Consider the following 72,089-nt stretch of genomic DNA (forward strand, 5'->3'; position numbering starts at 1 on the left):
TGCTATACAGTGGAAAAATCGCTTTTCTTGTTGAATTGAAATTTTAAGCTATAGCTATCCTGGGTAAGGAAACGAAATTAAATAAAAGAACTTACATAAAGTTCAAAATATATACGTTAAAGTATATGTGTTTTAATTATAAGTGTTTAAAAATAAAGAGAACAAGGATCCTTTGAAAAGTGTTGTATGATTTTGACTTTAGTATCATATGATCAGAACTGTTGGGATAATTTAAGAATTATTTTTTTATTTTTCAATGCATTCTGATAAAACTTGCATATTAAAGATTTTATATATATATATATATACATATGCATGTATGTGTAAATTTCCACACAGAGCATGATTTCAAGTATTATATTTTTGAATTTTCAATATAGCAAATTAATAAGAAGAGAAGCATGCCAATATAATAGTTAAAATTTGTAAAAAAGTAAACTTTAAATTCGCGTAGATTTTTAAATAAACATTTATCAATTTCAAGAGCGAACTGGCATAAGTCCTTCTTCAGACGCGAAACAGATTTACTGCAATTTGCCTGCTCAAGATTGCTCTAGAAATCGATAGTGTATTATATCCTTACGTATTTTTCCCACTATCGTTTTAGCTGCAGGCTCCGTAAATTAAAAAATATTCCTGTAACTTTCCCCTTCCTCAATGCGTTCAGAGGACGCAGTCCTCTAAATTTTAAATTAGATTCGTCCACGTCGTGATTGTTTTCATCTTATTGACAAAAACAAATCCCTGCAAACTACCTGTGAAAGTAACGCCGAACCTTTCCCTTCTAACTCTTGAAATTTATGCCTAATACAAGAACCGACGAATAACAGCGAAGTAAACCCGAACTGACATTCACTCTATGATTTATCTAAGTCAGCTACACATTCCTCTTCTCTAATTATTTACGGATGTCTTGGAGCCTAGGAGTAGCAGCGACAACTTTAAAAACGGGAAAGCATCAGCTTTAACACTGTACAGAGAAAAAAACATTTCTTATTTAATGTCATATAATTTTATCTAACACGATTCAAGGCACACTTATTTCAAGGCATTTTAATTTAATTCTGAAACTATATTTCCGTTCAAGAATGTGTTTCTAGAATTTATAACAAAACAAAACAAAAAAAAAAAAAAAAAAAAAAAAAGACGCTTCTTTAGGGAAATGTTTAAAAACAGTTTTAACTTTGAAAATACAGCATCTTAAAACTGAATTTTAGATTTTTTTCAGTGCACTAAACTAGACAAAATTCTTCTCAGTTCTACGTTTATTCACACGATAGTTTTAGTCTTAATTTTCATTTTAAGTTAGAAATACTTAAGGCATTAATAAAAGAAAGTGAAAAAAATTATATTTTGGAAGATTTCTGTGCGTATGTACGAATTTAGAAAAATTTCAAGTAATTTATCGTTTTTCAGTACATGATTTAAAATCATCATTATAAACTTTTAATATGGAAAAGGAATTTTTAATAAATAAAATCATTCAAAAATCTAGATAGTAATGTAGTTTATCTGAAAGGAGTTCATTTATGTGCCGGCTTTTCACTTTAGACGATCTTTTATCATTGCACTCTACTTCATGACAGAGTTTTCTTTCCGCAAATATCTCCAGCGACGGGGGGAAGGCATTGAGGGTCTTAATGTAGCAAAGAATATTTTATTTTTAACTAAAAAAAGTATTTATAATAACGATGAATAGGAAGCTGAGAATTAAAGTTAAGATTTTGGTGGGAAAAAAAGAAAAATACAGAACTTGTAAAAACTGAATGGTATAGGAAAATTTTTAATTTAATATTCTATCATATAAATTCGTTGTGATCAACGTTCAAAGTTACCATGTAAAGAAACATTTTTGAAATTCAAATTCATCTCAAATAGATTTAGTAATAATTCAAGTCAATGTCTTTGGAAAATATTCATGTTAACGTATTTCAGAAAAGATTATTGATTAGAATATAAATTGAAGTAATTAAAAGATAAAATAAGTAAAATTAGTTGTTTATTAAACTATAGGCTAACGTAATGCATTTTATTTAGTACATAAATTGTGTACGTTTTTATTTGTATAATGCGATGAGTAGAAAATTTTGATGACCGTATCTTTTCTCTGGGCCTAATTATTAGTTCTATTCTTCTTCTTGCTACGTAATACAAATGAGTAATGGTACAAAGTTATGGTGGAATCAAAACGTAATTTTCTATAAATTTTTGCGTGAGGAATGACTACAATTTTTATGCAGATTTTGTGAAATATTTTAGTAAAACACGGAGAAATAAAAGTAAATAATTTTCCAAATAAAAAACTAAAAACGCAAAGCAATATCAATTTCAAACATATATTCATAAAGTACGTACGCTGTTTAAAATCTGCTTAGTTACGCAGCCAACACGGCGATAACCACTAAAATCTGGTATACAGTCAATTAAATCTTTCTTGCCATAACGGGAGCCTGCTGGACAAAAGGACATGGACACGTCAATACGCCCCGCTGAACGACGGTCATTTGAGTGCGGGGAAAGCAACTAAAGACAGCGAAACGTCTGCCGCTTTTAGCTTTAATCTGGATACAGAATGGGCAGAAGAAATAGTAGAATCTGGTTTCTTTTCAAGACTTGAGATGAAGAGATTTTAGTTGAGGGTCTCGGCCACTAGGAAGGTTAATACCTTTTAAAATTTTGTAAAAAGCCAATAAATAAACATAATAAATTTGTAAAAAGACATTAAGAATTGACTATATTTTCATGGTTCAACATCCTGATTCGCCGGTTCGTATCACTTGATCTCATCTCAAGTAAACTACGCTACAAAAATCGAATTCTCTCAGTAATTATCTACATTAATGACAAGTTAAATCTTAATTTGGAATACAAGTTTAAATGCAAGAATTATTTCAATTCGTACAAATAGCTTACTCAGAAATTATGTCAAACCGCAGTGCTTTACTTCGCTACTGCATTGTCATTAGAATTGATGAATTTAACCCTTGATTTTGCCTTTTCTATATTTTTGCCTTCGGGTAAGTGATGTGATTGCAGTCTAATTGACTTTAGTTAACGCGAATGGTCTTGGAGCATAAAATTTAATTATCTTGTAAAAATTCTATGTAGTTGTATGCCAGTATTGAAAGAAACAATCAATCTGATAAGAAATGGCTGCGACTTGTTTTGAAAATGAGGCTATGAAGGTTGGCAGAGAAGATATTCCGTTTGGCATCAGTTGTACCATTGTTGGCGACTTTATTGTTTGCGGCGGCAAAACGGGAAAAGTACCGTTTCTAAATGTGTTTTTAATTTCGCAGGTTCCATGCTTTCCATGTGCCAAGTTTTCACTGCATTTAACACACAATGGGTATTCATTTTCTATTGATAATGCCACATGTAAAACAGTATAAAATAAACTCTTCTTGATATTTACTCAATTTTTTTTTTTTTTTTTTTTAGAAGTAGAAAGAGAGCCAATGGTTTTATTTTTGTTTGCATTTTCATTAACAGTTTTTCTCTTAAGTTTATTAGATGTTGGACCATCCATCTCGTTTCTCTTGTGAAATACCCATTGTTCACAAGAGATTTTGGGCCATTTAACCATCATGAACAAAATTGCAACTAAAATAAAACTGTTTTTATTATTCTTCGAGACACTACTGAATTTTCCAATGCTTAGGAAATGTTATGTGTTTACTTGACAACAAATTTGATTAGAAATAAGAAACATAGTTTATAAATGATGCATATTACAATTACAAATTTGAAAAATTTACAAATTTACAAATTTATAATTACAAATTTGTTTGGAAATCATGAAACATAACACATAAATCAAGTGGAAAGCAATAAAATCAAAATTAAAATATGGAAATGTTTAATTTAAAATTCCTGGCAAATGTTAAAAACATCCAAAATTCTCTTCAAATTCTGTATATCTTTTATTGTCAAATAAATTTCTTTGAATTTGGTGACCCCCCCCCACAAATTTGTTCATGACTCCCAGGTTAAAATTTTGTAAAAAAAACAATACAAGTTATCAATTGCATTTTGAAGGGGGGAAAATAATTTCAGGCTTGTCTTCAACAGAACAGCATGCAATAGAGTATTTTCAAATTTACGGAAAAGTACGACTTATGTGAAAATTGATAAACATTGGTTGTCCAATGTGAAAAGTGAATTACGGTTTAATATGTTATGTTCATAGCTTGTGTACACTGGTGTGCAAAAATTAAGGACGAGACGGTTTTTTCAATATAACTTTGTACAAAAGCTTTCCAAATCAACACATTTAATACCGTAAGATCCCCAATACGTAAGGACATGAGTAATGTAAGCAACACTTACTAAAAGAGAAATCAGAGGGATAAAAAGAAGCTTTATTGAGAAAGTAGCATGAAGCGCAATGCGACTGAAGGCCGAAACATCCCTGTGATGGGTGTCCAGGAAAGAACATCCGGTCTTTAATAGGGAATATGATCTCCCCTGACTGCTAGGCAAGTTTCACAGCGTCTGCCCATGCTGAGAATGAGGGTGTCAATGAGTTGTTGAGGCACTGCTGCCCATTCGTCTTGCAGCGCCAATCGAAGCTCCGGAATCGTTATTGGTCGTAAGGTATGAGCTGCCAAGCGTCTGCCTAGAAAATCCCATACATGCTCGATGGGATTGAGATCCGGAGATCGTGCCGGCCAATCCATACGTTCAATATCCTCATTATCTAAGAGCTGTTCGGCAGCTACTGTGCGATGACATGGTGCATTGCCGTCCATGAAAAGGAACTGCGGATCCATAGCGCCTCTAAAAAGACGCACATATGGAAGAAGAATCTCGTTACAATAACGGGTCCCGTTGACTGGACCTGTGTCGAAGATGTGAAGGTCTGTACGACTACCAAGCATGATGCCTCCCCAAGCGAGAACACCGCCACCTCCATACCTGTCCCTTTCAATGATGTTCGAGGGATGAGTGCGGCTTCCCCGCTCTCTCTAGATGAATATGCGATGAGAATCGCTACTCAGAATGAATCTGCTCTCATCTGTAAAGAGTACTCGTTCCCATTCATTGTCTCCCCAATTCCGGTGTTTCCGGCACCACAGAGAACGCCTTCTCCGATGGGCAGGCGTTAGAGGTACACACCGTACAGGGCGTCGTGCAAACAGACCACCACCGTGCAGTCTTCTGGCCACGGTAAAACGCGATATCGGTCGTCCAGTCGCCTGTGTCGTGTGTCTAGCGATTTCTCCCGCTGTCTGCCGCCTGTTTCTTCTGGCCTGTAAGGCAATATACCGGTCATCTGCGGGTGTGGTTCCTCGTGGACGACCACTACTAAATCCCCGGATAGCTGTTCCTGTAGTTTGAAATTGTCTCCAAATTCGTGAAACGATGCTGTGAGCAATTCCGAAGTCTGCAGCAACACTTGTCACACTGCGGCCTTCCTCCAACTTCCCAATGATTCGACCTCGGGTAAAAGCATCCAGATGTCGTCTAACAGATTGATTATTCGCCATTTCTCGCTGAGGCAGCAACTCGGTGTGATTTTAACTGCTATACGGCGTGCAATCTCTTTGCCAGAAATACTGATCTCACACCGACAACATGCTTTGTACTACTCAGACACTCCCCCATTACGTCTGCCTGCATATCTGCGCATGTGCTACCGTACATCACCTTACTTAATCTCCTGATTGGTCTTTCTGTCCGCTATGCCTCTTCGTTCAGCTGATATGCTAATTTTTCGACTTCGTCCTTAATTTTTGCACACCAGTGTATTTTGATTATCTAACTAAATACAGAATGATCCGTTCCTTCAAACTTCTGCTGGAATAACTGCTAGAATATCTATCCCATTTCAGATGAACAGAAAGCAAGTGTTGTATTCTTATTCAACAATTACAATCATAATACTTACAAGGAATGAGTTAGGTTATTTAACTAAAGTGCAGTCAATTTTATTTATTATTTACATGAATGATGTATCACACAATGCTGTGTAGGCTGGTGACCTAGCGATGATGACCAAAATGCATCTCTGCATTCAGGCATACACTTCTTACGAAAATATAACCATGCACTGGAGTCCTAGCTTCAGCAGGTACATTTTGTTGAGCTATGCAATCTCTTTGGGTCCTAAATTCTAAAAACTTTTCCACTCCTAAATTCCAAAAATTTTGCTACTCGATATTTCTGTAAATTCCAAAATTTTGCCCACCTGCCATAACCGCATTGGCTGTGGCCTCAGTTATCTACAGTTCTAGCAAAATCAAATAATGTAACGTTATTTCAGACGACTTTCTTAGACTGTAGATCGCAACCCCCATCTACAGCAGGGAGTCACAAAAACCTTTATTAGTTTTGGTATTTCTTAAACTTAATATAATAATTTTACAATTACCCAATATTTTTACACAATGTATTTGAAAATAGATAAAGATAAGATAATACAGACAAAGAGGAAAAAAATGTTCATTTTACTTGCTTTACTCGTGACGCTGTCATTTTGTCTGTTACTGAATTAAAATTTTCACATTGTTCTATGTCTTAAAATGAGAAATTAAAGATAATGACTTAGAACTGCAATACTATCTTACAATACAAGTGAAAAAATTGACAGTTTCACTCACGCACATGTCGGATTTTCGAATATGGGGTTCCACAAAATTTTCGTAAATATTTTGGGGTCGTGAAAAAAATCTATGATAAAAAAGGGTCATGACTGAAAAAACGTTTAAGAAGCTCTGTTTTAGACCAATAAGTTTCCTGACGCCAACCCAATTTTTTGCCTCTTTTGTTTCTCAGCCGAATTATGTTTCTGTGGGAATTTTTCTATACTTTTACTGTTTCAGCTGAATGAAAAAACACGCTAAAATGTTTCAACTGATTATTAGGAGAAGAGAATCAAATACCCCACATTATTATTATCTCTATTTATCTCCTGTTTCGATTCTGAGTTATGTTTTTTGATAGAATTTTTCCATATTACATATTTCAGTTCAACAAAAAATCAACTTTTAAAATATTGAGGAAAAGCATGTACTAAAATGTTTCAAAAGGAAAATGTGGGATAAATAAATATATAAATTAGTTTTTTATAGGAGTGTAGGAGTTCTTATATATAGTAAAGAAATTTGGAACCAACTTTTCACAAAGACTTAAAAATTGAAGTTCAAATGATTTTCATAAAATCTTATAAATGTAGAACAAGAATATTTTAAAATGTAAAAATTAACACGTTGACTGCCGCGCGCATTTTACGTGATTTGCCTATGACGGCAACTTGAAATTTTTATTATGCGATATATATTATGTTGAAATATTATCTACAGAACATAATGTTATATAATTGTTTCTCATGCTGGGGGTGACCAGCAACTCCCAAACATCTGTAGACCATTTTTGTGATTTATAATTTAAATTTTTACGATTTATTATTCTTCAAACCATTATAGTAACAATGGTACTATTTAAAAATTTATCAGTATCGATATTTATTCTAATTATTTATTTTACTGTTTGTCGCGTTGCCGGTGGCACCAACGGCGCTGTAGTTTAGTCGAGTGCCGGTCACCGGTGACCCTCACGGCAGTCAACATGTTAAAATAAACCATCACAAGAAAAAACAAAAAAGTAGTAGAAAAGAACAAGAAAGGTGAGGAATCCAACCAACTTTAACATAATATCATCAAGAGGAGGTATGTTGAATTTAATTACATTTCCCCATCTAAAACAAAATCGTTACTTTTCTGTATCCAGAATCAGCTGATGAAATATTTCAATATATTTTTTATCTTAATAGTTCACCCAAAAATTCTAGTCATCTCAAAGCGAAGGAAAATCATTAAAAATATCTTCCAATTTAAAAATATTTTTCTTATTTAAAAAGAATCTTAAAAAAAAAAAATGAAAACATGCCCTTAAAAATGTAGAAAAAATTAAAATCCTGCAGTGGAAAATCTTTGAAAGTTCAAAATAACTTTAACACAAAACTTTACTAGAACCTCTTATCATACAGCAGTAGCAAAAGAAAATGAGGAGGGGGAAGTAAAATCATTAAAAATACCTTCCAATTTAAAAAGATTTTACTAGTCTAAACAGGATTTTATCAAGTTAATTTGAATTTCAATTTTTATTCTTTCTGAAAAATTGGTTCTAAATTTCTTTCTTTATATATTTACTGATCAATTGTTAGCAGCATAATGCACGAAAATTTTTGGAAGGATTATAAATTTTCGTTTTAAAAAATTATTTGTATATACATAATCCAAACACATCTGTATACAGTGGAATACGTTGAACGCGAAATACCGTTTAACACGAAATAATGCAACGGTCCCAACAAACTACTACGTATTTTCATGCATTTGGTTTCTCTTAACATGAAACAAAAATCGCTTAACACGAAAAGATATCCTTTCTGGAAATGAACAAAATACAGAAAACATTGGCATCGCAGGTGAGATTTAAGCGAGGTGTGAAAAGAAAGAGAGGGGGTTTCACATGTTTCGTAGAAAAGAGGCTAATTTGGCTTTGAAATACCCTCGGAATAGCCTGCGACACGAGCCAGTTTTGTTTATCTACGCTACTTTCGCCTTCCACGTCTACAAACGCCACACAAATATCTCATGAGTTAGCTTTGGAATTCAATGATGAGTACATGGCAGTGTGAGTAAAAATTAGTGAGTTTGGCTCATATGTTGCACTGCATAGAATTCAGCGACTCCAAGGATAAATGAAAATTATTTTCATTACACATGATTCTCAAAAGTATCAGATTTATTGGCACCGAAAGAAATGAATGAGTAGGATATTGAAACTGAGCTGACACTTAATGAAATGTTTGAGAAAGTTTCTGTATTAATGAACTGTCTTACTGTTCTATCGGAAGAATTCATTGCAGTAGTTTATGATAATGTGTGTACAGCCCCAATTATGGCAGACAAAGTTATTTTGGAGTTTGTTCAAAGCTAAAAAGATATCATTGATGCAGATTCTGATGACGAAAATAAAATGAATGCAGTTCCTGTTCCCACGTCATCCGAAATGAGGAATATCATAAAAAGTATGGACAGTTATTTACACGCACATTCCAATGGTGAAATGAATAACAAAATGTTCGACATTGAACAATTTGATGCTAAAAAAGACAGTGCAAAGAAAAATATCAGATTATTTTCCCAAAATTCAATAAATGTTTTGTTTTTAAAAAAACATGAATATTTTGTATTAAATTCCATGAAGTTCTTGTGGATGTTTTTGTTTCATTGATTTATTAAATACATGCATATATACATATATATATAAATAAAATGTACTCTAATAAGCTTAATTTTGTTGAATATATGTTTTTTTTTTTAATATTCTTTAACACGAAAAAATATTTCAGTCCCCTCAGTTTTCTGTTAAATGATTTTCATTGTATATCTATTGCACATAAATCCCTTTCTTATATAAAATATAAATGTATGTATAAAATAACTAAATAAATTGTAAAGGAAGTTTAATTAGCAACTATGAAATCTTAAAATAGTAGTATAAAATTTATAATGGCAAACATTAAAATAGATGAAAGTAAATAAAATTTAAATCATAGAACGTACTTTATAAAATTAATAACAAGTGACTAGAAGAGAAACACGCTAATGTGACAATCAAAATCGTAAAAAACAACCTTATATTTAGCGTAGGTATAATGAAACACTCAATCGATTTCGAGGGCACCTAAAGGTCCCTCCTCATCAGGAGAAAGAAATACATAGAAAGAAGAAAATAGGAGAAGGAGTCACAGAAACACATGGTCCTTATCAGCACTGCACGTGGTTATAACTAGATTTTTAATCAGATTTGCACTGGCCGCCTACTTTTACTGAGCCAGGCTATCTGATCAAGCATAAAGAAATATTAGCGAAGTTAAAATAGGGTAAATGGCTTCTTTTTACTATTATGTTTTCGCGCGCGCTTAAAGTTTGTTCCTCTGAATCTTTGCTTACCAATGAACTTAATTATTTGAGAGCAGTTGCGATTGACCGTGGATTTTCTCCCGTGATTATTGATAAAGCCGTTAAAAAATTGTCAGATTCCCATCAAAGAAGACATTCCACTGTTAGAAATAATATTAATGACCTTGTCGTGCTTCCATTTTATCCTTCTGTTAGCTATAAAATTGCACGGATTCTCCAGAAATTCAATTTTCAAGTCGGTTTCTCCCCTATTAATAAAATTCACCCTTCGATTCTAAAAGATTGCGTTTCTGTCTTGAATTCTTGGGAATTTATAGTATATCATGTCAGTGTGGTTTAAGATATATTGGCCAAACAAAAAGAGCGTTGAAGTTTCGTATCAAGGAACATGAATCTTATGTCAAAAAAGGCGAAATTAACAAATCTTCAATAGCGTATCATAGTTGGACTTTTAACCATAATTTTGATTTTGGGTCTGCAAAAATCATCCAAAAGGCTTCTTCCATAGGTGAATTGGATTTTCTTGACGTTTTTCACATTCACAAAGATTTAGCAAGTTTAGTTAATGATTTGAAGTCCAATCCAGTCCTTCCTAATGCCTTTAAAATTCTACTATCTTAATTCAGTTATTTTTGCCGATAGATGGCGTTACCTCCTCGCGCTTGGTACTATCAGAGGGTATAAAAATCCGTTCAGTGGTTGCTTTCCAAGGTTCTTTAATATACTAAGGTTAGGCCAGGAACGGAAAAAGCGTGCCATTGGTTGCTGATAGTGACGTCACCCGGGAGACAAGACGCATCGGCCGACGCATCTAAAAAATGTAAACTAAAGCAAAATGATCATTTTACATGTGGTAGATACACCGTAAATACCGGGTATATACTTTCCGATTAAGTATTTAGTTAAAGAAAATGTTTATTTTATGCACAGACTTCGTACGAATGCTGAAAATAATTGTAAACATTAAATTATTTTCGTAAAGGAAAGCATTAGAAAATGAAAAACGATATTTAAGTTAATTAAGGGAAATAAATATTGTAAAACAAGGTATTTTTCAATATTTTTTCGTAGTATTGTTTGCACTAAATAAATCTTGTTGAACAGAACACATGATGGCATAACTGCTAAGACCATGGTGAAAATATAATCAAAAAGTATTATTCTATTTATTTATTGCTCATGCACTTTTTTTAATACAAATGAACTTTCACATTCCATGAGAAATATATGATCGTGATTTTCAGTTTAAATTACATATCTGAAGCAAAAATATATATATAAAGATTTGACTTAACAAATTCATATTTAAATACCATAAAATTCTACAAATTTCTTAATATCCGCCATGATACTTTTAAATAGTATGCTTATCACATTCTTTTTAAAGTGAAAAGTCACTTCATACTGATTCACTTCAGATTTCAGCAGAAGTGCGTATATTTTCAGTATAATCTAAAAGTACTCTTATAATCCCTTACACACCCAAGATTTCTATATAACATTTATCCTGACGTGATTATTTGCTATAGTAAATAATCTTCGATATTAGCATCTTATTCTTCCTTCCATACATTAAAAATGGAACAATTAAAATACATTTTCTTACACATATACGCACAATAATAATAATAATAAACTTGCGTTACATCTTAGTTTCGGCCCACCAGCGGCCGAGCGGTAAAGTCGCTGAACTCTGGGTAGTTCGGTTCGAATCCCGCGAACGGGCTGGCTGCATGGGTGTTTTCGTGGTTTTCCTCATGCGTAACGTGTATACGAGCCAGTTTCCCTGAGAAAGTCCTCCACGAAGGCATCACACCTATTACGCAGATAGCCCTAGTGTGCTTTGCCATAATTAAATACACCACCACATCTTAATTTCAATTCAGTCTGTACACAAATTAAATATTTTTAATCACTAATGTATTTTTATTAGGTTGTTTCTTAAAATACTTTTGTTATACTCGAAATATGTGTTCAATATTGAATTATTTTTCTTTCTTTTATAATTAAAAACAAGTTATATGGAATCAAAATTAAAACATATGTAGCAGTTAAATAACACTGAACAGAATATCTTACTTTCTCTTTCGCTATTTGTATTCCAGCATTATACACAGATTTGTTTTCCTTCAGGTTCAAGCATGTGTAAGTTATATCAATTAAATTACATCACACATACCTGTATGCATCAGTTAAATAACACTGAAGGAAATATGTCACTCACTCATTCGATGTTTGCATCATAGTGTGGTCGAGAAATTGTTCTTTCCTCACGGTGAGACATGTATCAGTTTACTTAGTTCGCAAAGCTTAACCCAGACGCTGCTTCAATACATAGAGTTACGTTTGGGATGTAAAGAAAGTAACCAAAACATGTGAATGAAGTTGGATACGCGAATTTATTAACTAATCATTCAGGTACTCAGTATTGGTAAACATGACACTGAGTTTAGATATCTCACTACGATGTAAGTCTCATACACAAAATGAAGATTATGATAAAAAATGATTTAAAATGAGAAATTTTTCAATTTAAATGTAAAATAGCAGTAAAATGAAAAATAAATGTAAAATTACATCACAGTTATGTATGAAAACTACATAAATTCATTAAAAAAATAGTTATTTTATCAGGTTGTAAAGAGTGTTTTCCGCCAAAAAACGTATTAACGTGTATAATTCTGACACAACGCTATAGCACAATTTGCCACTTCCGCTTAGGTATAATAGCAAATTAACAACACAAATCAGATCAAACTGTTGATGCAACGAAAGTAAACAAACGCCAAGAACTAACGCTGTCACCCACATGACGTCATGCGTATGTGGCATAACTTTCTCCCTGCACTGCGCATCGCTCTTGGGCCCCCCCTGGTTGCTTTCCATTATTTGAAGTTCAGATTTCGAGCGTAAGGTGCATTTGCCCCTCGCTCCCTATTTTAACTTCGCTAATATGTCTTTATGCTTGATCAGATAGCTTGCTCAGTAAAAGTAGGCGGCCAGTGCAACTATGATTAAAAATCTAGTTATAACCACGTGCAGTGCTGATAAGGACCACGTGTTTCTGTGACTCCTTCTCCTATTTTCTTCTTTCTATGTATTTCTTTCTCCTGATGAGGAGGGACCTTTAGCTGCCCTCGAAATCGATTGTTTCATTATAGCTATGCTAAATATAAAGTTGTTTTTTACGATTTTGATTAATAACAAGTGGTTAAAAATATATATTTTAATTACTTAAAATATGGAAGTTATTTGGCAGAGATTGTTGGATATAAAATTACTACTTCAAATCTTCAGATTACTATTTTTCATATTTAAAGTCTCAACTTGCAGTCTTAATCCACATAACAACCATTGTAAAAATCACCCGTTATCATATTCCAAAGATCAGCAGCATACATTTTTTCAAAATCGTGCATAATATTAAATAAATATTGGCTTTTGATAGTCAAGTTGATACAAATAAGATGAACTGTTTTTATGATTTTAGACTAGTAGTTTATTCTTTCATTCATTTATTACTGTATTTCATTTTTTATATGCTTGACTACCCATAATTTCAAGAGCTTTCCGGATATTTTTTAGTTGACTTTTTACTGTATAATCATTTCAGTATTTACATCGTCAAAATTGCACAGACACATACTTGAAGTGAATTTACTTTTACAGCTAAACACAGGAACTGGAAAACAAAAAAAGTACTTAATTGGAGACTGTATTTCTTTTTCGTTCATGAAAATCAAAGTTCATTACACAAACATGCAATCACACTGCACAAGCATAACACATTTAGTAATCCTGATAATTGACTACACATTTAGTAAATAAATCAGAAAATATTTTAATGTATAACAAATGAATAAAGTAGTTAAGCTTTTATAAAAGTGCATAATACTACAGTTACGAAGATATTTAATGTTATAAAAGTTAGGTAATTTAGTAAATTTCAGTTTTTCACCAAAGCAATGAAATATTTTGATAATTATGAAGTTCCTTGTATATCTTTATAAATGAACTTTATTGCTGTTTTAAGCAATTAAACAACTGCCCAAGTTATTTTAATACTTTTGAAATATATACACTAAAAGAAACATTAAAATTTATTAATCTATTTGACAACCTTGATTTTGGTATAAAAGTCTGCAGAATACTTCCTAGTTTTTAAGCACACAGAGGCACTGCAATTTTTTCTTATTCCTTGATCTGAAGTTTTCTGCAAGTGTTCTTTTATTTTATTTTATTAAAATATCTGTGTTGGCACAGATACAATTTTTGTATAGTGACTTCAGATGTGGATAAGTTTTTCGAACACTCTCGTTTGTTTTACTGGCGTCGCTGAATTTTGCGATGAATGCATCACATTTATTGCCGAGTATCACCTTCCACATTTTTCATACTGTTAATGTATACATCAGCAGTGTCTAATTCTCCTCTTTCCTCAAATATACTACGGCGATAAACAATAACCATTCACTAAAAATTTTGCGTAAATTTACACTCATAATAATTTAAATTGCGAAAATGTCACAATTACCACCTAAATACACTATTCAGCACCACAATTCTTTCGAAAGCGCGCCGTAGTAGTCAAAAGTGAGGTACGCCGTCTTCCCAGGTGAAACTAGTCGATATTTTGGTGACGTCAAAAATTGGAAAAGTGGGGTAGGGTTTGGAAATACGCCGGCAGAACTTGTTACGACTGTGCACAAGACTTTTCGGTCAGTGCTAAATCCCCGAACGCGCAAAGAGGTCACTTGATCGTTGCTTCATGCGTAAGCCCACGTCACAACGAAGCTCCGTCCAGCATCAACAACTTCGTTCGATGTAAACATGGTTCACACCATGGACCTTATAAGAAATAGACTAACCCAAACGGGTTTTCTCCCTTGTCTGAGGCGTTGTCGGCTGTCACCTTGATCACATCCCGAGGAGTAGGGACGACTTGCAGAAATTTAACATTGGTTGCCTATTGCAGCGTGTATAATTATCAAGAAAAAGCTGTATGTAGCGCCTCATTTCACAAATTAGAATCTCTATATATTTTTATTTTTGAAATTGAGATTGATTTTTAAAACTTTAGCATATTTATCAAGCATAATTAACGTTTCAAATAATTATAAAGCTATTGCATGCTTTCAGGGCTGGATATTTTTTTAGCTTTTCCTATGCTGTAAGAAAATTTGTAACTACTTCTTTTAGAAAATAATATTTTAATTCTGAACTAATAGAAAATTTCAAACAAGCAATTTTCTCTTGCAATTTTTATGCTTTTTATTGGTGTAAATAAGAAGTAAAAAATACTAAAATATTTAAAAACGAATTTTTGAAAGTTTTGTTTAAAATTCTAAATTGTGCTGCTTTTTTAAAATTTTAGATGAGTATTATAGCACAATTTCTATAAAGGAACTTTATTTCAATTATCTTTCATAATACATCATAGTGATAAACACTTTTGATGCCTTAAAAATTTTATACATTTAATCCTAATATTAAAATTGTATTTAACCGTAATAATTAATTTTGCTTGTATTTTATAGTGACTATTTTTTTAAATTTATATTTAGTTCGGCAAAAGATTTTTTTTATTTACTGTTAATTTAATTTATTAACCCAAAGCGGCGGTCGCCTAGAAAGGCTGTTAGTTTCGAAGCTGCATTTTGCGCTGTTTTACTATAAGTGTCCGTGTCTCCTTGCAAATTGTTGTTACCAAATATTACCGCTCTGTATTATATGTTAAGAAATTAAATAATGAAGAAATCTGCATGAATACACGTATTTTGCTTGCACTGTGATAGAAACGACAGATGTAGAGCCATCAAATTTTGGATAATGTAATTCTCCAACAGAACATGGGCATCTGGACGGCCGAATTTCGAATTTATTTTAATCTATTTCATATTTTGTAAAATTTTAACGAATTTTTGATTAACAAACTCAACGAGTTCAGAGCGAGCACTGTACGGAAAATAACAGTTGTATCTCCAATGCGGAAATTCTAAAGATATGCTGTTTTCAAATGTATTTAGTTTACGGAAGAAGAACATGATATTCAATAAATATAGGTAGCACACAAAAGTTTTAAAAAAGGTTCCTTTTGGCGTAATATAAAATTTGAGTTCTTCCAGATTTTATTTTATCTTTTTTTTTCTCTTTACTACGCTTCGAAAACTTTATGCTCCGAATTTTATGAATTATTAAAATAACTAATCCACTTTAATGTTAATAATTTAATGATCCTAAAATCAAATAAATATGATCGTTTTGTAATGTTATTATTGTTTGGAAAATCACTGCCTGAAAATTTTCATTAATTTTTTTTTTTTTAAAATTATCAGATCTTGTTTAATTTTACTTATTTATTTCAAAGCATCACGTACTATAAATTTTATTTAATTTTACTTTATTTTTATGCAAAATTAAGTTCATAAATTTCGTGCTTAGGGTTTTTACTGTTTTACCAAAGTAAAGATGTTTGTACAAGAATTACGCGTGAAAAAAATGCGCGAAATGCAGTAAAAAGTGCTTTAATGAGATATATTAAATCCTATTTGGAAAAAACTGTGGCTTTCATAATCTCATCACTATACAACGTATCACATTTAATAATTAAAAAGAGTTATGTGATAAAAACGCAATAAGTTTCAATGTTAAAGTAAACCAGATCGTCCCTACTCTTTCTTGACGACATGTCGGTGACGCACGCCCCGCCCACTGGGTTAGTCTATTTCTTATAAGATCCATGGGTTCACATCATCAGTCGATGCTGTGTTTACTTCTCTTATGCTTGGACACGCTTTTTTATGACGTAATATTGGTTACGCCTCTCCTTAAAAACAAGTTATAAGTATGCTATAGCTTCGTATTTAAAGAAAACTTAAATGAAGTTTTAACTGAGTTGAAATGGTAGGTTTACAATTCTGCGCGAGATTTTTTTAATTATAAATCTATTTTTGTGTGGTGTGTGGTAGTGTTAGCATTTAACGCAACGAATTATCTCTGACAAATGTATTGTTAAGATACCAAACGATTGAAAACGATCATTACCAAACGATTGAAAAAATTAAACGCATGAGTTAAAATTATAACCGTAACTTCTGAAAATACAGAAAAGAATTCTTTTGCTTAAAGATTGGAGGGCGGTGTGATTATGTACGATGGAGGCAGAATCTTGGAAGAGCTCCTGAATTTTCAAAGGTGTTTTCCAGAAAATCTTCATTTATTTAAGAAAATTTTCGCGAATATCCTCTGCATTGTCTCGTTCTCAAGGCCGGGAGTTCTCCTGTACTTGGGGGGTCTTGTCTTCCTTGCAATCTTTTGCAGCACTAAGAAGGAGCGTTCAGATAAGTAGAACTTCTTTTCTCTAAGCTAAATCAAATATCTGTCACTAAAGTAGCTTTAAATTCTTTTATTTATTATGATCATTATTATTATTATGCTCATTTTATTATGTTCTAGCATTAAATACTTAGTAATTGCTTTAAATCATGTGGTTCTTTTTTGGTTACCATCTCGTAGGGACGCTATCCTTATCAGTAGTGTCACCACTACCCTTTGGGGCCCCTTTGAGGAATTTCTCGAGAGGGAAAAACACGATCTCGGGCCTCAATGAATGTATAGAGTTGTAGTTTTTGCTCCTTTAATCTATATTTCCTATCTATTTAAATTAAAAGCATATATTAATACAGTGTGCCTCAGATTAATAAAATAGTACACATATAATAAATTATGACCATTAACTTAATAAATAAATAAATGCTTATTTTAAAAAAAATAATTAGTATTAAAATAAAAACAAAATAAAAAAACTCCGTAATTTATTTACTTATTTATTTTTGCTGATATTTTCACGCCTTGTTTTGGATTTATGATTTTATCTGATGATGTTTTCTGAGTATATAAATATTTTGGAAACCGCAATAGATGATGTTACTTAGTTTTAATGTATAACTTTGCATGATATTATATGTATCTTGATCTTATGTGTCTTCTGTTACTATGTCTCAAGGTAGAGGCTAACATATTGTTTCCCATGTTAAAAAATAAAAGTTTAATTTAAAAAATTTTTATATTTTAGTTTCCCTGTTATAGCAAAAGTTAGCTTCTAAACTAGATTTATACTGTTAAGTGAATGGACCCACAATATTTATATTTTATTATTAAGTTTCCCCCATCTTTACATCTATTCAGCTTTACAAAACACACTCATTACACACACCTGGAAGACTCTATTTAATGTAAATGATAACAACTTTGACTACACTCATGAACACAATCGTGGGTTTTTTTTAAACAAAATTCTCTTACTTCCTATCCTTTTTCTTTCTATAGGCCCTTTTTTTTAATTATAAATAAAAATTTTTTTTCCTCTCCATTACTTTTGGGCCATTTATTTTTTACTTTATTTTGTCCCATCTTTTCTTCCTGGCCTTTCGAACTCGTATAAAATATACGAAGTTCCTTTTTACTCTCCTCTGAAATACGAAATTGCCCCCCTTTCTATATACCTTTCCTTCGCACCTACGCTTGATTTTTCGCCCATCAGTGCAGAAAGACTTAGCGGGTGCAACAAAAGACATCTGTCTACTTTGTCTGTCTGTCTTTTGCTTAAAGAATGTTTTGATTATTGACGAGTGTGTCAAAATCGGTGCTTACTGCAGAATGGGTGAGTATCTGAATTTGGATTTTTTTAATCAGTTGGAGCGAAGAGGCAAAAAGAGCGTTAATGAGTGGTGTATGGAGAAAAGTTTGATTGCAATATCGTATAAGTGCCCAATTTGTGGAACAAATATGAAACTAGTAGAGAGACGGTTTTGAGACGTATAGACGATTTTGAGTGGTGCGCAATGCCGAGTTTGTGCAACTGTGAGATGTTTTTTTAAGTGAAAATTGATCGATGTGCACATGGGCAAAGCCAATGCTGTGCGCGATGCCGAGTTTGTGCAATTCTGGGATTTTTTAAGTGAAAATAGATCGATGTGCACATGGGCAGAGCCAGTATGGTGCGCAATGCCGAGTTTGTGCAATTCTGGAATTTTGTAAGTAATAATAGATCGATGTGTACATGGGCAAAGCCAATGTGGTGCGCAATGCCGAGGTTGTGCGCGATGCCGAGTTTGTGCAATTCTGGGATTTTTTAAGTGAAAATATATCGATGTGTACATGGGCAAAGCCAATGTGGTGCGCAATGCCGAGGTTGTGCGCGATGCGGAGTTTGTGCAATTCTTGGATTTTTTAAGTGTAAATAGATCGATGTGCACATGGGCAAAGCCAATGTGGTGCGCAATGCCGAGGTTGTACTCGATGCCGGGTTTGTGCAATTCTGGGATGTTTTTTTAAGTGAAAATTGATCGATGTGCACATGGGCAAAGCCAGTGTGGTGCGCAATGCCGAGTTTGTACAATTCTGGGATTTTTTAAGTGAAAATATATCAATGTGTACATGGGCAAAGCCAATGTGGTGCGCAATGCCGAGGTTGTGCGCGATGCCGAGTTTGTGCAATTCTGGGATGTTTTTTGAAGTGAAAATAGATCGATGTGCACATGGGCAAAGCCAATGTGGTGCGCAATGCCGAGTTTGAGCAATACTCTGATTTTTCTTCAAGTGAAAACAGATGGATGAGCACATGGGCACCGAGTTTGTGGAATTTTTTGATGTTTTTCGAGCGAATACTGATCGTTGTGTAGAAGAGAAATCAAGGTTCTGTGTGATGCCGAGCAGTAATGTAACTTTATTTATGTGCAATGTTTAACATATCGTTAGTGTATTTTAAATTTGTATTGTTGTTTTAATTGTGAATTTTATTTATGACGTCATTTTTCATTTAAATTGTATTTTAATTTTTTGGCTTTGATATGTTTGTAACGCTTTCCGACTTACGACATATATCGATAGCCCGACAATCTACTCAACAGTAGCAAAATTGTTAACTTTAACTCTTGAAGTAGCCTTTACCTCATATTTTAATACGTAGTGTTTGGTATCGTAATTGCACTTGATATTATGAGTTCATTGATAATATGTGTGTGTGTGTGCGTATGTGAAGCATTGCTTAGTGTTCCAAGTTTATAGTATTTATTTTATTGTATTATTTTCTTTCATTCTGAGAAATTAGATTTTTTTATTTATTAATGCGTAGAATTCTAGCATGCCTACACAGAATATGGCGTGATTTAGGAATTTTAGAAACTCATATGAAAGCTGTGTAATGATGTTCATATGCAATAAAAAATATTCTTCTTTTTTTATTAATGTAAAGTTTAAAATTCTTAGAAATAATGAAAATTGTCTAATTATTGATATGTAAGGAATTATGTCGTTACGTAGCAAGAAGGTAATTTGTAAAAATGATAAAATTGAAATGTTCCACAATATGAATTTAAATTTAAAAAATTATTTGTATAAATAAAAAAATTAATAAAAATAATAATAATAATTTAATAAAAATCTTTGAAAATATTAAAGCTCTACAAGTATTAGAGACTGCGACGTTGTTTATCGTTTTAATAATTGGTAGAATTCGCTCACTGTATCATGGTAATTTTAAATATAAACAATTTATTATACTTATTATCAGTAACACCTAAGCTTAAATGTTATAAATGTAAATTAAAAGTAAAGAATTTGATATTAATTTACAATAATAAACAATTTATTATTGTTATTTTTAAGAAAAAATATAAAGTACACGTAGTGTAAATGCGAGACTACAGTGTGACGTCATAAGCTTAGTCCCACCCATTTATGGACGTCACACATCTCCTCCTACTGAACTTTGTTGATGCAGCCTATTCTGCGCTTTTACCACAGAATTTAAGTATGCGAAATAAGCTTGCATTTTATCACCTCTAAAATAAGATACACATTTAGAGGCAGATAGTAAATTTGTAAGATAAGGATTATAAGAAAGTATTTTAATCTTGATTTAAACCAACACCGCGAAAATACAGCAGAACAGCGTCGGCGGGAAGGAATTTGAGTCTACGAGTGACGTGTTAGTGACGTCATAGAGCATGCACACTAGCTATCGCTTTAAAAATGCGCCAACCTTATAAGAAAGTATTTTACTGATGTTGTATTGCACAAGCGTGTTTCAATTTATGCACAGAAATTTACTGAGCTTAAGGGGCGTATCTTTGATACTTACACGTAGTCGGAGATCGGCGATCATCATTCGTTAAGTGGTGTTTGACCCGAGGGCCTTTACCACTACATGTTTATCAATCCCCTAAGGCCTGTAAAAGTTCGTTATATTCCATAAACTGGAAAAGTCTTGTGCACTTGTAATAAAAGTGCAAAGTTTTCAGTAGTGAAGAAGTTGATCAGGGGTGGCGCCAAAAATCGGCCACAGATGAAGTCTTCGTTGGATAAGCTATAATAGCAACTAAATTTTGGTATATCTTTTACACATTATCATAGATTTGACACAGTATCGTACAATAGTAAGATGGAAAGGATGATCAAGATGAAACAAAATCTAGATTAAAAAGTTAAAAATAATAAAATATATACAAGAACTACCATCTAACATTATGCTGTATTAGTTATGCTATAGTTCTGGGCCTGTTCAATTAGATAGTCGTACTCCCCTATGTTTTCAATAACTTCGTGAGTGGAGGAATTTCATTTTTTGTAGAATTTGAATGTAATCTTTAGTAATTTGGCATCTAATGGTAAAATCTTTAAAGAATTATGGATGACAGTGTTCCTAACGAACCACGGAGAGTTCGAGAGGAATCTGAGAGTTTTACTCTGAAAACTTTGAAGCCTTGCTCTGTTTGAACGTGCAGTAGCTGCCCACGCCGGAGCGGCATATAGAATTATGGGTCGGATTGCCTGTAGATAGGGTGTTCTCTTGGCGTTGATATTTAACTTCGAATATTTGCACATCAGAGGGTATATGCTCATTAAGGCAAGTTGTGCTTTGTCTCAGATATAATGAACATGAAATTTGTAAGTTAACTTCTGGTCGAGATAAACACCTAGATATTTTACTTGGTGGTTACGTGACACGATTTGTCCGTCCATTCTAATTTCTTCTAAGTATTGAGGGATATTTCCTTTTTTAAAGTAAATCACTTTTGATTTTTCGGGGTTAATTTTAATTTTCCATCCTTTAAAACAGGGTGAAATGTAATTAATGGCATTCTGTAGTTTATTTCTTGCATGATATGGATTAAGTGAGTGACATAAAAGTGCCGTGTCATCGGCATAGCATGCAATGAGAATATTTTCAATATTAGGAAGATCATTAATATATAAATTATAGAGAAGCGGGGAAATTACCGATCCCTGTGGTAAACCCGCGTGAATTTTTCTTGTGGTAGAATAATTATCTTGAATCTTAACTTAAAAAGTTCTGCTCTTTAAAAAATCAGCGATTAGATGGATGATGGCAGGTGGGAAATTATAGTTCATCAGCTTGATGATAAGACCGTTATGCCAAACTTTATCGAAGACTTTCTCTACATCTATAAAAATAGCAGCAACTACTTCCTTTTTATTAAAATTTTCACCAATGAATTCTACGATTCGGGCGATCTGCTGAGCCGTTGAGAATCCCTGGCGAAATCCGAATTGATGGTCTTGTCACGTGACCTCCCTGCGCGTTTGGGGATTTAGCGCTGAACGACTTTTCCGCACCAGATCGACCATTCACCCTTATTTAGTGGCTAGTATCTTATTTGCATCCTTTATGCTAATTTTTTTTTCTGTCTTTCAGCTCCCAGATCCAAAATTTATGTAAGGCTTATTACATGTTTATTATGATTTTTGTTTTCTCTCCATTTTTGCTGTAGAGACTATCTGGTTACTTCTTATCACATCATTCCAAGCCACCAAATGTTCTACAAGGGGTAAGGCCTAGGCACCCTGGTGTCTCAAACACCGTTCCACTGGAGGCCGATATGATGACTTGCTTAACACGTAATTACGTAAATATTCTTCAGCAGAATTCGTATTTCTGTATAATGTGACAAATTGATTTTTACTGAAGTGTGTTCTTGGAAATCAAGCCAAGCTTATGCAATACAGGAGATAAGTATCATGAACAATATGTATTAATATTTTGATCAAGATAATTACATGCACGGAAGCCATTGAAAATAATTGTGCAATATCCAGAAGTAGTTTGGGGTGAAATTCAGTCAACTACCCTATTTTGTATCTATGCAGATCATAAATATCATCCCGATTTATGTAACAAGCGTATCGTTCCTAGTATTAAGAAGAAGCTTGCTGTCTAAATGTATGCATCCCAGCTTTTGAAAGAAGCAATATGTAATAATAGCTTATGGATAACCATGCAAAGGACAGATTTCATGTGTGTGAGGAATTTAATCCGTCATTCACATAAAAGTGTAGTTTAAACGAGTATATGCTTAATACAAGTGAGAAGCATCAAACAAAAAGTTCATTTAAACATGCGTAGGCATATTCACACGGAGAAACCTTACATGTGTAAAGTATGTTAGAAATAATTTAATCGAAAAACTGATTTAAATATGCACGTATATCTTCACACCTTATATGTGTGAAGTATGTAAGACGACGTTTAGTGTAATATATAATTTAAACAATCTATGCTTATTCACACAGGGCAGAAACCTTATATATGTTAAGTGTATATAGCAAAATGCTTAGTCTAAAGGGTAATTTAAACAAGCGTATTCACACAAGAGAGAAACCTTATATGTGTGAAGCATGTAACAAGTCATTTAATCAAAAAGGTCATTTTGACAATCATATGCGTATTCACACCAGAGAGAAACCATATATGTGTGAAGTATGTAAGAAATCATTTAGACGAAAAGGGAATTTAATACCGCATATGCGTATTCACACAGGAGAGAAACCTTATATGTGTGAAGTATGTAAGAAGTCCTTTAGTGAAAATGGTATTTTAAAAAAGCATATGCTTACTCACACAGGTGAGAAACCTTACATGTGTGAAATATGTAAGAAATCATTTAATCAAAAAACGCGTTTACGCAATCACATGCGTATTCACACAGGAGAGAAACCTTACATGTGTGAAGTATGTAAGAAATGCTTTAATCAAAAACATAGTTTAAACCTGCATATGCATACTTGTGCAGGAGAGAAACCTTATACGTGTGAAGTATGTAACAAGGTGTTTAGTATGAAGTGTAGTTTAAACAAGCATATGCATATTCACGCAGGTGAGAAGCCTTGTATGTGTGAAGTAAGTGAAAAATCATTTAATCAAAATGCGCATTTAAACATGCATATGCATATTCACACAAGAGAGAAACCTTATACGTGTGAAGTATGTAAGAAGACATTTAGAGAAAACTATGATTTAAAAAAGCATATGCGTATTCACACTGGTGAGAAACCTTATATGTGTGAAGTATGCAAGAAATCATTTAATCAAAAAAGTAATTTAAACACGCATATGCGTATTCACACTGGTGAGAAGCCTTATGTGTGTGAAGTATGTAAAAAATCATTTAGGGAAAAATATTATTTAATCAACCATATGCATATTCACACAGGAGAGAAACCTTATATATGTGAAGTATGTAAGAAATCATTTAGTCTAAAAAATTTTTTAAACAGCCATATGCATATTCACAGAAAGAAACCTTATATGTGTGAAGTATGTAAGAAGGTGTTTAGTGTAAAGGATATTTTAAATAAGCATATGCTTATTCACACAAAGAAACCTCATATGTGCGAAGTATGTAAGAAGTCATTTATTAGAAAGGGGAGTTTAAGCAAACATATATGTATTCACACATGAGAGAAACCTTATATGTTTGAAGATGTGCAGTGTAAAGCGTAATTTATACAATCATATGTGTATTCACACAGGAAAGCAACTTTACAACGTTTGAAGCATGTAAAAAGATGTTTAGTGAAAAATGTAGTTTAAACAAGAACATGCTTATTCACACTGGTGATAAACCTTATATGTGTGAAGTATGTAAGAAGATGTTTAGTGTTAAGGATAGTTTAAATAAGCATATGTCTATTCACACAGTAGAGAAACCTTATATGTGTGAAGTATGTAAGAAGTCATTTAATGAAAAAGCTTATTTAAGAGCCGTATGCACACTCACACATGAGAAACCGTGTATAAGTGGAATCCATTCAATCAAAAAAGTCATTAAAACATGTATACACATATGGACAGACGAGATAAACTTCATATGCTTATTCACACTGGAGAGAAAATCTCTGTGTATGTGATACATAAAATATTCATTCAGTTTCATAAAAAGGATTTAAATATGGATATGAACATAAGAGGCATATATTTTGAGTTACATATCTAACAAGCCATTTAGAGCGATAAAGAAAGTGTGTCTAATATCTACACAGAAGAGAAACCTCCGGTGTTTTGAATGTATGTTAGAAACAACTTTTACTTACATTTGCAGTAAGTGCTCATCTGTGCAGCTAGAAAGCCTCATTTGAGGTCAAGTATGGATTTTTCTCACTAGTTGACAGAATATAGAGAGGCAAATTTGTGTAGCATGAAGCCTGTTAGTGAACCTGTCGGAGAAACATTAATTCTCATTTGATGATAATAAATGATAAACCATGTGTTTGTTTCCACAAGATGAAATATTTTTCAAGGTACTTTGACGTAAATAAATGTTTAGTGTTTATATCTGTTGCATAATGAAATGTGGATAAGAACTTCAAAAACTAAAATTCTAAAAGGTGGCTAAATGTTTCGTCCAATATGTATGCTGCTGTAAATTATATGTGTTTTGTGTTAAACTTAACTGTTTTTGAATTTCATGCAGTTACAAATTACTGTGCCATTACAGACAGAAATGTTATTCTAGTTGCCTGTCATGAAAAATGTATTAGGTAATTCCACTCACCCTGAACAAATACTGAATACCATGCCTATCCCACTCCAGTTTGAAATGTGTCAGTATATAAAATTTGCAAAATCAGTGCAGTGTTCTATAGCAATGTCAAAAAGACAAAATGAAAACTATAACATTTTCATTCAAATCTTGGATGTATTAAATTGTGCAATCCCAGGTGTGTACTGGATATAAGAAGAAATTTTGGAAACATCATTTCTCTGCAAGTAAGAAATCTATGTGTAATAGATATTTATTTTGAAAATGTTTTCATGTACTAGTGAACGAAAGCTAAAATAATTCATTTTTATTTTCTTCTATCATATTAGAAGACAAAATTATTTTCCATTTTGGGATTGAAAGAATATTTTGGCTCTGAAAAATAAAACAATAAATACTATAAAGCACATAGTTTAGAAAAATAAATAAGTTAATAAATGCCATATTCAGTAGCTTTTTTGCTAGGTGATTCGGAAGGTATGAAAGTTTTGGAAACACTGAGCAAAAGCGAAAATGTTGTTGTAATTATTAGTCCAAATCAGCTTTGTCTCTCTGAAGGACTATTGTATTCATTTTGTGATTTTGCATTGGTTCACTATAAATATCTGTTTTACTTTTCACCCAAATGTTAAGAGTCCTGCATTATATTTTAGGAAATTAAATAATAGAAAATCTCCATAAATGTATGTATATTTCTCGCATTGTGATAAAACAATGGTACGTAGAGCCATCAAAGGTGAATCTTCGGATTATGGTAACGTGGCGATTTTTTCGCGACCAACCCTGCTACAGCAACCTGCTAGGTTTTTTTTTGGACGGCATTTTGTTTTCACAAAGTAAATGCTTTTTTTTTTTTTTTTTTTAAACTCAACATTTTTTCCAGCAATTGGCTAGTCGATTGCTGGAAACTTTACACTGGAAATTTTATGGAACAAAAGTGCTTAATCATGACGAAGATTAGGTGCGAAATTGGGAGAAAGAGCAAAATCGCTCACTGCTTCGCACGTTTTCAAGAATTGCACATACGTGGTATCCATGTACACGTCGACCTATTTTCATTTAAAAAAAATATCTCAGAATTGCACAAAAATGGCATTCCGCACACTCTTGATTTTATCCATGTACACATCGACCTATTTTCACTTAAAATGTCAAAGAAAACTGACAAAAATCCAGCTAATCTTTTGAATATTGTAACAGGTAGTTTGGCAGCATTTTGGAGGCAATAAAGGTTACTACCTAGGACTTTGGGAATAATGTGAGAAGTACTCAGTTCCGATTACGCATTATTTTGTGTGAGGGAAATGAGAGATCATGAGATATGTCATGTGACATTAATGGACGAATTATAGTTCTTTATTCCGATTATGCATAGTTCTTTAATCGAAAAGGTGGTAAAAAAAAAAAAAAAAAAATTTGGAAAAATATCTGTAGTAGTATATTATTTTGTATTAAGCTTCATTGTGTGTTGTGTGAAAGAGTGTTGATTAATTTTTGGATTGCATGGCACTATCTAAAGTGAATTCTAAATTTTTAATGCGTTTATCTGATAATTCAAAAGAATTGGTTAAATGTGAGTGTAGGATTAAGTGCGGATAAGTATGAATGTCCAACATGCGGGAATGAAATGAGATTGTGTTAAAGGAAGGATATTACAGATAAGTTTGAATGGCGGTGCAAGAAATCTGGTGAAAATGGACATTTTGTGAAATGGAGTGTAAGGAAGGGTACGTGGTTTGCTGAAAGTCGTTTGAGTATGGGTGAAATTTTATTAATTTCTTATTATTGGGTGAATAGACTGCCAGTTGACTACTGGATTTCGGATTTAGAAATTAGCAGTAGTACTGCAGCCAATTGGAATTCTTTCTGTAGGGAAGTGTGCGTTGAATTTTGCAAGAATGGGTATGCTTGGTGGTATGAATGTTATTGTTGAAATTGATGAAAGTAAGTTTGGGAAGCACAAGTATCAGAGAGGTAGGAGAGTGGAAGGAAAATGGGTGTTTGGTGGGATTGAAAGGAGTAGTAATGAGTGGTTTTTTTAAAGTTGTGCGAGATAGAAGTAAAGATTGCTTATTAAGTTTTATTAAACAGTATATTCTACCTGGTACAATAATCATATCTGATTGCTGGAAATCATATGCATGTTTGGAGGATGAAGGTTTTTAACATCTTGCTGTGAAACCATAAGTATCATTTTAAAGATCCTGAAACAGGCGCACATACGAATACAGTAGAGGGCACGTGGAGTGCTATAAAAAGCGCCATTCCGAAGCATTATGATAAAGAGAATTTTACTTTTTATTTAGTGGAGAAAGTATTGAGGAAAAATTTGTAGAAAAAATCTTTCAATAATTTTATTGAATCGATTAGAAAAGTGTATCCGCCACGTAATCAAGATTCTGAAGAAGATTAGGTAAGTTAGTATTTTTAATTATTTGAGGATATTATTTTTATGCATTGTTCTAAATGTAAGGAGTAAATAAAGTAATATGGTATTATAGGAAAATTGTTATTAGCAATGATTTAGTTTAAAGTAATTAGGATTGTAAGCTAATTTTTATTAATTTAATGTATGTGCTAATTTATATTTTAAGTAGTGTTTTTTAATTTAATTATATTTTAATTAAATGATAGTTATTTTGTGAATTATATGTTTGTAGGAATTTGGTATACGTTTCAGTGGAAGTAAACGTGCATGGAAATAATTTAAGTATTTGGAACCATTTTTAATGTTTGCGGTGTAAATTCGTTGGTGACGTTTATAATACAATGTACGTCCAGAAAGTAAGTTCCGTTTGATAATAAAAGTAAATTGTGTACAGCTACGGAAAAGCTATTTATTGCACAAAATTCAACAACTCTTAAACTACTTTTCCACATAACTACCGAAATATTGCAGGCATTTGTCATAGTGTGGCACAAGTTTTTGTATACCTTCTTCATAGAAATTTGCCGCCTGTGTCTTCAACCAGTTGGAAACAGTTTCTTTCAGCTCGTCGTCATTGTTCATGTGTTGACCGCCAAGGAAAGACTTAAGATGTAAGAACAGATGAAAGTCGCTAGGAGCGAGGTCAGGGCTGTACGAAGAATGGTCAAACACGTCCCAGCCAAATCCCTGTAGGAGGTTTTTCGTCATATTTGCAGTGTGTGGTCATGAAGAAAAACAACACCTTTTGACAGCAATCCTTGGCACTTATTCTGTATTGCGTGGCGTAATTTCTGAAGTGTCTCGCAATAAGCATCTGCTCTGATTGTTTGACCACGCGGTAAGAAATCAGTGAGTAAGATGCCTTTTCTGTCCGAGAACACTGTGCACATCATTTTTCGAGGTGTCAAGATTTGCTTCGGCTTAACCTTTGCTGGGGATGAAGTGTGCCTCCATTCCATTGATTGCCGCTTACTTTCAGGGGTGTCTTAAGAAACCCAAGTTTCATCTCCTGTGACTATCTGTGTCAGAAATTCTTCGCCGCTTTCAGCATAACGGGTCAAAAACTGAAGTGCACTACCCATGCGTTTTGTTTTGTGTTGCTCAGTAAGAATCTTTGGTACCCAACGTGAGCAAAGTTTACGAAATTTCAGTTTTTCGGTAACAATTTCATGCATTAGTGATCGTGAAATTTGGGGAAATTCCATGGCGAGAGCACTAATTGTAAACCTTCGGTTTTCATGGATCTTATCATCAATCGCGTGAACCAGTTCTTCTGTAACCAAAGATGGATGCCCACTTCGTTCTTCATCGTGCACATCACTACGTCCATCATTGAACTTTCAGACCCATCTTCTCACCATTGAATCACTCATTGCTTTTGGTCCATAAATATCGCAAATTGGCCGATAAATTGCACTAGGTTTCACTTTCCTCGCATTTAGAAAACGAATCACAGATCTGATTTCACAAGCGGCGGGATTTTCAATCATTACCGACATTCTAAACAAGCGCAACAAAGCGTACGTGACTGACAGCGATCTCCAAATGGCCAAATGGCGCGCGTTTCTTCTTGATACAGAGCGTCTACTGCGCATGTGCGGAACTACGATCGCAGAGCTGCAATGGAGATAAATTGAAACGGAACTTACTTTCTGGATGTGCCTCGTATAATAGATAATTTAGAGGTAAAAGTTTTTGGATATTTTATTTATTTTATATGGGGAAATGTTCATCCTTGGATAGGGTATATACTTTTTCGCGATCAGGTAATTTCATATATGTGCTTTTTATTAAGTTTAAAGATTCACCAAATCTTCCTGCATTTTCGTGCAAATTTTTGTAATTTATGAGAAAATTGCAGTGTAGATGGATAAAGATAAGACTGTGTGCAATGCCATTTTTGTGCAATTCTGGGATTTTTTTTAAGTAAAAATAAGTCAACGTGTACATGGTTTCTGTTTATGTGCAATTCTGAAAAACGCGGCAAGGAGTTTGTGATTCTGCACTTTTTCCCAATTTTGCAGTTAATACATAGGTAAGTTGAAAAATATGTTTTCCCTGTCGACTGTGGTCAGAGTTGTGTATGAAAGTAAAAAGATAGAATGAGACATTAAAGATATGACATACCTTTATTTTATTATTCTCGTACGAGTACATTGAGACATTTGTCATATCGCTTGATAAGCTTCAAAAGGTCCTCCAAGAAAAATTCACGCTTTGCATATGGAAGAAGCGTTGAACGGCTATGGGCGAAAGGCGACACAGCAGGAAAACGCGCAAGTCACCAATACACCATTGGGTAGAGGTTGCTGCAAATAAAGCAGATGGCGCTGTTGCAGTGCCTGCGCAAAGCGGAGACCAGCCTCTCATTTGAGCCCCGGTAGGTATGGAGAGAAGGTGCGTTTTGAATTTGTGGTCAAAGGAGGAAGTGAGAGCGGTTATCCGCTATGAATGGGCACGTGGAGTATCAGGAACAGAAATTCATAACCACCTCGTGGAAGTCTATGGGCCAGGTATGATGTCGAAGCAAATGGTGCGGAGATGGTGTCGCACATTCAGTGATGGACGTCAGCAAGTGGAGGACATACCGAGCTGGACGGATGCGCAGGGCCACTACAGATGCAAATGTCAGGAAGGTAGATGACATGATTAGAGCGAACTGGTGTATCACCGTCGATGAAGTAGCGGAAGAACTTGGAATCTCACATGAGCGAGCTCAAAACATCATCCACGACATTCTTCGATACAGAAAAGTGTCAGCACGATGGATGCCCCGACAATTGACCTCGACACACAAGGAACAATGCATGGGGGTCAGCCTGGAACATCTTGTGCATTACCATGAAGATGGCAATGACTTTCTGTTTCGGATTGTGACGGGGGATGAAACGTGGGTCCACCATTTCACGCCAGAATCGAAGGCCGCATCTATGGAGTGGAAACATCCGTCATCACCTGTCTGAAAGAAGTTCAAGACAACTCCCTCTGCAGGTAAAGTGCCCCTCACAGTTTTCTGGGATGCCCAAGGAGTTTTGTTGCTAGACTTTTTGGAGGTTGGAACCATCAATGCTACGCGTTACTGTGACACCCTGTCGAAATTGAAAGAGGCGATTCGGAAAAGGCCTGGCCTTCTCACATCTGGCGTTCTGCTGTTGGATGACAATGCTAGACCACATTCGGCGACGGCAACGCAAAACCATATTGCAACTCTTGGTTGGGAGCCCCTACACCAACAGCCATACAGTCCTGATCTTGCACCAAGCGACTTCCATCTGTTTCCGGCATTGAAGAAAAATCTTGGGGGGAAGGTGCTTTGGAAGCAATACTGAAGTGAAACAAGCCGTTCAATGCTTCTTCCATATGAAAAGCCCTGTTTTTTTCGTGGAGGGCTTTTTGAATCTTATCAAGCGATATGACAAATGTCTCAATGTACTTGGTACCTATGTGGAAAAATAAAGGTATGTCATATCTTTAAAGTCTCATTCTATTTTTTAACTTTCATACACAACTCTGACCACAGTCGACAGGGGAAATTTATTTTTCAACTTACCCTCGTATTTGTCATGATTAAGCAGTTTTGTTCCATAAAATTTCTAGCATGAGTGTAATTCGGATAGCAGATTGTTGGAAAAAGTGTTCAGTAAATAAAAAGAAAAGAAACATGTCTTTACTTCGTGAAGACAAAATGGCAGCGAAAAAAAATAGAGGGTTGCTGTAGCAGAGTTGGTCACCAAATTTTCGCCAAGTTACCAGAATCCAAAGATCAACCACCCCTCAGGGGGCTCACTTTTGTGAGTACGGGTGTGGCAATCCCGAGGTACCCTAGCCCTTCAGGGGATCATCTTCTTGATGAGACGGGTGTCACGATCCTGGAGCCCCAGTGATCTATCCTCTTTTCCGTTTTCCTCTCCTCTTCTCTGCTACCTCTTCCCTTTCCTTCTCCCTTGTGGTTTTTCTCTTCGGAGTTTGGGGCTCGTCATGAGAAACTGGAACACCCCTTGTCTCTAGTTTTCAATTGCCGAGAAAACTGCCCACGTGTTTGCCGTGCGTGGAGACCCGTGTCGCTGGAAAGGAGGGTCCTGGTAGTTGAGGGGCGAGGTACTGTCCCCAACACACTGCATTGGCCTCTGCTTCAGCTAAACGGGAGGCACCTTGGTCGTCCTAACGGGTGTCAATCGGCTGGTCACTAGTCCTTGTGTCAGTGGCTTGGGGTCAAGCTCTCGGGAGTACCTGCTTTCGGGAAAGCCGACTATGGGGCTTCAGTTTGCTTACAGGTCCGGCTAGCCCTAACACAGGAATCTGTGTTCCCTTGTGGGGCTCCGTGGTGGGCAGGGCCGTCGGACCCGAATCTTAATTCTTTCACTATGGCTTCTCATATCTACTTAATAAAAGATTTCGAGGTAACTCCAGTCACTCAAATCACTCCTGTCACTCAACCTAGTTCTGAAACTTCTACTCCTAAACCAGTGACTCAACCTAGTTCTGAAACATCTCCTGCTAAACCAGTCATTCAACCTATTTCTGAAACGTCTACTGCTAAACCACTCACTCAACCTAGTTCTGAAAAGTCTACTGCAAAAAAATTACGTACAGATACAAATGAAAAAAATCATAACAATAGTCCCCCTTTCCTAGTCATCTCTAGTCCTTCTGGCGAAATGCATAAGATGTCTCCTTTCGTAATAAACAAATACATCCAGTCCTGTATTGGTGAGCCGAGAAATATAAAGCGTCTCCGCTCCGCAGACTTGCTTATTGATACAACCACAGCCACCCAGTCTGCTTCTTTACTTCAGATAACTAAACTTGGGCAAGCGAATGTCACTGTAACACCACATAAGTCACTGAACTATTGTCGTGGTGTAATCTCAGAATTCGACCTTCTGTATGTTTCTGAAGAAGAGATCGCTTCTGAGCTCTCCGAACAAAATGTCTTCGGTGTAAGGCGGATCAAGATGCGTAAAGAAGGTAAGTTGATAGACACGAAACACGTGATCCTTATCTTCAACACGCCTGATCTGCCTAAGAATATTAAGGCCGGATATTTAAATTGTCCTGTAAGACCTTATATTCCAAACCCTATGCGATGTTTCCAATGCCAGCGTTTCGGCCATTCTAAGACGTCTTGTCGTGGCAACCTCACATGCACTCGATGCTCACAGATTGGCCATGATTCTGAAAATTGTACCGCTGCGCCTCTTTGTATAAACTGCAATGGTGAGCACCCAGCATTTTCACGCCTCTGCCCAAAATGGAAATTGGAAAAAGAAGTGCAGACTGCAAAGGATACGAGGAACATCTCATATGCCGAAGCCAGAAGATTAGTCCAGAGCACACAGCTTCGACCAAATACATCATATGCCAGTGCTGTCAAATCATCTCGTACAGTTGCCACCCAAACATCAATAGGCACACAGACCCTACCAAATAAAACCCAACCGTCTTCATCCAACAAGGAAAAAGAAAATGCAACCCATATAGTACAAAAGAAAGAAACAGTTATTCAAAGTAAGCCGAAAACTAGTACACATAAAATATCCAATAAAAATAGAAGTCACAGCAATAGCTCTTTTGATGAGATGATTTCTGAATCTGCGGATTCAGACTTTATGGAAGTAGAAGAGGGTCTAGAAGTTCCCAGGCATCTACTTCCACGAAAAACAAAAGAACAGCACAGAAAAAACAAAAACCATTCATAATGGCCACCCTCATGTCATGGAACTGTCGCGGTTTCCACCGAAATTTGCTTGACATCAAATCTATAATAAATGTGTATCATCCTGTGTGCTTAGCAATACAGGAAACAAATTTGAAACCCGAACACCATGCAAAACTTCGGAGGTTTTCTTTCGTCAGGAAGGATAACATTGCAGGTGAGCGTGCCAGTGGAGGTGTAGGTCTCCTCTCCTCACTGGATTATCCCTCAAATGTACTTCCTTTGACGACATCCCTCCAAGTTGTCGCTACTCAAATAAATTTTGATATTGTTGTTTCATTTGTTTCTTTGTACGTATTTGCCTCCAAATGAGCACATTTATCAGCAAGATTGAAATAATCTAATAGAAGAGCTGCCTGAGCCTTTTATCATAATAGGAGATTTTAACGGCCATAGTCCACTCTGGGTATGTAAAGATACAAATTGCCGAGGAAGAGAAATTGAGCAGATGATCGAAGATCATAGCCTTTGTCTCCTAAATAATGGGCAAGATACGTACTTCCATGAGCCTTCAAGGACATTCCACGCTCTCGATCTTGCCATCTGTTCACCATCTCTGTTGCCATTTTGCACTTGGAAATGACCTGTACAACAGCGATCATTATCCTATTTTTGTGTCTCTTGCACGAAGAGGAGCAAACCCCGTGTCGAGAGTCCCTCGTTTTATCCTGGACAGGGCAGACTGGGAACTCTTCTCGTCCGTTGCAGAGCTGACGGAGGAAATGGTAGAAGGTGTGCATATCGATGACGCTGTTGAAGCTGTTACTAATACTATTATTCAGGCAGCTATGCTTTCGATTCCTAGAACATCAGGAACACTACTAAAATATTCAAAACCATGGTGGAATCGCGACTGTCATGAAGCACTGAAAAAACAGAAAAAAAGCATGGGGTATTTTTCGTAGATATCCTACTCTGCGAAACCTCATAGCTTTTAAAAGAGCCAAAGCAAATGCACGAAAAGTAAGAAGGCAGAGCCAGAGGGATTCCTGGATTTCATATGTGTCCTCAATAACATCCTCTACGGCTAGTAAGCGGGTTTGGGAAAGAGTTCGAAAAGCATGCGGAATGTATAAAGACCACTCACTTTCCTTTCTGGAAAAAGATGGCTGAGTGATTAGCTCCACAGAAGAAATTGCAAATACAATTGGTGAGACATTTGCTGCCGTTTCTTCCAGCCGAAATTACTCACCTGCATTTCTTTCTGTCAAGCAACGCTCTGAGAAAAATCCCATCGCTTTCAACTCTTCCAACTTTGAGCCGTACAATAGAGACTTTACTATGGTTGAATTAAAGAGAGCTTTGTTGCAGACACATAGGTCTTGTCCGGGTCTTGATGGCGTGTATTATGAAATGCTAAAGCATCTGTCCTATAAGTCACTGAGTGCCCTTCTCACACTTTACAATAGAGTGTGGAAGGAGCGTGCATTTCCCAGTGCATGGAGGAGAGCTGTTGTCATTCCTATTGCGAAGCCAGGGACCCGAGGAATCCCTCGAACTATCGGCCAATTTCCCTTACCAGCTGTGTTTGCAAACTGTTTGAAAAGATGGTAAACAGCCGCCTAGTCTACTTCTTGGAAAAGAATAATATTATATCGCCTTATCAAAGTGGTTTTCGAAAGGGGAGAACAACCGTAGATAATATGCTCCTCTTAGAGACATTCATTCGAAAAGCTTTTGTAAGAAGAAATCAGCTTGTGTCAATTTTCTTCGATATAGAGAAAGCCTATGATAAGGCATGGAGATACGGTATACTCCGGGATCTTCACGAGAGTGCCTTGTGCGGCAACCTACCAATTTTTATTCAGAATTTCTTGAATACTAGAACATTTCAAGTAAGGATTAGCTCTGTTTTGTCTGATGTTTTTGAACAAGAAGAGGGTGTGCCTCAAAGCTGTGTGCTCAGTGTAACTCTTTTAAGCCTAAAAATAAATTCTGTATTAAAACAACTTCCTCCCACCATTTCAGGTTCTTTATATGTTGATGATCTACAAATTAGCTGTAGAGGTGTGGATATGAGACATGTAGAGAGACAGCTCCAGATCGCTTTGAACAGGATCCAGGAATGGGAAAAAAGACAAGGATTTACGTTTTCGAAACAGAAGACTGTGTGCGTGCATTTTTGTAAAAAGCGAGGTCTCCATCCTGAGCCTGAATTATACCTCAATGCGTCTGTAATTCCAGTTGCACCTGAAGTAAAATTTTTAGGGGTGATGTTCGACCGAAAATTGACTTTCCTTCCTCATGTCTTAAACTTGAGAAAAAAGTGTACCAAAGTTCTAAATATCTTAAAAGTCCTGGCGAACACCTCCTGGGGTGCAGAGCGTTGCTCCATGCTTCGCATTTACAGAGCTCTAATTCTCTCTAAACTGGACTACGGCTCAGTTGTTTACGGATCTGCCCGGTCTTCAGTGTTGTTAAAACTAGATCCTGTTCATCATCAGGCTGTGCGGATTTGTTCTGGAGCCTTCAGGACATCTCCTGTGCAGAGCCTTTATGTTGACTGTCACGAGCCATCGCTCTGTTTGAGGCGTGAGGAGTTGTCTTTTTACAGTATTTTAATATATTGTCTCAACCTGACCATCCTTACAAACTGTGTTTATCTGATGATAGCTGTGACCATTTATTTGAAGCACGTCCATCCTGTGTGCCTTATTTTCCTATAAGGGTTCGTTTGCTCATTGAAGAATTCTCCTTATCTGATATGTCCCCACAAGCAGTACAGCATTTTGAGATCCCACCTTGGGAAAAGGCACAAATCCAGCTTCTTCACATTTTTCACAATTACAGAAAAACAACCACAAATGACATCATATACAGACAAATTTTTGCTGAGCACAGGCATAATTACAGCAATTATCTTCCCGTATATACGGATGGATCAAAGTCAACTTGTCACGCTGGGATGTCCTGTATAATTGGTGACCACTTGGAGGGCAGACGTTTACACGACGCCTCCTCGGTCTTAACCACTGAACTGACTGCTATCTATTATGCACTTTTGTACATCTCAACGCTTTACTATAAATATTTCATTATATATACTGACTCCTACAGTGCACTAAAAGCTTTAGAATCCATTTCAAGCCCCGACAATCCTGTGATAGTGGATGTATTGAAGCTAAATATTAAATTAAGAAGTCGTGCATATGAAATTCTGTACTGCTGGGTCCCTGGATATGCAGGAATAAAAATCAATGAGCTGGCGGACATCACAGCAAAATCTGCTGTTGAAAGGTCTGGCTGCCTCATCCCTTTTAGAGATATCTGCTGTGCCATCAAAGGGAAGATCAGAAAGAAATGGTAGCGACTCGGGGACATTCAGATTGATAAGAAATTGAGAAGGGTAAAGGCTAAAATAGAGCATTGGCATACTACTTGCAGTCGTAAGCAACAAGTTCTTTTAACTCGCCTTAGAATTGGTCACACTAGAGTAACACCTAACTACCTTTTGAAAGCTGAAAACGAGCCTGTTTGTGCAAACTGTGATGTTTGTCTCTCAGTATATCACATTTTAATTGAATGTCCATATTTTAATAGTCTTCGTGAGAAGTATTTTAATAGCTGCGACCTGCCTCTCGACCGTTTAATCGGAAGAGAGGTCAATACCAATTTGTTTGACTACCTGAAAGAAACAGGTTTCTATTGTTTAATTTGATTTTGTCTTGAGATTTTCTGTTAGAATTTTAATGAATCAGATATTTTAAGATTATATATCTATATTGCATATTTCATTATCAGAATCATAATCAACATTTTCATCCCACCATTTCACTATCTTTTTACTTGCCTCCATTTTAAAAGTGTGCTGTTGCTTTAGATTTTTTCTTTTATACTTTATATGCGAAATACAAATCCTGCGTTTCTGCGTTTGGCGCATATAGCCTATAGAGCTTTGCGCCATAAATCTACCACTACCACTACCACTACCAAAGATCAACCAAAAATCCAGTTCTTCTTACTCTTGTAAAAAGTGCCAAACAAATAAGTGGGTGATTCTGTACTTAGCAGCGAAATGGTTTCTAAGTCCTTGTTAGCTAAAATCACGATCGGAATTTTCCGGAAAATGTCACATGACATGTCTCATGTTCTCTCATTTCTCTCAGACAAAATAATCTGTGATTTGAACTGCATACTTCTCAGATTATCGCTAAAGTTCTACCTAGTAACCTTTATTGCCTTACCAAAATATCACCAAACTGCCTGTTACCATCTTTCAAAGATTAGCCCCATCAAATTTTGAATGATCTAATCCGACTGCGAATATGGGCATCTGGAAGCCCAAATTTGGAATTTGTTTTATTATCAATTTTAAATTTTTAAGACTTGAGCGAATTTTTGATTAACAAACTCGAGGATTTAAAAGCAAGCAATGGCAACATTGTACAGAAAAAACATTTTGATCTTCAGCGCACGAGACTGTATCGGAAATTCTAAAGATATACTCAATTTAAAACTATTTTGCGATATTGTTCTTGAACTAAATTTTATGGTTTAAGTGCGAAGAACGTGATAGTTAATAAATAAAGGTAACAGACAAAATGTGAAAAAAACAAACTGTTGTTTTGGACATAATTTAAAGTCTGAAACCTTTCAGACTAAAGTGCAGAATCGCCCACTTATTTGTTTGGCACTTTTAACAAGAGTAAGAAGAATTGGATTTTTGTCAATTTTCTTTGACTTTTTAAGTGAAAATAGGTCGACATGTATAATGTCAAGGGTGTGCACAATGCCATTTTTGTGCAATTCTGGGATGTTTTAAGGTGAAAATAGGTGGACGTGTACATGGATACCAAGTATGTGCATTTCTTAAAAATGTGCCAAGCAGTGGGCGATTCTGCACTTTCTCCCTTTTCAGATTTACTGTTTTGTTACTCTGAAGTAATATTGCCTATTCTTCTTTGTTTTGAGATTAGTTTCATTTCTCTTCTCTTCTTTCTCTCTTATTCCTTTTTGGCGCAGTAAATTAAAAGTTTTGATAACCTTGTTGTTTATGGTAACCCTAAATACTGAGCTGAAAAACGTGCCGCCCTTTCTGTCCACATAACTTTAACGAATTTGGTAGGTATCAGAGCTTTGATGACAAGAGGGATAAATTGCATGTATTTCTTAAAATTACTTTCGCGTTAGGAAAGCACAGCATTTAAAATATTTTTAAAAAAGCCAAAATTTGATAATTAAAACTGATGCTTTTAATATTACATCACATGAGTCTTGACATTTTTTCATATGTCAACTCTGCTATTATAAACTCCATCACCCCCAAAGGAAAAAAACACATTTTTAGTAGCATGATGTAAACTCGTGGTGTTTCTATTGCTAAGGAACCACATGTAAATTTAGACTTCTTAGATGTTTCTTAAAATGGCCAATGATCAAAATTGCCATGGTCTAAAAATACTTTTTTGCCTCATTTCTTAAATTAGAACTATAGGGATGTATGCATGAATTCATCGACCAAAATCAGGTTTCCTTATTGCTTTTAAAATATTTTTATAATTTGTCTGAAAATATAATCTCTGCGTATAATAAAAGAAAGAGTCTGTCTGTGTGTGTCTTTCGTTCGCACTGCGCATAAGCTAATAGACGCACAGCTGGGAAATTTGGAACATAGGTTCATCTAGACAAGAGCCAGTGCACCTCGAAGCGATTTTTTCGAATTTTTTTTTTTTTTTAATTTTATGTTTTGGGACGAAATTGCGTTATTTTGAGACATAATGGGCTATCCATGATTCAATTCACCTATAGATGGCGCTTTCACACATTGGTATGGCGGATAAAACTCAGTATTTTTATTTGTGATCGGACTTCGTACATTCAAAAATGGAGTTTCTTAGCTCTTCCAAAATGTTTGATTTTGTTCAAGGAGGTGTAAATTCTCGCTGTGTTACTGAAGCAGAGAGAATTTTAAAAAGCTATCATTTGGTAATGCACAGAATTTTACTTGAAATCCAGTGTACAAGTTTTGGCTTTCTATTTAAGGATAAGTTCTATAGCCTCCTGATCGCATGAAATCGAAGGGCATTTCCTTGTTCAGAAAGGACAAATAAAAATTTAAAAAAAAAATTGGAAGCACTTCCGCAGAGAACCCGGTAATTGTAAACATCGCCAACTTTGGCGATAATAGCTCTAACTTGGTAACCCTTCGGATTTATCTCATTCGCTTGTTCGAAGTTTGCAACCATTTCTCTTGCGTTTATTTTGTTGAATTAAGACTGTCGTTTTTCGCATTTGCAGATTTATTCTTCTCTTATTTATTATTATTATTTTTTTTTTTTTTTTTAACGAATAGATAGAAATATTTTCGTAGAATGCGGGTTCTCTGTTCGGGATGAAAGGAGGGGTGAATGCTTATTTTTAACACGGCTGTTCACGTTGTGTTCTTAATTATTAACAGCTCTAACCATGAGGTTTTTAAAGTCTAAAATAATTTGTTTTCGTAGACCGCAAAAATGTGCATGTGCATTTTAAATAATTAAGTAATGCTTTTATTTTTATTATTGGTTATTGTCATCTAAAATTATGAGAATAAAGCAATTTTTATGGCGTAAAATTTTAACAAGATAATATATTGTTAATGCTTTTCTAACAATAACCTTTCAGAGGATAGCAGGTGTGGCATAAATAGATGATTAAATTGAAATAAAAAAATATTGATTATTTAAGATGACAGAATAGTTTGATGCGTCACCATGGTCATCAAAATTAGCAAACTGCTGCTGGTGTAAGGAATATATTGTTTTCTGTGTTAACTGGAATTTAAGACAAATTTTTTTTCGTATATCACATTTAAGTGGTTAATTTCAGTATATTAATACTAATTTATATTTTTTAAATGATTTTTTATTTCCGTTATAAATGCTTATACATTGTCTTATGCTTAATAATATATTCTTTTCTGTCCTAACTTGAATTTAATACAAATTTATTTTCGTATATCACGTTTAACCCTTTAGTTTTACATCTACATGCATATTATCTGTGAATTTTTACTACCATATGCTTAATATATTGTTTTATCTGCTAACTTGAATTTACATGCACTAAAAATCACGTTTACAAAATATCACGTTTACTGCTCGGCTCATCGTCGATGAACCGCGAGCTTGGCGAGTAAGAATGCAACGGGTTCTCTGCGGATGAAAACCCAAAAAATTCTTTTTCATGTAAAGGAGGAACTGCTGGCTGTTGTAGGAAATTGTGTCGCTGTTTTATAGTATTGTGACAGGTAGCTGATTTTAACGTTCACTGATTGTAAACAAATGATTTCATATGTGTTTTACTTGGGATTTCCAGAAAATTTGTGCAGTCAAAAGTGTGTTTTTTCCCATAAAAATGATATTGAATCATTATATGTATACTAAAAATATATTGATCTATTATATGCATCTATTGTATTTATTATACACATGATAGCACTAATCATCAGATGCAATTTTGAGAATATCAACAAGCAAAGCACTTAAAAATGAAAAAAAGAGACTTGTTATAGAACTATTAATATTCTGTATATATTATAGAAAATACATGCAATGAATAATACCATGACCAAACATTTCAAAAAAAAAAAAAAAAAAAAAATGCATATTATGTATTACCTACCTCAGTACTTGAGAAAGCAATCCTGGCATATAACATGTAGTTTTGATTACATGATATTACAAGCATTTTCTTTAGATTTGTCCTGCAAGTGGTTTAAACAACTCAATACTGGTAGTTTAATCTCAGCTCAAATCCTGGTGAATAACCTGGCTGTGCAGTTTTTATTTTTTTGCATGTGTTTTGTGAATAGGAACCAGTTTCCCCTATAAAGTTCTTCATAAAGGCATTCTTCTTCAGGCTGATAACCAATGTGCTTAGCCATATTCAAGTACCCTAATCTAACCTTACCTTTCCTTTAGATTCTATATTCACATGTTATATCTTTATCTGTTAAGATTTGTTCATAACAGGATCACCAGGCTTCTACCAATCTGGCAGGAGCATACTCAAAACCATGTGATTTATAACAAAATCGATCATGTTGTTCTTGCAAACCTTTATAAATGTTCCAAATTTTCTTAATAATCTTATTATTTAGAAATGTGTTTATTGTTGTTTTTATATGAACAAAAGCATTTACATGTATCAATTTTAAAAATAACTGAAGTGTTCTTTTAATCAGTTTTGCTTTTCTAATGCTGTTTTTAATTATTAACTTTATATCTGAGCCAAAAATTCAAGAATAAGTCTATTAAAATGGTCTGTGTGATAAGTCTATTAATTAATTACATTGTATGAACTTCAACATCTTTGAATATGAAACACCGAACTAGCACTTTGAATATGAACATCCTATATGAAAACACCGAGACCATTCCAATCTAATAGAAGAATAAATTATACTTAAGAATTCACAGTATGAGCTTCTTTGTATTATATTACACAAAGATTAGAAACCAAGTCTCCACATAGGAAATCTTACACTGATATGATGATCTTGTATTGAAACAGAATTGTAGCAAAATAGATGATATGAATTACATTATGCCAAAGAATTATTTTGTCCTAAATAAATTATAGCATTTAGTTTAACCAAAGACTCACAAAACAAAATTTCAGATTTGTTGTAAAATTGGTGTCATGTTTTCCCCTATGCTATAATAACTCCACACATTATCTACATATCTTTCTTGACTTGATGGAAATATTGTCCTTTCAAAAATTATTGTAACAGATATTTCTTTTTAAGTTACATGATCAACAGAAACTATAGAGATATAGCATATAAGAAACCTTGAAAAATTATTTGTGGAAATTTGTGGAAAAATCCATTATTGGGGCTAATGTACATTGTTAGCAGTTTTTGTTAGCCAAAAATGGTTAAAAGTAGAGTAAAAATATTAGGAGTTTGAGGATAATCATCAATATACCATAATATGTTTGCATAGAAATATAATACCCAACAACCAAAAATAAATTAAACTTATCAAATGAATTTTAGTATGCCATAATGGTTTCATGAGAAAATATAACATACCTCTTAAACAACTACAATCATTATATACAACAGCCATTTCATTGAAAAAAAGGCATAAATTATATTAATCAGATAAAATTTGTTGTAAGAGCTTCACTATCTGGTTATTCTTCTTAAGCAAACAAGAAGCCATTTCCAGTACCATAGTATAATTTTCATAAGAACTATCCCATTCCATCGCAGAATATTAAAAGCGTTTTGATAGAAACAAGAAATTTTATGTTAATTTTCCAACCATATTCTAATATTCAGATTGTAGATTTTAAAATTTTTCATTTAAAAAGTACAATTTCATGGAATACAAATTTTCGTACTTTTCCGTTTCGCCAGCGCAAATCTCGTCAAGCAGACTTTATTGGCGACAACACACAGTATACACATAAAAAATATAGACAAATGTTAGTTCTAAGAATTTTTTAATTTAAAGGTATAAACATTTAAATGACATTTAAAATTTTGTAAAAAAGCCAATAAATTTCCAAAAAGACATTAATTTAAGAATATACTATGCTTTCATGGTAAAACATCCTGATACTCTGGTTCACATCACATGACCCCAAGTGATATCATTTCTCATAAAGTACACTACAAAAATTTAATTCTCTCAGTAATTATCTACATTAATTTCAAGTTAAATCTTAATTTGGAATACAAGTTTAAATGCAAGCATTATTTCAGTTTGTACGATTTCAATAGCTTAATTAGAAATTATGTAAAACCACAGTGCTTTACTTTGCTAGTGCATTCTGATTAGAATTAATGAATTTAACCTTTGACTTTGCCTTTTCTATATTTTTGCCACCGGGTGAGCAGTATGATAGCATCCTAATTTACACAATTACCGCCTGCGGACGCCCCGAGCGGTAATGTCGCTGAACACTCGTAGCTCAATCCGAGGTTCGAATCCCGTGAACTGCTGCTGGTTTTCCCCATGTGTAACTTGTATACGAGCCAGTTTCCCTTATAAAGTCCTCCACATAGGCATCTCTCCCTTAAGGCAAATAGCCCTCGAGTGCTTTGCCGTAATCTAACAAACCAAAACAAACGCCCGCGAATCACCTTAGGGCATAAAATTGAACTATCTGGTAAAAATTCTATGTAATTGTATGCCAGTATTGAAAGGAACAATCAATCTGATAAGAAATGGCTGTGACTTCTTTTGAAAATGAGATGTAAAAGGTTACCAGCAAGGAATATTATTCCATTTTGCATTGGTTGTACCATTACTGGCAACTTTATCGCCTGCGCCGGCAAAACGGAAAAGTACCCAAATTTTTTATTCTTTGTTCTTGGGGAAAACATTGTATTTGTAAAGAAATCCAATGCTTTCTTCCTTATAAGTACATAGACTAAAGAATTCTATTGTAATTCATTATGATAAAAAAAGTATTTCTCAGTGAAATGACGTTTAACTATAAAATATGTAAATCCATTTGTATATGCTGCCTTTGGTCGCATTTGTTCCCAAAATGCATTAAAAAAAAAGAAAAACCTGTCACTTTTATAAATTGCTGAAACTAGGGGTTGGATAATCAGAGAATACTTAAATATTTAGTATTTGAAATGAGGTTGATTGTGTATGCTTCATATAGCTTTGTCCAAAAACAATGTACGATTCGTATGTAACACAAAATAAAGTATATTAAATTACTGTTGGCAATTTCAGTTTCTTGGTGCATATTTGATAGCTGAGTATACACATGTAATATGAATATGTGCCAGTTTTCAATGGAAAGTACTACACAAGGACATCATCTATACCTTTAGGTAGATAGCCTGAGCGGGCTTTGCCGTAATAAAATAAACCAGAACCATTCTACCTTACACTATTCATTTAACAAATGTGGCAAAATTTGGTACGCTTCTGTTATCAGGACCGAATTCAGAAATGTGTGTATGGATGAATGCGTTCACATATGCATGCATATATGTACGTATGGCATGTATGTTTGTGTATAAACACACATATAAAAGTGTATACACACATACATACATTTCCGAATCCAGTCCCGATAATAGAAGAGTACATAAATTTTTCTATATATAACATTTATGTGTGTATTTTTGTATGAGGAACAATATTTCTGACTTGAATCAGTTGCCGTCAACTAATGTCAAGTGCAAGTGAAAAACAAAAGAATAATTATATAGAATTAAGATGTAATGTATATTTAAAAATTTTTCTTTACTGCAACTGTTCTTTTATTCATAGAAATTATACTTGTATTTTCTTTTATTAAATTAGTAACAGTTAAGAATTGTTCACGTGTGTTCCGTGTGGTTCTTTTTTTAGTATTTACTCTGTGACATACTGAATTTCATTTTTATTTGGAAATTGAATAAATTAATTGTGATGGTGTGTGCTGGGAAATGGAATTTTTTGAAGAATATTTAATACTTGCTAATAAAAATAGGAATAATTTTAAAGTTTCTATCAACATTTTTAATATTGTCATCAAAATGAGACTTTAAAAATTCTTTTTTTTTTACGGTAAAATGTGAATTACATTAAAAGGGTATCATTTTATTTTAATTCCTTTATGAAAATAGTTAACCTAAAAGACACACAGATCTCATTAACATATGAAAAACATAGCTCAAGTAAGTTTTACAGACATACTGAAAAAAAGAATATTCAAAAGATGTTTTAAAGAAAAGAAAGCTGTACACAAATACAGTGGCTCCCTAAAGTGTTCGTATACTTATGATTTTCATTGAAATAGGGCTCTATCCATTAATTAAAAGTAAACTTTCTGAATAATTTAATAATAAGATCTATAATCTATTCATGACAAAATTACATGAAATATATATATTTTTTAATATAGCGAAACTTTATTTTTAAGAAATTAATAATAAAAAAATGGCAAACATTTTTATCTCACAAAAGTCTTCGTACACTTCAAAAAAATCTTGACATATTAGTAAATATTTTCATTTTTCGTTAAATTAATATTTAGTAGGATATCCTTTAGCATCCACAACAGTTTTTAGACATCTGGGATTTTTTTTTTTTTTTTTTGTAAATTTTGTGTTAATGTTCATCCATCATGACTGTTTTGAGTTTGCTTTTCGTTTTGATGTCGTGTTTCCAAAACCTGTGGACAATTATACAAAGACACCACAGGCGAACATTAAGAGCCATATGCTTAGGATCGTTATCCTGATTAAAAATAAAGTTGTTTCCAATATCCAAATTTTGGGCTGATAGTTTTAAATTGTCTCTTAAAATATTTAAATAAAGGGAATGATACATTATGCCCTCAATAAATACCAAATTACCTAGTCCTAATGTTGCCATGCCCCCCCCCCCCAGACACAGAGGAACACCTCCACCGCCATGCTTAACTGTTCCAACTAAGGTCTTAGAATGAAGTTCCTCATTTTTTCTTCTCCATACAGTTATCCGACCATCGGAACCAAAAATGTTAAATTTGCTTTCGTCAGCAAATAGGACATTATTCCAGTGCGTTTCGGGTGTATTTATCATTTATTTTGCGAATGAAAGCCTAAGCTTTCTGTTTTTCTCACTAACAAAAAATTTTTTACGGGCAGAATGCCCATGTAATCCAGCTTCTCTGAGAATTCGTCAAACAGTTTCAGGTTAAATTAAAGTAGAAAATTTTGCATTAAATTCTGTAGAAACTTTTATAGCACTCAAACGTGAGTTTTTCATAAATTTTCTAATAACAAATCTCTCATCACGTTTATTTAACTTTATTGGTCGACATTTTCTTACCTTGTTTTCAATCTGATTTTCTTCTTTAAAGCGTTTTATCACATACTGCACTGTAGAAAGGGATAAATTAACTAATTTAGCTATATTTCGAATTGATTTACCACTACTATGGTGAAAAATTATCAATTTTCGAATATTGTTTGTAATTTCTTTATGACTGTGACCCATTTTTCAATAATAAATAGAATATTATGGAGTAAACAATAAAAGATTAAAGCATACGATTTTTTAAATGCCACTACAATTCAAAAATTAAAAAAAAAAAACGGCAAACAATAATTCTAATTTTGATTTAGTCAAAAATATTTCAGTGTACGAAGATTTTTATGAGATAAAATGTTTGTCATTTTTTTTTATTATTAATTTCTTAAAACTAAAGTTTCACTACATTTAAAAAAATATTTTTTTATATAATTTTGTTACGAATAGATTATAGATTTTATTATTAAAGTCTCATTCAGAAAGTTTACTTTTAATTAATGGATAGAGCCCTATTTCAGTGAAAATCATAAGTGTACGAACACTTTTGGGAACCACTGTAGTTCTATTAGCAACTCGAAATATATATTGTGATATATTCTAAAAGCAAAATCATATAATACATAATGATATAAATTAAATGTATATAACAAATTTATAAAACTCTCTAATGAATAATGATCATAACTGTATAATCCACTCAGGGGGCTCACTTTTGTGAGTACGGGTGTGGCAATCCCGAGGTACCCTAGCCCTTCAGGGGATCATCTTCTTGGTGAGATGGGTGTCACGATCATGGAGCCCCAGTGATCTATTCTCTTTTCCGTCTCCTCTCCTCTTGGCTGGTACTTTTTCCCTTCCCTTCTCCCTTGTGGTTTCTCTCTACGGAGTTTGGGGCTCGTCACGAGAGACTGGAACAGACCTTGTCTCTAGTTCTCGAGTGGCGAGAAAACTGCCCACGTGTTTGCCGTGCGTGGAGACCCTGTGTCGCTGGAAAGGAGGGTCCTGGTAGTTGAGGGGCGAGGTACTGTCCCCAACACACTACTTTGGCCTCTGCTTCAGCTAAACGGGAGGCACCTTAGTCGTCCTCACGGGTGTCAATCGGCTGGTCACTAGTCCTTGTGTCAGTGGCTTGGGGTCAAGCTCTCGGGAGTACCTGCTTTCGGGAAAGCCGAGTGTGGGGCTTCAGTTTGCGTATAGGTCCGGCTAGCCCTAACACAGGAATCTGTGTTCCCTTGTTGGGTTCCGTGGTGGGCGGGGCCGTCGGACCCGAATATTTATTCTTTCACTATGGCTTCTTCTCATATCTACTTAATTAAAGATTTCAAGGTAACTCCAGTCACTCAATCTAGTTCTGAAACGTCTACAGCTAAACCAGTCACTCAACCTAGTTCTGAAACGTCTACTGCTAAACCAGTCCCTCAACCTAGTTCTGAAACATCTACTGCTAAACCAGTCATTCAACCTATTCCTGAAACGTCTACTGCTAAACCACTCACTCAACCTAGTTCTGAAAAGTCTACTGCAAAGAAATTACATACAGATAGAAATGAAAAAAATCATAACAATAGTCCCCGTTTCCTAGTCATCTCTAGTCCATCTGGCGAAATGCATAAGATGTCTCCTTTCGTAATAAACAAATACATCCAGTCTTGTATTGGTGAGCCGAGAAATATAAAGCGTCTCCGCTCCGGAGACTTGCTTATTGATACAAACTCAGCCACCCAGTCTGCTTCTTTACTTCAGATAACTAAACTTGGGCAAGCGAATGTCACTGTAACGCCACATAAGTCACTAAACTATTGTCGTGGTGTAATCTCAGAATTCGACCTTCTGTATGTTTCTGAAGAAGAGATCGCTTCTGAGCTATCCGAACAAAATGTCTGCGGTGTAAGGCGGATCAAGATGCGTAAAGAAGGTAAGTTGATGGACACGAAACACGTGATCCTTACCTTCTACACGCCTGTTCTGCCAAAGAATATTAAGGCCGGATATCTAAATATTCCTGTAAGACCTTATATTCCAAACCCTATGCGATGTTTCCAATGCCAGCGTTTCGGCCATTCTAAGACGTCTTGTCGTGTCAGCCTCACATGCGCCCGATGCTCACAGATTGGCCACGATTCTGAAAATTGTACCGCTGCGCCTCTTTGTATAAATTGCAAGGGTGAGCACCCAGCATTTTCACGCCTCTGCCCAAAATGGAAATTGGAAAAAGAAGTGCAGACTGCAAAGGTTACGAGGAACATCTCATATGCCGAAGCCAGAAGATTAGTCCAGAGCACATAGCTTCGACCAAATACATCATACGCCAGTGCTGTAAAATCATCTCGTACAGTCGCCACCCAAACATCAATAGGTACACACACCCTACCAAATAAAACCCATCCATCTAGATCCAAGAAGCAAAAAGAAAATGCAACCCATATAGTACAAAAGAAAGAAACAGTTATTCAAAGTAAGCCCAAAACTACTACACATAAAATATCCAATAAAAATAGAAGTCACAGCAATAGCTCTTTTGATGAGATGATTTCTGAATCTGCGGATTCAGACTTTATGGAAGTAGAAGAGGGTCTAGAAGTTCCCAGGCATCTACTTCCACGAAAAACAAAAGAACAGCACAGAAAAAACAAAAACCATTCATAATGGCCACCCTCATGTCATGGAACTGTCGCGGTTTCCACCGAAATTTGCTTGACATCAAATCTATAATAAATGTGTATCATCCTGTGTGCTTAGCAATACAGGAAACAAATTTGAAACCCGAACACCATGCAAAACTTCGGAGGTTTTCTTTCGTCAGGAAGGATAACATTGCAGGTGAGCGTGCCAGTGGAGGTGTAGGTCTCCTCTCCTCACTGGATTATCCCTCAAATGTACTTACTTTGACGACATCCCTCCAAGTTGTCGCTACTCAAATAAATTTTGATATTGTTGTTTCATTTGTTTCTTTGTATTTGCCTCCAAATGAGCACATTTATCAGCAAGATTTAAATAATCTAATAGAGCAGCTGCTTGAGCCTTTTATCATAATAGGAGATTTTAACGGCCATAGTCCACTCTGGGGAAGTAAAGATACAAATTGCCGAAGAAGACAAATTGAGCAGATGATCGAAGATCATAGCCTTTGTCTCCTAAATAATGGGCAAGATACGTACTTCCATGAGCCTTCAAGGACATTCCACGCTCTCGATCTTGCCATCTGTTCACCATCTCTGTTGCCATTTTGCACTTTTAGTGTCGGAAATGACCTGTACAACAGCAATCATTATCCTATTTTTGTGTCTCTTGCGCGAAGAGGAGCAAACCCCGTGTCGAGAGTCCCTCGTTTTATCCTGGACAGGGCAGACAGGAACTCTTCTCTTCCGTTGCAGAGCTGACAGAGGAAATGGTAGAAGGTGTGCATATCGATGACGCTGTTGAAGCTGTTACTAATAATTCAGGCAGCTATGCTTTCGATTCCTAAAACATCAGGAAAAACACTAAAATATTCGAAACCGTGGTGGAATCGCGACTGTCATGAAGCACTGAAAAACAGAAAAAGGCATGGGGTATTTTTCGTAGATATCCTACTCTGCGAAACCTCATAGCTTTTAAAAGAGCCAAAGCAAATGCACGGAAAGTAAGAAGGCACAGCCAGAGGGATTCCTGGATTTCACATGTGTCCTCAATAACATCCTCTACGCCTAGTAAGCGGGTTTGGGAAAGAGTTCGAAAAGCATGCGGAATGTATAAAGACCACTCACTTTCCTTTCTGGAAAAAGATGGCCGAGTGATTAGCTCCATAGAAGAAATTGCAAATACAATTGGTGAGACATTTGCTGCCGTTTCTTCCAGCCGAAATTACTCACCTGCATTTCTTTCCAACAAGCAACGCTCTGAGAAAAATCCCATCGCTTTCAACTCTTCCAACTTTGAGCCGTACAATAGAGACTTTACTATGGTTGAATTAAAGAGAGCTTTGTTGGAGACACATAGGTCTTGTCCGGGTCTGGATGGCGTGTATTATGAAATGCTAAAGCATCTGTCCTATAAGTCACTGAGTGCCCTTCTCACACTTTACAATAGAGTGTGGAAGGAGCGTACATTTCCCGGTGCATGGAGGAGAGCTGTTGTGATTCCTATTGCGAAGCCAGGGAAAGATCCAAGGAATCCCTCCAACTATCGGCCAATTGGCCTAACCAGTTGTGTTTGCAAACTGTTTGAAAATATAGTAAACAGCCGCCTAGTCTACTTCTTGGAAAAGAATAATATTATATCGCCTTTTCAAAGTGGTTTTCGAAAGGGGAGAACAACCGTAGATAATATGCTCCTCTTAGAGACATCCATTCGAAAACCTTTTGTAAGAAGAAATCACCTTGTCTCAATTTTCTTCGATATAGAGAAAGCCTATGGTAAGGCATGGAGATACGGTATACTTCGAGATCTTCAAGAGAGTGGCTTGCGCGGCAACCTACCAATTTTTATTCAGAATTTCTTGAATACTAGGACATTTCAAGTAAGTATTGGCTCTGTTTTGTCTGATGTTTTTGAACAAGAAGAGGGTGTGCCTCAAGGCTGTGTGCTCAGTGTAACTCTTTTCAGCCTAAAAATAATTTCTGTATTAAAACAACTTCCTCCCACCATTTCAGGTTCTTTATATGTTGATGATCTACAAATTAGCTCCAGAGGTGTGGATATGAGACATGTAGAGAGACAGCTCCAGATCGCTTTGAACAGGATCCAGGAATGGAATGGGCAAAAAGACAAGAATTTACGTTTTCGAAACAGAAGACTGTGTGCGTGCATTTTTGTAAAAAGCGAGGTCTCCATCCTGAGCCGGAATTATACCTCAATGGGTCTGTAATTCCAGTTGCACCTGAAGTAAAATTTTTAGGAGTGATGTTCGACCGAAAATTGACTTTCCTTCCTCATGTCTTAAACTTGAGAAAAAAGTGTACCAAAGTTCTAAATATCTTAAAAGTCCTGGCGAACACCTCCTGGGGTGCAGAGCGTTGCTCCATGCTTCGCATTTACAGAGCTCTAATTCGCTCTAAACTGGACTACGGCTCAGTTGTTTACGGATCTGCCCGGTCTTCAGTGTTGTTAAAACTAGATCCTGTTCATCATCAGGCTGTGCGGATTTGTTCTGGAGCCTTCAGGACATCTCCTGTGCAGAGCCTTTATGTTGACTGTCACGAGCCATCGCTCTGTTTGAGGCGTGAGGAGTTGTCTTTTTACAGTATTTTAATATATTGTCTCAACCTGACCATCCTTACAAACTGTGTTTATCTGATGATAGCTGTGACCATTTATTTGAAGCACGTCCATCCTGTGTGCCTTATTTTCCTATAAGGGTTCGTTTGCTCATTGAAGAATTCTCCTTATCTGATATGTCCCCACAAGCAGTACAGCATTTTGAGATCCCACCTTGGGAAAAGGCACAAATCCAGCTTCTTCACATTTTTCACAATTACAGAAAAACAACCACAAATGACATCATATACAGACAAATTTTTGCTGAGCACAGGCATAATTACAGCAATTATCTTCCCGTATATACGGATGGATCAAAGTCAACTTGTCACGCTGGGATGTCCTGTATAATTGGTGACCACTTGGAGGGCAGACGTTTACACGACGCCTCCTCGGTCTTAACCACTGAACTGACTGCTATCTATTATGCGCTTTTGTACATCTCAACGCTTTACTATAAATATTTCATTATATATACTGACTCCTACAGTGCACTAAAAGCTTTAGAATCAATTTCAAGCCCCGACAATCCTGTGATAGTGGATGTATTGAAGCTAAATATTAAATTAAGAAGTCGTGGATATGAAATTCTGTACTGCTGGGTCCCTGGACATGCAGGAATAAAAGGCAATGAGCTGGCAGACATCACAGCAAAATCTGCTGTTGAAACGTCTGGCCGCCTCATCCCTTTTAGAGATATCTCTTGTGTCATCAAAGGGAAGATCAGAAAGAAATGGTAGCGACTCGGGGACATTCAGATTGATAAGAAATTGAGAAGGGTAAAGGCTAAAATAGAGCATTGGCATACTACTTGCAGTCGTAAGCAACAAGCTCTTTTAACTCGCCTTAGAATTGGTCACATTAGAGTAACACATAACTACCTTTTGAAAGCTGAAAACGAGCCTGTTTGTGCAAACTGTGATGTTTGTCTCTCAGTATATCACATTTTAATTGAATGTCCATATTTTAATAGTCTTCGTGAGAAGTATTTTAATAGCTGTGACTTACCTCTCGACCGTTTAATTGGAAGAGAGGTGAATTGTAATTTATTTTATTATTTAAAAGAGATTGGCTTTTATCATCTAATGTAATTTGTTTTGAAGATTGTGTCTTGAATTTTAAATGTGTGGTTTTAACTTGTTTTTATATGACTTCATCCTCTGGATTTGATACATTTATCTACTTGTTTTTATTTATTGAATTTTAATGTCATCAATTGTAATCATCCCATCTTGTGTTTGGCGCGTCATAATCATCTCTAGGTTTTGCGCCATAATCACTCACTCACTCACTCACTCATAACTGTATAATAAATGCGAACACACGTTATATCACGGTAAATAACACTGCTGTGAAGAGAAGAATATTTGATTAGAAATTTACATTTTATATATATTTGATAACAAAAAGTTATGAAAACAGTTTATGCAACTTAAGAAACAAGTTATATGAAATGCCCTTTAAGTTACTGCAATATCATGACACCGTAAATAAGCATATCATAAGACATATTAGCAAGATAAATATAATTTGTTCTTTCTTTTATATCAATAATACGAGGGCAATCCAAAAAAAAAAAGGTCTCCTAGATTTTTAGATATACAAAGAACCGTTTATTTTCTATAGTTGCTACATCACTTTAAAGATTGCAGAATGCTTTATTTTTCAACATAATCGCCATTTCGGTCGATGCATTTTTGTAGACGCTGTGGCAGTTTTACAATGCCCATGTCGTACTAGCTTGCCGCCATGCCCTTCAGGAAGCGTTGAGGAGCTTCAGGAGCATCCAGATGATCCTCCGATCTCTACGCATTTTATGAACTCAACAATCACGAAACTCAACGAATACGAATTCAACAATGTTCCTCAACTTTCGCGATTGTCTCGTCGGCAATTGACAGCCTCCCGCTCCTTTCTTCGTCATGAATTTCAGTACGACCAGCTGTAAACTCTCTACACCACTTGCGAACGTTTTTGACATCCATACACTTCTGTCAATAGGCGGTGAATTTCAACTGGTTTAACGCCTTTTGCGTTCAAAAATTGAATAACTGGGCGCACTTGGCGGTAACGTTTATCGGGAGCTCCATTTCGAATGGCTGCCAAGCCAAGACTGAGCATCCGAGCGAAGCGCCTGCGTGTTTATGTAGTAGCGGAGAAGGTACCACTCACAACAGTGTTGCCAACAACTGTATTAAAACTTTCTCTACGTCCCCAAAAAATAGGAGACCTTTTTTTTGGGATTGCCCTCGTAAGTGTTTCTTTAAAAATTTTAGCAGCGAATGCCAAAACAAATTTATTATCGGTGCAAGGTCACACAAAGATAAAATTGATTTAGCAAATTTCTGAAAACATTAAAATCAAAAGTATTAAATTACAGCAACATCTATTAAACTATTTTTTTAAGCAATTGCCTGGTAAATTTTAACTTTTATATAAAAACTGAATTAAATTATGAATAAGTGACTAAGCTTGTACAGTATTCATGTTCATGCATTGGAAATAAATTGCACTTAAAAGAAAGAGCTGGAAATATAATCTGCATGATGCATAAAATATGATCAAATCTATTTGTTAAATATTTGAATTAATGCTTACTTTCAGGGATGTAGCTAGAGAGGGACAGCTCACTAGCGGGCAAGCCTGCTACATGAGGGAAGGGATGCTTTCGTGGAGTGCCCGCTTTATTGACGTTAGGTCACTTCATTTATATATGCATTCACAAGATATACGCGCATGATTGCTAGTGGGTAAGCCCGCCATTTGAGCGGGCTGAAGCCTGCTTTCTTTGGCCTTTATTCGAAAGTTGGACCGAACTACCAGTGAAGCCCGCTTTCATTCGACGGGATTCGAAATTTGGAGCGAACTACCAGTGTTTAGCGATTTTTTTCCCAGGCTGTGCCCACTCTATTCACATATGCATCCACAATTTCTGGACAGTACGTCGGGATTCAAAAGTTGGACCGAACTACCAGTATTCAGCGATTTTATCCGGGCTGCGCCCGCTTTATTGACGTATGCATCCACAAGATACTGCCAACACGTTACACATGTGGAAAATCACGAAAACACCCATGCAGTCAGCCCGCTTGCTGGGATTCAAAAATGGACCGAATTACCAGATTTCGCAGATTTTATTTACGTATGCATACAGAAGATAGTGCATAAACGATACACATGTGTAAAATCAAGAAAACACCCATGGAGTCAGCCCGTTCGCCGAAATCGAAAGTTGGACCGAACTACCAGTGTTCATCGGTTTTACACGAATGTGCATCCAGAAGACACACATGTGAATTTTTATATATCATTCTAAAAAATAACCTAAGATTGATTTGCAACACTTGGTATAAATAAAGATATATTTACCAAAGAATTAATATTATTTCCAGACTTTTTACTGTCGCACTAAATGTAGAAGCTGGACAATTTGAATATTTCATCTAGCCTCTTCATTTAATGATTTAATGTATTTTTACTCCTCCGAAATATTTTAATGACAAATTTATTCATTCATTTACAATGTTTATCAGATAATATCAAATCAATATGTATATCTGGTGTTACCAAAGGTTTTATTATCCTTAGCATTTTTTATATGTACTATAATTTTCTTAGTAAAAGTGCTGTATGTAAACAATTACATACTGGCAATGAAAATTTTGAAATTGTGCTAGTAAAAAAAAAAAAAAAAAATGCTAAATCTTCTTAGCACTGATGAGGCATCCAATATGCATATATTTTCGATGAGGCTTATAGTTACAGGTATCAAGACTGCATAGAATCGACACTAATTCTAGTTACGAACATATAAGCAACACGATAAAATCAAATTTTTATAATGACATAATAATAGGTAAGAGAATTAATGCATATTTTCCACAGAATACAACTAAGATAGAATATGTTTGAGATAATAAATATGGTTGCATCTTTAAATAACTATGCAAAATCTTATTTCTTGCAACTAAAAGACTGTGTATTCATGTATTATTCTTATTCTACTAAATGTTCTACATGTTCTTATTCTACTAAATAAAAGCTTGTTATAAATAAAACAGGAATACATAAACAATCTAATAAATTACTGAACTGATCCAAATCCACTGTCCTTGCCTTTATTTGATAACCTGTATATCTATATACACATGTCTGTGCACGTTGTTTAATTTACTCCAAAGTTATTTAGTTATATGCAATCATATTTTGAATAATGGCTGAGAAATGAAATTACCTAAAAGTCTCTCCCCTATCAATATTGTTGCGTGCGTACGGGTTCGTTATGAAATGAATGCACAAGTCCGATGAAAAATGAACAAAAATTTATTATTATCACAACAAAAATGCTTAAATTTTCTCAAATTATCATGCAGTATTACAATATCTCACAGTAGTTTTCTTTTAACTACTCAAATGTCAATAGAACGTAATTCAAAACAGCTAAAGAACGCTAATCCGCGAATTCGCTACAATCAACAACAGTAGTTTTCTAAACAAAACAAACTAAGCAACTACTACAAACTGAGATGTTTTCCTCCTTTTATAAGATTTTAAAATCACGCGCTAGAATTTTCCAGTACTTTCTCGAAATCAAAAAGAGATATTTATTTATTTAATGCACGCGCTCTTGTATTTTCAATTTTCCGGCTTAGCTTTCTTTTAATATTCGTCACGCGCTGCACTGCGCGAGAAATAAAACCATTTAATTTCTAATTGAACTAACATTAGCTTTTTAAATACCAAATTCGTAACACTGCCCCCTTCCCAAGGACTGCACGTCCCGGGCAGTACAATCCCTGGACAGGAAGTTAAACTTACAACTGTGGCATAAATGCATTAATAAGCATTACATTACAATAATAAACAACATGAACAATAAATGCAATACATAAAACAAATCAAATGCTATCAAATACAAATCAAATACACATTTAAAACCAAAAATGGACCATGGTCTTATACTATTTACAATTATTTACATTATGTACTATGGCCATAGTAATGAGCTAACCTGTCGTAATGAACGACTTTAGGTTTAGAGTTCGAAGACTTACGAATCCGAACCACGACGTCATTCAGCCTGTTTAGGACTGTGTACGGCCCATCCCAAGGTGACTGTAATTTCGGACAAAGTCCTTTCCGTCGAGTCGGATTCCACAACCACACCTTGTCTCCTTCGTGGAATTGATGTTCAGTAGCTCTTGTGTCGTATCGGGTCTTCATCTTCTCCGTCGCCAAGTTGACTCGCTCTCGTGCAAAATTGTGCATCACTTCAAACCGGGCCTGGAGATCTTGAATATATTCCTCAGACGATGAAGGAGCATCCGGAGGGCGGCCAAACAATAGATCACAAGGCAGACGAAGGTCAAGACCGAAGAGCATCTGTGATGGAGAATAGCCGGTAGTCTCGTGGACAGCACTGCGGTAAGCCAGTAAAAAGAGTGGTAATTTCTTGTCCCAGTCCTGTTGGTTTCTGGAAACCACTAATGAGAGGTTATTAAGGATGGTTCGATTGAACCTCTCTACCATGCCGTCCGACTGGGGATGCAATGGCGTCGTTTGAGTTTTGTCAATGCCAAGTAGTTTGCATAGTTCTTTGATTACTGCCGAGGCAAAATTCCTTCCCTGATCGGAATGTAACTGAAGAGGCACTCCGAACCTGGAAATCCAGTGCTGTATCATTACCTCAGCTACTGTGACTGCCTCTTGATCAGGAATAGGATAAGCTTCAGGCCACTTGGTGAAGTAATCAATGACAACGAGCATGTATTTGTTGCCATCAGCAGTTCGTGGCAGAGGTCCCAGGATGTCAAAGGCGATACGTTCAAAAGGCGCACCTACGTTGTAACGTTGCAGTCTGCCTCGGCTGCGTTTCCTCGGTCCTTTCCGACCTGCACAGGCATCGCAAGATCGGCACCACTTTTGCACGTCATTCTTTGCATTATTCCAGTAAAAGCGCTCACGAACTCTCTGTAAGGTCTTCATAATTCCAAAGTGACCTCCTGTAGGGCTGTTATGTAGTTCTTTGAGGACATCAGGAATCCGGGATCTCGGAAGTATCAGTTGCCATCGGAACGTCTTCCCATCATCCGACTCGAATTTCCGGTAACGCCGTTTCGAATGTGAAGTGAATCCCAGAGTGCCCAGTATTGTTTTGTTGTAGGACTACAGATAGAAATGTCCTGCCATGTAGGTTTTCTGTTTGATGACTCTATTAAATCAAGTATGGGTTTAATGTCGCGGTCTTCCAGCTGGTCTTTCCTGACTTCATCATCACTCCACGGGTCTCGACCAGCCGATGTTGATGTTGTAATTTGTCTTGCGACCGGAGTCAGCAGTTCGTATTTCGCTTCCACCCTGGAACAATATCGGCAGTTTGCTTGGCAAGGTCTTCTAGACAGGGCGTCGGCGTTTCCGTGTGATGATCCCTTACGATGACGGATAGTGATGTCATATTCTTGGAGTCTCTGTATCCACCTGGCTATTTGACCCTCAGGATTTTTGAAATTTAAAAGCCACGCCAATGAGGCATGGTCCGTCCGGAGGAGGAATTTTCTCCCGTATAGATAATGATGGAAATGTTGTACAGCTTTGACTATGGCGAGCAACTCTTTCCTTGTGACACAGTAATTCCTCTCCGGTTTAGACAGGCACTTGCTCCAGTAAGCTACTACACGTTCTTGGCCGTCTATTTCTTGGGACAAAACAGCACCGACACTTTCATTGCTCGCGTCGGTGTCGAGAATAAATAGTCTGTCGAGCTGAGGATACGTCAGGATTGGAGCAGATGTTAAAGCTTCCTTTAAGTTGTTAAATGCATCCTCGCATTCCTTTGTCCACAAGAATCTTTGCTTGCTCTCTGTCAGCTTGTGAAGTGGTCTTGCGATGGAAGAAAAGTTCTTCACGAATCTCCTATAGTAGGTGCAAAGCCCTAGGAAGCTTCTCAGCTGATGGACATTTTCGGGACGCGTCCAGGATTTAACCGCTGATACCTTTTCAGGATCCGTGCGCACACCTTCTGCAGAGATGACATGTCCCAGGTAAGTCACTTCCTTTCGAAACAATTTGCATTTAGCGGGAGTCAGCTTCAGATTGGCCTCTTTCAGTTTCTGAAGCACCTTTCTAAGATTTTCTAGATGCTCTTCAAAACTCTTTCCGACGATGATGATATCGTCCAGGTATATCAGACAGGCTTCGTAAGAAAGGCCTTTCAAAACAGTCTCCATAAGACGTTCGAATGTTGCCGGCGCATTACACAGTCCAAACGGCATCACTTTGAACTGCCAAAGTCCTTGTCCCGTAGTAAATGCCGTCTTTTCTCGGTCATCAGGATGGATTTCTACCTGCCAATACCCACTCTTTAAATCAAGTGTTGAGAACCACTTGCTTCCAGAAAGAGTGTCTAGAATGTCATCAATTCTAGGAAGAGGGTAACTGTCTTTCTTCGTAACCTCATTCAACCGGCGATAGTCAACGCAAAATCTTGTTGAGCCGTCTTTCTTTCTGACGAGAACGATGGGAGATGCCCATGGACTCGCTGAAGGCTCGATGACATCGCCTTCTTCCATATCTTTTAACAGTGTTCGCACCTCTTCCTGTTTAGCAAACGGTAGACGTCTTGGATGTTGCTTGATCGGGGGAGGATCGCCGGTATCTATTCTATGTTGTGTCAAACTAGTTCGACCCACGTCAGAAGACGAGCGGGAGAAAACAACTTGAAGATCTTTAATGACGCGATCGGCAGCATTTTTCTCTTTATCGTTTAATTGTGCATTCTGCAATAACTCCGATGTAATGCTCTCTGAGGACACGGATTCTGGGATGTTACTCTTTTTTTCAACGCTGGTTACTGGAGTACATGTTGCAACCACTTCACCTTTCTTAATAACTCTCGACTTTTCAGTTACATTGGCGACTCTCACCGGGATAACCGTTCTGGATAGGTCGACGAGTGTTGAGGCTACTAATACTCCTTTTGGGATATTACAGTTATTGGGATATTCTATGATGCCGTAGCGGAAATTTCTATTTTCGGCTATGGATCCAGGAAGTAAAATTTCTGTTCTTGCCGGTATTGTAATATAGTCTTGTGCTATGATTTTATGGACAGATTTAACTTCTTCATCATTAACTCCAAATAACGCTATGTCCTCAGATGTAGAATGCAATTCGTTATTTTTAAAATCCAAGGAAAAATTGTATTTCCTTAGAAAGTCCAATCCGAGTATGCAAGAATCAGTGATCTCTGCTACATATGCCGTGTGATGGTAAGCGGCACTTCCAAACGTGATGTTAACATTTACTTTTCCGTCGATGTCGATCTTCTCACCGGACACAGTCTGGAGGGTAACGCAGGGCGGCGTCCAGATAAGTTTGTTTCCTAGTTGTTGAGCCAAATCTTTTCGGATGATGGTGACGTTGGCTCCTGTATCTATAGTCATATTGCACGGAACTCCATTAATATGTCCTATTATGAAAAGTCCATTACTGCCGCCTCTCACTGCAGAAATCTGAAGCGCTTTAAACGGGGGCTTTTCATTATCTGGCAACCTCCGCCCCGCGAGATGGCCACTAATTAGTTTCCCTGCTGCTTGTTAGAAGCGGTCTTAACATCAGTACCCTGGGGTGTTTTGCAGTTTCGTCGTATGTGTCCTTCAGCACCGCAGTTCCAGCACTTAACAGTCGGTTTCTTCTCACCAATATTCCGTCTCAAGGCGTTCAGTTGTCTAGTTAAATCGTCAAGTCGAGCGGTGACTTGATCCCCTGGCTCCTGGACTTGAGCAGCTCTGACTGGGTGGCGGTCTCGACGAGTGGCTTGCTGGGCTGCCTCAAATTTCATGGCGTACACTAGAGCACTTTTTAAATCTTTTACATCCGCCATTCGTAGAGCTTTCTGTATTTCAGTATCTCGGATGCCGTCGATAAAGTATGGCAAGGAGAGGATTTCCCTTGTTTCTGTCGGGCATTCCGAAAAGGCGAGATGGGACAGCCTTTCAACATCCGCGGCGAGCTCCTGAAGTGTTTCGGTAGGCTTCTGTCGACGAGATTTTAATTGGAGCCTCCTGTAGTCTTTTAAACACTTCTCCCCAAAGCGCAACTCCAAGGCGCCGGACAGAGCTTCGAAATCTAACCTTTTGTTTTCGGGAAGAGTCTGAAGGATATCCGCTGCGTCGGCTCTTAGAGAAGCGGCGAGATGACAGGCCTTAGCTTCGGAATCCCATCCATTCGCATCCGCCACGATAGAAAATTGTGTCTTATACACCTGCCAGGAGGTCTTCCCATCATATGTGGATAGCTTCAGAGGTGGACGAGCAGGCATTGGTAAGAATTTAAAATCATCACTCCTGCTCCCTGCCGACGCTACGAATTTCTTTAAAGTATCCATTTCTTTGGCAACTGCAGAAACTCTCTCATCAATTTGTTCTTTTACAGAAGAAACTCTTTCTTCTATTTCTTCTTTCACCGAAGAAACTCTTTCTTCAATATGTCCAACTTTATTTTCAACTGCGTCAATTCTGCCTTCCATAGCTTCAAATTTATTTTCTATTATGCAAGTAATTTCTCTTTTCATTTCTTCTTGACCAGCTTGAACGGCTTTCATTTCGTCCTTAACGGATTCCTGGCCCAATTTCATTTCTTCCTTAAATGATGCTTGGCCAGCTTCCATCTTTTCTTGGAATGCAGCAAAAGCACTAATGAGCTGTCTCAATTGTTCTTCCATCGCTCTTGTTATTGGCATTCAAATCCCACTCCTGACACCAAAAATTGTTGCGTGCGTACGGGTTCGTTATGAAATGAATGCACAAGTCCGATGAAAAATGAACAAAAATTTATTATTATCACAACAAAAATGCTTAAATTTTCTCAAATTATCATGCAGTATTACAATATCTCACAGTAGTTTTCTTTTAACTACTCAAATGTCAATAGAACGTAATTCAAAACAGCTAAAGAACGCTAATCCGCGAATTCGCTACAATCAACAACAGTAGTTTTCTAAACAACAACAAACTAAGCAACTACTACAAACTGAGATGTTTTCCTCCTTTTATAAGATTTTAAAATCACGCGCTAGAATTTTCCAGTACTTTCTCGAAATCAAAAAGAGATATTTATTTATTTAATGCACGCGCTCTTGTACTTTCAATTTTCCGGCTTAGCTTTCTTTTAATATTCGTCACGCGCTGCACTGCGCGAGAAATAAAACCATTTAATTTCTAATTGAACTAACATTAGCTTTTTAAATACCAAATTCGTAACAATATTTATCACTGAACAAATACTTGGGTGTTTTACATTACAGAACAACAGATTTTCTAAAAAAAAAACATGTACCCGTTTGATACTTCAAGTGAGAAAAAATACTTTCACCATTAGCTAATTTTCACCACGTAGACATTTTTTTTAAGCTACATTAAAAACTTTTTATTACTAATACTTACTTCAAAACGAACTCTGCTATAAAAGATAAGAAAAAACATTTAGGGGCAAATTCAAGTGCAATGCTCCGATAAATTGCAAATGTTAGCTCGCAAGAGGTGTTCCTGCTATCATCTGCTAAAATCGAATTCAAGTGCAGCGCTTTACCGCTCTGGTAACTGATGACGTCAAAATTGCAATGGGGAGCTGGTTTGCTCTCGTGCCAGGAGAGCTTGTCCGATAAACTACATCAATATCCAATGAGACTGCGTGTCGATGTAAACAAAAAACATCAGTTCCCATGATTCCTCTGAGCTTATGGTCAAGTGTTTACTGCGTTGTAGTGTGGTGTAACGAAGTGTTCCAGTCCTGAAAATGAAGGAAATATACAGACATGTAATATACAGACATGTGTACAACTTTATTTACTTTATTCTATAGAAAATTCCCTCCAAAGTAATCTAGAGCAACAGGTGTGTGTAAAATATATTTTACTTTTCAGACAAAAATCCTTGCTTTTTTAAATATAAACCACAATTTTTTCCTATTTTCAAATTACAGCATTTGGTTTTAATTCTTCTAATAGTAAGTTTACTTTAAAATTCAAATTTGTGTTATATTTTTATTGTTCAATGCAGATGCATGATTCTTCAATGACAGTAGGCATGTTTACCATATGAAAATTAACTAGTTCTTGAATTATATAGTAATTAATAAGCCCATCTATGTATAAGCAGATAAGCCTGCTGAACACCGCTATCCCAGTCTCTCTTTAAATCCAGGTGAAAAAGTTGGCTGCATGAGTGTTTTCTTCATTTTTTCAATGTATAACATGAATACTAAGTTTTCCTTAGTCTTCCATGCAGGCATTCCTTCCCTTAGACATTCATTATGTCATGAAACAGTTAAGAGCAATTTTAAGATTTATATTGTACATCGTTGGGAAAATATAAAAATGAAATTAAAGGTATTTCAGTGTAATACAATACATAAAAATTATATGAAACCCTGAATTGTAGTAAGTGCTAATTCTAATGCAATATATACATCCAGAGTAAAGGTTAATTTATAAATTATGCCTTGTGTTCTGCTCATTATATTGTGCATTTATAGTGCACTTTCTGATTCTTAAGTGAAAGTTTGAACCCATTCTCGTTTGATATCAGTTATGTTCAGATTTATTTATTTCATAAAATTTCAAAAAACAATTTTTTGCTATTAAAAGCTACAAGTGCAGAAACAAAAGCTTAATTTCTTTACTGTAACTGTGTCATGCTTCTCTGCTGATAATGAAAGTCGTCTTTTAATAAGATTTCTTTCATTGCATATATTAATTATATCTTTTACCATACATGTTGCCATCTTTCATTGTGCATTCTTCAATATTTTTTTGGTACTTACGTATTAACACAAACACCTGGATCAGTTTGGTGGTCTTTATAAATGAAAAGAGAAAAATACTTATCAGGAGAAGTATGTTGTTTTTGCAGCTTGCTTTTAGCATAACCAAACTATCAATATTTATCTAAGTTGGCAAAACGTTATCAACATATCAAAGGAAAAAACATTTAACAAATTTTAAAATACTAATTTGAATTATTAAATAAAAATTATATGATAGTTTAAAAAAAATACATTTTCCACAAATTTTTTGTCTAATTTTTTAGCACTGTTCTTCACTGCTTGTGCCAAGTGATCTATTTTCACTTAAAAAAAAAAAAAAAAATCAGAGAATTACATAAACTTGATACTGCATGCCTTGTCTATGTACCAAATTCATCTCATAGTTGTTTCCATTAGAAATTTTTGTACTAAAATATTCTATTCCTGCAGAACTTTTAACACAGCTTCTTTTTTTGATGGTAAGCTCCACAAGCAGTATTTGAAATCTGAAATAATCTGAAACAACCATTCGTATCTAAAAACTATTGAAACTTGAAATACAACATAAGGAACACATATGAAAATGGTGACATTGCTTGAATGAAAAATTGTCATGAGCATGTTACCTGAAAAATTTTGATGCATAATCATTGCCAGAATTTGGCACATTTTTGAAAATTTGGTAACTTTTATTAAGGTGGTTTCAATAATATGCAAATATCTTTTATTCTTATGATTGCTTCATTGTATACTTTTTCCCTTTTCCTAGAGTGCAGCACAATACCACAAGTTTTCCACCCAAATGCGGTATGCATTTCAAGTTTCTATACATTTATATAAATTTTAAAAGACTAAAATATTGACAAAAACTGCATTAAGTTTTCAACTCTTGTTTTGTTTTTCATTAAAAATTTGCTACCATTATGTATAATTCATTTTTTTAATGTAAATGTTTTTAAGTATTTGTAGGATAAAGGCAAATTACACTTATTCATTCTTTCTTTGATATAATACATGTAGCTCTTTACCTGAAATCAATGTTTGTCAAATTATTGTGCATAAATTAGAAGTATGCATGTTTCTCTTAAGTCAGTTATGTTTCAGGAACTATCTTTAATGAATTGTATAGAAAATTGTGGACGAGGTGTTAGGTGTACAGGAACATGGTATATTATAAACATGTATAGTATCTCATAGTATTTAAACTCATAACATTATGCAGTATGCTTTGTATATTATTTCTGAAAGCATGTATATTTCAATCAAGATTGTTGAGGTTAATTGTGCTTCTTTTATGCTATCTCTGAAAGCATGCATATTTCAATCAAGATTGTTGAGTAAACTTTTCTTACTTTATGCTATCTCTGAAAGCATGTATATTTCAATCAAGATTGTTGAGTAAACTTTTCTTACTTTATGCTATCTCTGAAAGCATGTATATTTCAATCAAGATTGTTGAGTAAACTTTTCTTACTTTATGCTATCTCTGAAAGCATGTATATTTCAGTCAAGATTGTTAAGTAAATTGTGCTTATTTTATGCTTTTTTCTTTTTTACATTAGAAAATTCCACATCTTTATCACGAGGAAATCTGCAATGGCATTTAGGAATGACAAGTTTGTATTTATTACATAAAATCTAATGTGTTCTGGATTCTTCTTTTCTTTTCCTCCCAACAGAAAAACTTTAATGGTATAAATCAGCAGTTTTCAACCTTCTGACTACCATCTAAGCAAAAACTGAAAAACATTAATACCACCACTAATTTTACAATGATTATTTTTCAATTCCTCAATAGAAATATTAAAAACATATATATATATTGCCATTTGCACACTTTTTGTATTAAATGTGTACACATAAGAAAACTATTAGATTAAAAACTGATGATTACTTAATTATCAAAATTAAATTAATTATTCACTTGATTATCAAAATTTCAGTTATAATATCTTAATATTTAATTTCCTTATGTCTGCTCTTATTTCATTTAATGGTAAATTAGGATCCACTTTTTATTTTGGTGAGTATTTATATTTCAAATTTAACATGGAAAAAATCATTTTTCACACAAACAGGTTGTACGAAAAGACAATACAAATTTGATAGCTTTATTTAAAATGCCTTTAAATTCTTTTTTTCGGATCAGCCAAAAGTTAACAAGTGTGTCATTTTCCAAATCTTCGAGTCAATTTCGATCAAAGGAAATTTCTATCAACTATTCTTTTCTTTATGAGATTTTTGAATTTCATAGTTAAATATACTTTGTTTCTTTGCGTACCGCCGACTGAGAACCGCTGGTATAAATTAATTAGAACAGATGTAAATGAATATTTCTCATACAAAAGAGTTATTTCAATTCTTTATTGCGAACATTATATCAGAGTATGTCTTTTATTAACAACACGATTTTAAGAATTTAAAATAATAATCATTAAATCCTCTTGATCTATAAACAGTCTTAAAAATTATAAAGGGAAAAAATTGAAAGTTAAAGAAATCAATATTATGAATTGTTCCTTTTTAGAGAAGTTTCATTGTTTAATTAATTATAAAAAGTGTTTTACATTATGAAATATAAAAATTAAGAATATTTGAATTTGAATGAATATTTTAAAATTTTCTCTCAGATAGAAGCTCAACTATTCGAAGCAGGAGACCGAAGAGAAAAAAGGAAGAGAGATGATATTACAGCTGCAGAAAAGGAAATAATTAAAACGCAGAAGAATATATTAATGTACTGTGTGAAATATGTGACTTGTATAAGCAATCAGTTGCAAATCAGTCTGCTATCATAGAAAATCAAAATATAATTATTAATTTATTTAAAAAAATAAATCATGAATTTCAAATATTACAGTGTTTTCATTCTTGTATGTATTTCTGCAGTGTGGGATTCATATTTTAATTGTAAAATTTACTACTTTCTTAATTTTATAAAATTTTGTGATTATAAAAATTATTTAAAAGAAATTCACAGATCCATTATATGACATAAACATAATAATAATTCTAATACCACTATTATAAGTCTTGTGAAAATATTTATGCAGTTTACACAGCAATTATCATTTTCCTGGAGGAAAATGGGAATAAGACCTCTAAGAATCTTTAGTCAATGTATTACAAATTTTAATTTTCAGATATAACACGAAATGAATTAAATTGTTTTTCAATTACGTTAATAAGTTACATGAATGAAATGTGGTATTAAAAATTTCATTTCTTTTTATCATTGAAGAAATAACATTCGATACCCTACAGTTCCAAAACAATGGCAGATAAAATTGGCATTCTAATTTCGAAGTTCTAAAAATACAGAGTAACTTAGAGATGACAACTATTAAAGTATGGCTAATGTCTAGTTTACAATAACAATGTTGACTTGCCTACTACAAAATTAAGTGAATCAGACTGTATTTATTTTCACCCTTCTCTCTTTTTTTTTGGCTGAAAAACAATTTATTATACACTCATGATTAAACTTAAATGTATTTCTTTTAATGGCAAACCCACTGAGGTAAGTATGCAGTAAGTTATTATAGTGAATGCATAATAATGATATAAGTCTAAAAAAATCTTTCCCTTACTTTAATGTTTTAAAATCTATAATTAAAGTAAAAATGTATGTTCTTTAAAAACAGTCAAAAGTCGTTAATTCGAGCACCCATAATCCGGAATGATCTATAATCCGCACCTCAAAGCTACAAACTTTCTGCGCATGCGTCGCTTTGACGCATGCGCGTAAGACCTTTACGGCTGGGAATATGCTTGTGCGCGTGCGCAAAATACGTTTACGAGTGCGCGTTTAATGTATAAAGGACGGTATAAGGTAAGCTAAAATTATCTAATAATTTATTTCAGTTAATGTTGCAGATTGCGTTGTTCCTTAATCTTCGAATTTGATCCGGCTTATTATTTTTTTGCAAACTGTTAGAGCAATTTTATAAAAGTAAGCTTGAACTTTCGATTATGTCAAATAGAATTTCTGATATATATTTACTAATATGTAAAGGATTTACAAAGCGAAAGTATATTTCGAAGTTCATTAAACAAAAAGTGGAATTGCTGCAAAAAATGGATAAAGGCATATCCTTTGTTTATCTAAATTTTAACGTTTGTTTATCTAAACTTTGTTTATCTTTAACGCAGCGGCGGGCGCGCAATGAATTGGAAGTTGATCTTCAGCACTATCCTTATCTTCAGGGCAGATGTTTTTATTTTATTTGGCTTATAACTCCTTACTGAATGTATTATTTTATCTCGATGTACTCCGTCTTTGATATGATTTAAATCAAATTCCTCGTCATTATAATTCGCTTCCGATAGCGAAGAAAGTGACAGAGGTTATTGAAAACGAAAATATTTCGATTGACAAATTAGACGGTAGACACAGCAATTATAGGACTTGAACAGCGGAACTTTGTAACTGAACAAGAAATTATGTCTGTTTATAGAATTAAAGAGAATGCATTATCACGTAAAAAGCGAAGCAACTTAAACAACTTACATTTGAAAGAAATGTTTAATAATGTAAACAAATAAATATTACGCTTTTTTTCTGAATTTTGATAACCTTTAGATCATAATTGTTCTTTATTTCATAAATTACGGTTTCATATTTTTAATTTTATAATTTCTGCATGCCATCTTACCAGATTTAATCAGATGATCTATAATCCGGAAAAATCGATACTCCGGAATCGCAGAAGTCCCGACGAGTCCGGATTAACGACGTTTGACTGAAATACAAGAGGATATGTAGGCATAAATCATAGGCTGTTTATTCTTTACATATTATGCTAATCAGGAATTGCAGCAAAACCTTGCTTAATCGAAGAATACGCTCACAGGAATGGTGGAGGAAAATTGAACTGTCCAATATTTGTTTTGCACACCCCCAGGAAGCCTGGGTATACAAAAACAGTATAGAGTGAAATAATTGTTTTTAGGAAATATATTTAAATATCTTTGACAGAATGTGTCAATTTTAATTTGTACTATAATAAATAAGCATGAAGTTCTTATGCTATTAAATGTGTACTGTCACATGGAAATTCTCTATCTTGTCCAACGGAAGGGGATGAAAGGAAAACATTTGACTTTTTGGAAGAAACTGAATTTCGGTGCAGTAAATCTTATCTTTAAGTTTGAGATAAATTAAGTGCAATGCTAATTTATAGTGACTTACTATTGTAAATCATGGTTGGCATACCAACACTGAAATATATATATATCGAGCCTATTAAGTTATTTCTGGTAGTCAAGAGTTTTTAAACATAAATGATGGAAACAAGAAATTCAGAGGGAAGAACAATAATGATAAACGTTGTCAGTATGCATTTGAAACCAGGACAAATAAAATTATTTAGGATTATTATTATCAATTAAAATCATTTAGGGTTGTGAATTTAGTTACAGGTTCAAATATAAACCATGGCTTGTGGGTCCCAATTATTATGAAAGTAATTTTTTCATAATATATTCTTTACTATCCATGAAGGGGGTTTCACCTTTGCCAGAGGTTCATTGTTGCCCACTTTGTGTTTTTATTATCGGGGTTTCAAAATTTAAAGATAATTCATTGTGCAATACAATTTCAACATGCACTAACTGAAAACTTCCTGAAGGTACCAACTCATCATCTTCAAACACATCAATCTCAGGATTTTCAACACAATACCTTAAGCATATATTATGTAAAATGGCCACCCGATATGACCATTTTACATATTTTGCTTTGTGAATACAATAGTGTTTCACCAGTATCCTGCAGTACCCTAAATCTTGATTAGATCTCTATAGCTGCACAAACCTTTCTGTGCTTCTCATTATAGACACCCCTCAGGGGGCACACTTTTGTGAGTACGGGTGTGGCAATCCCGAGGTACCCTAGCCCTTCAGGGGATCATCTACTTGATGAGACGGGTGTCACGATCCTGGAGCCCCAGTGATCTTTCCTCTTTTCCGTCTCCTCTCCTCTTTGCTGGAACTTTTTCCCTTCCCTTCTCCCTTGTAGTTTCTCTCTACGGAGTTTGGGGCTTGTCACGAGAGGCTGGAACAGACCTTGTTTCTAGTTTTCGAGTGGCGAGAAAACTGTCCACGTGTTTGCCGTTCGTGGAGACCCGTGTCGCTGGAAAGGAGGGTCCTGGTAGTTGAGGGGCGAGGTACTGTCCCCAACACACTGCTTTGGCCTCTGCTTCAGCTAAACGGGAGGCACCTTAGTCGTCCTCACGGGTGTCAATCGGCTGGTCACTAGTCCTTGTGTCAGTGGCTTGGGGTCAAGCTCTCGGGAGTACCTGCTTTCGGGAAAGCCGATTGTGGGGCTTCAGTTTGCGTATAGGTGCGGCTAGCCCTAACACAGGAATCTGTGTTCCCTTGTTGTGCTCCGTGGTGGGCGGGGCCGTCGGACCCGAATCTTTTCTCTTACAAACATGGCAAATTCACATATTTTTTTATTAAAAGATTTTGAAGTCACTCCAGTCTCTCAACCTAGTTCTGAAACGTCTACTACTAAACCAGTCACTCAACCTAGTTCTGAAAATTCTGCAAAAAAATTACGGACAGATGCAAATAAAAAAATCATAACAATAGTCCCCGTTTCCTAGTCATCTTTAGTCCTTCTGGCGAAATGCATAAGATGTCTCCTTTCGTAATAAACAAATACATCCAGTCTTGTATTGGTGAGCCGAGAAATATAAAGCGTCTCCGATCCGGAGACTTGCTTATTCATACAACCACAGCCACCCAGTCTGCTTCTTTACTTCAGATAACTAAACTTGGGCAAGCGAATGTCAATGTAACACTACATAAGTCACTGAACTATTGTCGTGGTGTAATCTCAGAATTCGACCTTCTGTATGTTTCTGAAGAAGAGATCGCTTCTGAGCTATCCGAACAAAATGTCTGCGGTGTAAGGCGGATCAAGATACGTAAAGAAGGTAAGTTGATCGACACGAAACACGTGATCCTTACCTTCAACACGCCTGATCTGTCTAAGAATATTAAGGCCGGATATCTAAATATTCCTGTAAGATCTTATATTCCAAACCCTATGCGATGTTTCCAATGCCAGCGTTTCGGCCATTCTAAGACGTCATGTCATGGCAGCCTCACATGCGCCCGATGCTCACAGATTGGCCACGATTCTGATAATTGTACCGCTGCGCCTTTGTGTATAAATTGCAAGGGTGACCACCCAGCATTTTCTCGCTTGTGCCCAAAATGGAAATCGGAAAAATAAATCCAGACTACAAAAGTTACTAGGAACATCTCTTACGCCGAAGCCAGAAGATTAGTCCAAAGCACAAAGCTACGACCAAATACATCGTACGCCAATGCTCTTAAAAGATCTCGCACAGTTGCCAGCCAAACATCGGTTAGTATGCAGACTCCACCAAACAAAACTCAACAGACTACAAACAAGAAGAAAGAAAACCCAACACATACAGTACAAAATAAAGACATAGTAATTCAAAGCAAACCCAAAACTACCACACGAAAAGAAACAAATAAAAATAGAAGTTCCAGCAATAGCTCTCTTGATGGAATGGTTTCTGAATCTGCGGATTCAGACGGTATGGAAGTAGAAAAGGATCTGGAAGTTCCCAAGCATCTACTTCCACGAAAAACCAAACAAGAGCACAGAAAGAACAAAAACTATTCTTAATGGCCACCCTCGTATCATGGAACTGTCGCGGTTTCCACCGAAATCTGCACGACATCAAAGCTATAATCAATGTTCATCAACCTGTATGCTTCGCAATACAGGAAACAAATCTAAAACCAGAACAGGCAAAACTTCGGAGGTTTTCTTTCGTCAGGAAAGATAACATTGCAGGTGAGCATGCCAGTGGAGGTGTAGGTCTCCTAACCTCACTGGATTATCCCTCAAATGTGCTTTCTTTGACGACATCCCTCCAAGTTGTCGCTAGTCAAACAAATTTTGATATTGTTGTTACAGTCGTTTCTCTCTATTTGCCTCCAAATGAGCATATTGATCAGCAAGATTTAAATGGTCTTTTAGAGCAGCTGCCTGAGCCTTTCATCATAATAGGAGATTTTAACGGCCATCGTCCGCTCTGGGATAGTAAAGATACAAATTGCCGAGGAAGACAAATTGAGCAGATGATCGAAGATCATAGCCTTTGTCTCCTCAATAATGGGCAAGATACTTACTTCCATGAGCCTTAAAAGACATTCCATGCTCTCGACCTTGCCATGTGTTCACCATCTCTGTTGCATTTTTGCACTTTTAATGTGGGAAAAAATCTTTACAACAGTGATCATTATCCCATTTTTGTGTCTCTTGCACGAAGAGGAGCAAATCCCATGACGAGACTCCCTCGGTTTATACTGGACAGGGCAGACTGGGAACTCTTCTGTTCCATT

General features: G+C 35.3%; 1 protein-coding gene and 1 long non-coding RNA gene across 2 annotated transcripts; both read left to right on the plus strand.

Moving 5' to 3' along the window:
• Positions 1-22,548: 22,548 nt before the first annotated feature.
• On the plus strand, positions 22,549-26,397 carry LOC146993940 (uncharacterized). Its single transcript, XM_085826656.1, has one exon. The coding sequence runs from the start codon at positions 23,545-23,547 to the stop codon at positions 24,694-24,696; it is 1,152 nt and encodes a 383-aa protein (XP_085682782.1). The 5' UTR covers positions 22,549-23,544; the 3' UTR covers positions 24,697-26,397.
• Positions 26,398-62,807: 36,410 nt separating this feature from the next.
• LOC146993941 (uncharacterized) lies at positions 62,808-66,555 on the plus strand. The gene is made up of 2 exons (XR_015043937.1): positions 62,808-65,314; positions 66,329-66,555. It is a non-coding gene; the product is annotated as an uncharacterized LOC146993941 (long non-coding RNA).
• Positions 66,556-72,089: the final 5,534 nt, after the last annotated feature.

The sequence above is a fragment of the Stegodyphus dumicola genome, chromosome 11 (genome assembly GCF_044657685.1).
Source record: "Stegodyphus dumicola isolate Sdum_Otavi_A_Nest chromosome 11, ASM4465768v1".
In the NCBI taxonomy this organism is placed as follows: Eukaryota; Metazoa; Arthropoda; class Arachnida; order Araneae; family Eresidae; genus Stegodyphus; species Stegodyphus dumicola.

Excerpts from the sequence above, each read along its gene's own strand:
- LOC146993940 (XM_085826656.1), top strand. The coding sequence starts at position 23,545 with ATGTTAAGTGTATATAGCAAAATGCTTAGTCTAAAGGGTAATTTAAAC.